Source organism: Benincasa hispida, chromosome 1 (genome assembly GCF_027475165.1).
Source record: "Benincasa hispida cultivar pf3 chromosome 1, pf3_genome.v1.1, whole genome shotgun sequence".
Classification (NCBI taxonomy): domain Eukaryota; kingdom Viridiplantae; phylum Streptophyta; class Magnoliopsida; order Cucurbitales; family Cucurbitaceae; genus Benincasa; species Benincasa hispida.
In genome coordinates this window covers 73,881,235-73,953,323 of record NC_143478.1, presented here as the reverse complement: position 1 = coordinate 73,953,323, position 72,089 = coordinate 73,881,235, and the positions used below count along the sequence as shown (strand labels likewise).

Here is a 72,089-nt window from a genome sequence, read left to right as displayed (position 1 = left end):
GTGCTGATCGACGCAAGCTCATTTTTCACATAAATTCTTAGTATTATCAACGCATATTCTGCTTGTTAGCCCTTATAATTCTAAATAAAAGGCTATAATAGACTGTATTTCTACCCGCTATCAGCCTTCTTCACTTGTTTTTTCAATTACATCTTAATTTCAACTTTAATGACTCCAAATAAATTACAGACGCTTGAGAACACATATAAGCACATGAATCAAGAGCCAATTACAAATTTAATCAAAAAAATCAAAGAGAAATAAAATGCCAAATTTCAAAAAATCATATCAATGCATTAGTTTCATATAACTCATGAAAAACACCCACCACAGCAAAATTAAACCGAATTGAATGCGTATATGATGCTCTGATACCAACTGTAAGAGTATATCATCATGTTGCGGAAGCAACAAGGATCAATAAGCACTCTAATTCATTAATTTTGCTAGAAACTAAAGCATGCTCATCTAACATAATAGGGTTTGAAGTCATACCTTTGAAGAACTCTTCAAGATTTTGACTCTCAGCTGTTGTGTTCTCCGAAACTTGCTGTGAACCACCTCAAAATCTTTCCCACTATCCTCTTGGAGCTTTAGAATGAGTTGTGGGACTCAAGAACAACTTGAATGAAAGGAAAGCTTGGAGTGAAGCTCACTGCTACAATCCACTTGAAGAATAATTCTTTAGCCCAAATTTTTCTTAAAAAAACCCTTTGAATGCATACCTCAATTCCACTCCAATCTTCTTTATTTATTGCATGCTATCATGCAAAGAAGATGGCTGCATGAGATGCAGCTTATGCTTGAAGTTAATGAAGCAAATGTAAATGGGTTTTGTATGAGCTATTTGAAGATGATAATGGAAAAACTCATTTTTCCATTTTGTGAAAATTTACCAAATTTTTAATTTTTCATTAAATGATTCAAAAATCAATTTGATTTTAAAAATTGAAAATATTATTAATTTTTTAAAATTAATTTCATAAATTAATTTTCTAATAAAATTAATAAATAATTATTTAACTAATTCAATTAATTCTAATTTAAATTAATTTTTACACAAATCCACCTTCATATATTTAAATCATATTTAAATATAAATTCTCCTATTCTGTTTAATTCTAATTTGAACGTTGCAAATTAACTTATCATGCTACTCTAAAGCTAATCCATTTACGAGCTAGTAGGGGACCTTGCGGACCTATAGATCATGGGCTCCAACGATCCAAGATTAATCGGCTAAACTCATTATACCGAATTAACCCCCATTCGTTAACTAATGGGTCACTCCACTAAAGCCGATAATTGAACTCCCCTCACTGTAGATATATTGTATCCCCTTGATATAATCATGATCAGTAAGTTGATCCTTCACAGGTTCATAATCACAGCTGGGTCAAGATCACTGTTTTACCCCTGTGAATACATCTTGTTCCTTATGTTCCTACTGACCCTCTAATGAACAATTTTGATTCATAATACTTATGAATCAAGTACTTTTTCTATCATGAAAAGGTAGGGCCACGATTGTTCAAGACCTAGAATCAGTACTTAAGAGAACAACCTATCTGCTAACCCTAAATCGGGTAGGAGTAAATTCCATCTTACAGGGCTATGTCCCCAACTATTCATCAAGTCTTATCCCCAGAATGGCAGGCTTATTGAGCAGTGTTGTTGGACTACTCTCACCCATGCAAATCAAAGGATAATCCAGAACAAACAGGAGTTCATAGCTAGCTTAGTATTAAGATCGAGTTATCCTAGGTTACTTGATAATGAAATAGTCAGTTTTAACAGTAAATTATCGTTATAAAGAAAAGTGACTATTTTCGTGGTCCAGTCTATCTGCAAACTCATTTCATAGGATGCCTCCACTCACATGTCTCTACATGAATGATTTATGGATCACATCATTTGTATTACCTACAAAATGGGCCGCATTCAATAGTGTTACCAGGATGAGATACCCAATTTCATCTATATACATATTAGACCATTTAGGCTATATACTATTAACTTGATCCTGTTTATTTCACCATATTAAGTTAAAGTATTCACATTATAGCCATGGATATATTTATTGGATTTTCATAATAGAATGCAAAATCAACAAATTTATTGAATAAATTACTCAATAACATTTTATTGATAAATAGACTGTTTAACACGAATTGCGAGTTCTAGGACATTCCCAACAAAAATTCGATTATATATGATATGATCGGTGTGATGTATGAGATACATCAAGTGGAGGATTAATGTAAATGAGATTTACATTAAGTACCATGAAATAGAAAAAGAACTATTGTCTGATCCTGATCATTCTTGTAGGGGACATGCGAGCGAGGGCATCCTATACAAAGAGTTTGTATAAGACCTGACCATGAAGTGTTAACATCCCGTCATATAACTCCATTCATGACAGAGACTTCACTTCACTAGGATAACCTCAATCCTAAGTGAGTTGGGAACTCCTGCCATTGATGGCGGTCCTTTGATTTGCATAGGTGCGAGTGGCCAGAGCGCCGACTCAAATCTACCACTTTGGGGATTCGTCTAATTTAGAAGCTGGGAACTCAGCTTCACAAGATGAAGTTCACTCCTTCCTCGAAACATGGGTAAGTAGATAGATTGCTCCCTTAAGGGCTGATCCCAGGGCTTGAACGATGTGGCGCCATACACCTTCTCATGGCCCAGAGGTGTTCACACATAGTAGGACTATGTTGTATTGTTCATTAGAGGGATCAGTGGTACTTAAGAAGTAAGATGTAACTATAGGAGAAAAATGATAAATTGGCCTAGCTGTACTTACGAGCATCTATGAAGGGTCATCATACTGATGATTGTTTATATCCAATGGACATAGAAATATATCTATGGTAAGAAAAGTTCAGTTATCGGTCTTTAGTGGAATGCCTGGCAGTTAATGGATAGTGGATATCGTGGCTAAGGAGTTTAGTCAGTTATTCACGTACCGTTGGAGCTTCGAGCCATAGGTCCATAAGGTCCCCTTGATAACTTGGATACATGTTGAGAATCATTTTTTGGGTCAGTTTGAAATGTTCAAATTAATAAGAGAGAGTTCGATTATATATGATATAATTGAACTAGTTAATTATATATGATATAATTAAATTTATGTATGAGATACATTAATTTGGAGAAAATTATATATAAATATGATTTATATCTAGTGGAGGAAAAATACTATGGTTAATATATGATATTAAACCATAGGTTATGAATATAATGTGATTATATTTATTATTTATGAATTGGACAGTTGTGGGATAATTGGCCGACATCTCTTCTGCTTTCATAACGGATGAGTAAGATGAAGAATCGCTTTGAGATGCTTAAATAGCTCACGGTGTGTTAAGCATTGGATGCACGGACATAGTGTTGAAAGTGTGTCATCGCTTAGTAAAATCAGAGCCTATACGATAGTGCTGAATGATCGCTTACCTATACGATAGTGCTAAACAATCGTTTAATGCTTACACTCGCACTATCGTATGTAAATAGCGCGCGCGGATATAAATAGGTTAGTAAGTAGCATTTAATGATCGTTAGTAAATAGTGCGTGTGGATGTAAGCATTAAATGATCGTCAACACAAACATGATTAGTGGCGCCCGAATCAATTATCCAGACAGAATCATCATTCTCCACTAAACAGGTTTCTAACACAAGTAAGTCACATTTACCTTTGTCTGCGTTGGCTGCCTTCCTTTCCTTCAGATAACGAGGACAATTCCTCTTCCAATGTTTGTCCTGGTTGCAGTGGAAACATTTTTCTTTTTCAACCGGCAGTGGACGCTTCTTCTGGGCGACAAATGGCGGGTTAGCAAGCGCTTTCCCTTTCCCTTTACCACCCTCTTCTTCTTCCCCTTTCTAGAGTTAGAAGTTGAAGGTGCAGACTTCATTTCCTGAGGTAGAACCTCGATGGAACCTTTTAAAAAATGAGACAACATTTGCCTCACCTCCCTTTTTCTCCTTACTTTTCAGCAAAGATTGGTAAGTCTGCAACTCGTTGAGGAGAGTAGTAAGGGTATAGTTCACTTTGTTAAGAATTATATTGCTAATAAAGTGGAGGAATCTCTCTGGCAATGAATGTAGGATAATGCTAACCTGACTGCCCTCATTCATCTCTGCCACGTTAAAGTGGACCATCATATTCAGCACGTGTTCACGAACAGAAATGTTTTCCTCCATTTTGAAGCTGAAGATGTGTTTCAGAGCCTCGTGCTTAAGCTATCCAAACTGCTGTTCAAACATTCCCCACAGGGACTCCATGATCTCACGTGTTGAGACTATGGGCTCATGGTTCTTGGCCAACATGTCATTAAGACTAGCCAAGATATAGGCTCGGGCCTTCTTGTTTGCCCGTGTCCAACGCTCGTACGCCGCCTAAACATTTCGAGTAACGTCCTGAGGTGAAATAGGAGGATGATGACGGGCAGAAATATACGTTATTATAGGCCTTTTATTTAGAATTATGAGGGCTGATAAGAATATGCGGTGATTATTCTAAGAATTCATGAGAAAGTGAGCTTGCATTGATCAACAATGAAGATCTCAGCTAACCCACTATTATGCGTTATTTTGCATCCAATTGTCTATTTTTGTAGCTATCGCAGGAAATGATCACATGCGGTGAATCTCGCCATCGCAGAGGCGTCGCATACGCGATCGCATATGTTCGATGCATGGATGTTGCGGCCATTAACTGCATGTGTCCATCGCATAGAGGTTGCGGCTATAGAGTATAACCATAATAGAGGGATGGCCGCAAGGGTGGTGGAATACGATGATACTCCAGAACCCAAGTATGAACGCATACCTTGGGAGTATCAAAAGGCGATATTGACATTTCACCTACCACATCGTTAGCAGCAGAGATTCAGAGCAGATCCATTAATGTTGTCGGCGATCAAGCTCTATAAATAAAAGCCTTAGAGCCCAACTTCAAATCATCCGGGGTTTTCTACCTTCGACCAGATCTTGTGATCCAGACGAAAGCGTGAGAAGATATTCTTGAGAGTTCTTTATTCCTCCCACCATTTCGAGTGACGACCAGAGCCCCGCCGGAGATAGATCTCGAGAAAGACTACTCCATCGCCCATCCATGGCACCACCGGTAGCCTTGACACACATCTGATGGATGCAAGACATGTCCATCTGGCCCTCCATATCTCTTCTACCTCTGTATTGTATTACATTGTGGCTTAAGAGGTTAATATATTTTGTGATCAAAGCATTTCTCTATTTCCTTCGATTCCATCTTCATTTTCTTATCATCCTTTACTTTCATCGCAAAGACTAAGTGAGATTGCTAGAGTATCGCATTCTTAACCATGCGGCATAGATAAACATGTAGCAAACCACCGAGAGGTGTGCGTTGCACGAGTGTTGTGAGAAAATTCTATTTGCTTAATGTGATGTTGTAGCAATGCTTGTCTATGAGCTGTTCAGTAGTAGCCAACTACCCAGGAGGTTAAGTGGTGGAACGCATTAAGCAAAATAAGCAATGTTCCTAGAGATAGGAATAATCTTATGTCAACCATGTTTATATGATTACTTTGTCTTATGAGTGCATCATTCATCATTTAGGCATACTTGAGAGAGTAGTCTAAAAACCAAATCTAGGCTTGAGAGAGTTAGATTGAATTGCATAGGCAATAATAGAGGCTTAGAGATAAGCTCTGTTTCCTATTACACAGCGTATGCACCCTACAGATAGGATATGAAAGTATGCGATCATATCGCATGCGTCTAGAAGTAGGATACGGTGGTATGCGGTCATCTTGTTTATGTGTGGGAGCACGTGAGCAAGAATAGAGACTTAGACATAAGGCCTCTCGACACTATCGCATATACATCGCATGCATCTTTATCAAGTGTGTGTAGCATAATCGCATAGCTTGCGCTGGCTGGGATTTCCCTTGCGATCAAGCTTAGGGATGCGGTGAAGTCATCCCCGCCATTCTATCTATTTTCCCATGCATTTTATTACGCGTTAACAGTTGTCGTGTCTTTATCTTTCACAGTCATACTTCCACTACTTAATCTGTTAATTAGGATTAAGAGTAGCACATAGCCCATAACCTTCAAATTCTTTTATTCTTCGCCGCAAACACTTTATCTCATAACATTTAGCTACAAGTCTATGAGTTCGACCTCGGATCACCTGAGAAAATTGCGATCTCGTTATACATGGCGAGAGAGCAAGAAAACTTGTGGCAAGAATGCATGGTCATCAAACGCATATTACATATCCCTTAGTCCAACACATGACCAGCGACGCATGAAGAGCGAACGATGAACGCATATTTATTTACCTCCATGCGTTGAACGTATGCGATCATGTATGCGACACCTCTGTGATGGCGAGATTCACCACATGCAATCATTTCCTGCAATAGCTACAAAAATAGACAATTGGACGCAAAATAATGCATAATAGGAGGTTAGCCGAGATCTTCATTGTTGATCGACGCAAGCTCACTTTCTCATAAATTCTTAGAATAATCGCCGCATATTCTTCTCATCAGCCCTCATAATTCTAAATAAAGGCCTATAATAACGTACATTCCTGACCATCATCAGAGGACAGTCCTCCGTAAGGACAAACTTCAGATCCTCGATGATGAGTATCGTCGTGAGCATATGTTTCCAATTCGAATAATTTTGGCCATTCAGTGTTTCGCGGTAAGTAAACTGATAGTGGTTGTAGCCATTTAAAACTGTTGCTGAAAAAACGAATAAACTTTTATAAGACTTTGTAAAACTAGATTTTTAACCAATTAGTTTTAGCAAAACAGTTTCCAAGTACCCTAAATGATAAGATTTCTATTTTGCAATGATGCCCCAACGAGGTAGGACAAACGTCACTGGTGGGGTGATCAGATGTCCCTTCATTGGGATGAGACATTTTCAACCATTAGGTAGAACCAACTCTTGGAATTGATCCTAACAGCCACCATTTGTTCGGTCTAGAACTGTTAACCCTTAACAATTCCGCGTAAGTGTAACCCCTCATTTTCGGCCCCAGAGTCTCGCCCTAATGCGCACACTGTAAGGAAAAAGCATATTAGGACAAGAGACTAAGTAACCATATCCTTGTACAAGAGATTAAATAAAGAAATACGCAAAATAACCATCCAATAGGGGGACACTCCCAAGGTGCCTCGAGGCAATGTGTAGAAACTTTATTTAATCCAATGAGAGAGACCGTGGGATATGATGTCGCACTTCCCGCTCCCACTTACTATGAACATTCTCTCCATCCACCTTGATATTGACCTACCCAAACACCATCCTTTAGGGAGACACTTCCAGGTGTCACGAGGTCGATGATAGATATCACGGTGTGGACTATAAGGAAGAAACACAAAAGGTTTAAATGAAGCATCATATGCCCCAAGTACCTCCCACTGAATGTTCTACCGAGGGTTTTATTAACCTAGACAATCCGACTACTAATTATAATCTAAGTCATTTATTAAGTATGCTCAAAAACAACTTTTGTCTTTGAAATAAAACAAGTTCAAATAGTCACATTAAACTCTTTAATGGACTGTCCTTAACTTTCATACATACATCAAATCTATCTAATTCACCTTTCCAGGTAGGTTCCCAGGTAGGGGTGTTCCGTTGCCGTCACCTTATATACCCCAGCCTAGACAGAACCCGCCTTAGACAAAAGGTCCCTTATAGATAGATTTGCTACACTTTAACCTTTTATTATTGATTTTAGTTATAATTTCATTTTATAACCTTTATAAAAGAAACAACTAAAACATACATGCCATATAACGAGGTATTTATAACACTTATAAATAATGCATATATAAATATAACCCTTATATTATATGATGTATGAGCATGCACTTACGTAATTTAAATCATGCTTCTCTAAATCATAACACTTAAAATAAAGAGAAGATGCATGACCAATGCATAATCTAAGGAGAGATTTATCTATATGTGCACACCATATGACTAAAAAAAAAATACTCGCATGTATAAAACCATGGATTAATGGATCGGGATGAACCAACACAATACCGAAATGAAAATTCTATCTATTACATTATTCCACCGAGAAAATCAGTTCACAAGCGAATCGGGTCTTAAACCGCTGGGCGAAGCTCTCATCGTTTAGTAAACGCCTCCAGGTAAACGATTGTGTACCGCACACTAGACGATAGACTGAAAGCTAAACGATCGCATAGACGACAACGAGGACGTGAAGCCTGATCGTCTAGACGATCGCTTAACATGCGAAAGGTAAACGATTTACCACACATTTACTCCGCGATCGTATAGTCAGTAACTAAGTGATGAGGCTTGTTAAGCTATACAATCGTCTAGTGCCCGCGCGCGTTAAACGACAATCGAGCATCCGATACTCAACGTTCGTCTACCTCATCGTCTACACGACTCGACCAATGCTTGATCGTCTTCTTCCTCGAAGAACAGCAACCCTTGCTCTGAACTTCTTCACGAACGACTCAAGATTCAAACTAACTTTGAAATTACAGACTCCATAGCCATTATTTGTGCCCAAAAAAGTAGGGGCCTTTACAATTAACTGGAGAATTTAACAAACCGTGGTTACATCCTAGAAAACTCCATTAATCCACATATCCACAAATGATTTAATAATTAAATCAGAGAGTAGACATGTTGCACCCACCGAGAATGTAAATGCAATTCTTCTGTAGCAATGAATTGGAATATCAGAAACCGAGTGCTCTGATACCAATTAAAGGAACTTTTATTCAAGAGTACCTATGAGCGGAAGTGGATCTTTCCAATTCATTGTGACAGAATTTCTATATATACATTCAGATATATAGATATGCATTCGCAATGCTAAATTACTGGCATGCTTAGAGAATCAATAAATAAGAGACTGAGAGATCATACCAGTTGAAGTCTTTTTCTTCACAGTAAATTTCGCTTTCACTGGAATGGAAAGCTATCGTTAAGCAAATCCCAGTCATCTACCTCGAACAGTCTCCACACGAACAGAAGAAAATGGGGATGACACCACCACTCGGAGCCCTCAGTATTCTCGGAGTGAGAATCCAAAGGGTGGGCTTTGTTTGGATTTGGTAGATAGGAGGAGGTAAAGAGATCATATACAACGATCAAGCAAGTAGTAGAAAGGCTCGTCTATCGTATAGACAAAATGCTTGATTGTTTAGGTGAAGTCTACGATCGTGTAGGAAAAGGTAAATGATCGTGTAGGAAAAGCTAAGCGATCGTTTATATAATCATTTAGAAAAACTCAGGCGCTAAACTATCGTTTAGAAAAAGGTAAGTGATTGTTTAGTAAATAGCACGTGTAGGTTTAAGTGTTAGACGATCGTTCAAGACTATCGTATAGGTAAGCGATCGTAGCACTATCGTATAGGCTCTGGTTTTACTAAGCGATGACACATTTTCAACGCTATGTCCGCACATCCAATGCTTAACACACCGTGAGCTATTTAAGCGTCTCAAAGCGATTCTTCATCTTACTCATCCATTATGAAAATGGAAGAGACGCTGGCCAATTATCCCACAATTGTCCAATTAATAGATAATAAATATAATCACATTATATTCATAATTTATGGTTTAATATCATGTATTAACCATAGTATTTTCCCCTCACTACATATAAATCATATTTATATCCAATTTTCACCAAATTAATGTATCTCATACATAAAGTTAATTATATCATATATAATTAACTAGTTCAATTATATCATATATAATCAAACTCCCTCTTGTCAATTTGAACATTTCAAACTGACCCAAAAACTTATTCATAACTTGTATCCAAGCTACCAAGGGGACCTTATGGACCTATGGCTCGAAGCTCCAACAGTACGTGAATAACTGACTAACTTTTTAGCCATGATATCCACCATCTGTTAAATGCCAGGCATTCCAATAAAGACAAACAGCGTAACTCTTCTTACCATAGATATATTTCTATGTACAATGTATATAACCAATCATCAGTACGATGACCCTTCATACATGCTCATAAGTACAACTAGGCCAATTTACCCTTTTTGCCTCTGTAGTTACATCTTACTCCTTAAGTACCACTAATCCCTCTAATGAACAATACAACATAGTCCTACTTTGTGTGAACACCTCTCGGACCATGAGAAGGTGTGGCTCCACATCGTTCAAGCCCTGGGATCAGCTCTTAAGGGAGCAATCGATCTACTTACCCCTGCTTTGGGGAAGAAATGAACTCCATCTTGTGAAGCTAAGTTTCCAGCTCCCAAATTAGACAAATCCCCAAAATGGTAGGTTTGAGTCGGCACTCTGGCCACTCGCACTCGTGCAAATCAAAGGATCGCCCTCAATGGCAGGAGTTCCCAACTCACTCAGGATTGAGGTCATGTTACCTATGGTCATCCTAGTGAAGTGAAGTTCTGTCATGATCGGAGTTATATGACGAGACGTTAACACTTCGTGGTCAGGTTTTATATAAACTCTTTGTATAAGACGCCCTCACTTGCATGTCCCCTACACGAATGATCAGGATCAGACCATCTGTGATAAGTCACAACATTTGTAACTATTCCACAAAGCAGCCACATTCATAGTGTTACCAGGATAAGGTTTCCCCCCTATATCCATATACTACAGACCATTTTGTTTATCACTTAAGACATGATCCACTTGTATGTCACTACATACATGCTTAAGTTACATAAAGACAACCAGAGATTTTAAGTTTATTGGTTTGTGGTAAAGCAAATAAAACATCTAAATGTGCAAATTCAAGAAGTGAAATAAATATCATATATTATATATCACAAGCGTTTGTACAAAACTGTTTACAAACTAAGGACACGAGATTTTAGGGCATCAACCCTAAAAATCTCCCACTTGTCCTAAAGCGAAGTGGGGTATAGAAAACAAGTACAAAACAATAAACTAGGGCATAAAAACCCAGTACAATAAAATCTCCCACTTTTTCTAGTCCAGTCGCGGGTAGTCCCGTAGACCCATGCTCTGAAGGTGCCCTCAAACACTGTAGCCGTGAGAGACTTCACAAATGGGTCAGCAACGTTTTGCTCTGGGGTGATCTTTGTGTCAATCACGTCTCCTTGATGCACTATCTCTCGGATCAGATGATACTTTCGCTCTATGTGTTTGCCACGCATGTGACTCCTGGGCTCCTTAGAGTTTGTCATATCACCACTATTGTCACAATAGAGGGTGATAGGCCTAGACATATCTGGAACAACTTCCAGTTCTGTCAAGAACTTCCTGAGTCAGACGACCTCCTTAGCAGCTTCACAAGCCGCTACATACTCGGCCTCCATCTTTGAGTCAGCGATGCACCCCTGGTTAGTGCTCCACCACACTACAACTCATTCGTTAAGAGTAAAAACTGACCTTGGAGTAGACAATCGAGAGTTCTTATCAGTCTAAAAGTCAGAGTTCATGTATCTAGTAAGAATCAAATCCCTAGACCCATACACGAGCATTAGTCCCTCGTTCTCCAAAGATACTTGAGGATGTTCTTAACTGCGGTTCAGTGACCTTGCCCTGGGTTAGACCGATACCTACTGACTATTCCCACAACATAGCAAATGTTTGGCCTAGTGCAGTGCATCGCATACACCAAAATACCAATGGCAGATGCATATGGGACCTGTCTCATCTTCTCAACCTCTTGACGTGTTTTAGGACACATGTCCTTAAACAAAGTGACTCCATGCCTGAATGGTAGTAGCCTCTTTTGGAGTCCTGCATCAAGTACTTGAGCAAGATCTTGTCAATATACGATGCCTGAGAAAGCACTAGCACTTTGTTCTTATGATCCCGAAAGATTTGTATACCTAGAACAAACCGAGCCTTTCCCAAATCTTTCATTTGGAATTAAGTCGCTAGCCAGTTCTTAACAGCAGTTAGTAGACCTACATCATTCCTAATGAGTAGTATATCGTCTACATACAACACTAGAAAGTTACTGAACTAATGACGATCTTTTTGTAGACACAAGGTTCATCAACGTTTTTTATCAAAGCCATACGATTTGATCGTAGCATCAAACCGAATATTCCAAGATCGAGATGTCTGTTTCAGACCATAAATGGACCAATTCAGTTTGCAAACTTTTTTCTCTTGACTTTGTGCAATGAATCCTTAGGGTTGCATCATGTAAATGGTCTCCTCAAGATAGCCACTCAGAAAAGTTGTCTTGGCGTCCATTTGCCAGATCTCATAATTATAATAAGTGACAATGTACAGAAGGATGCGGATCTACTTTAACATGGCAACAGGTGAGAAAGTCTCCTCATAGTCGACTCCCTCCACCTAGATATAACCCTTTGCCACAAGTTGAGCCTTGAAGGTTTGCACATTCCCATCAGCACCCCGTTTGTGCTTGTAGATCCATTTACAACCTATAGATCTTATCCCATCAAGCTGATCTACAAGATCCCATACTAAATTGAAGTACATCAACTCCATCTCGAGATTCATGGCTTTAACCAATTCATCCCGGTCAAGATCCTCCATTGCCTTTTGATAAGACAACAAATCCTCAACGTCGCCATCTACCACCATAGCTAGGATTGTCGTGAAACCCAGATAGCGATAAAGTGGGTTCGTAACCCTCCCACTACGTCAAGGTTTCCTCAACTCTTGATGTGGAACCGACCTACCAGATGAACTATCATCAACAACTCTGGCTAATGAAGTATGTCCTTCGACAACTCTTATTGAAGTTTCAGCCGTTTCGTTGGAAAGTTTATGTAACACGACTTTACTATGTGGACTGTGCTCCCTGATATGATCCTCCTCCAGGAAAGTAGCTTTCGTGGAAACAAACACCCTATTTTTGGATGGATCATAAAAGTAACCCCCTTGTGTACCTTTGGGGTAGCCTACAAAGAGGCACAACCTCAACTGTGATTCCAACTTCTTGGGATTTTCCTCAAGCATATGTGTTGGGCAACCCCATATGCAGAAGTGACATAAACTAGCTTTACGCCCGTTCCATAACTCCAGAGGTGTTCTCGCAACACTCTTAGAAGGAACACAATTGAGTATGTATACCACAGTCTCCACTGCGAAACCCCAAAATGAGTCCGGTAAGGAAACGTAACTCATCATCAAACGAACCATGTCCAATAAGGTTCTGTTTTTCCTCTCCGCTACACCATTCTGCTGAGGTGTACCTATTGGGATTGGTGTCCTAATTCTCCTGGAGTCTCGTTGTTTTGTAAAGATACACATTGTTCGATGAATAAAATAAGTGTTATTTAATTCTGGCATTTACTCATATCCAATAAACAAAGCTCCTTGGTTATCTTATTTGAACTTAAGCATATATATGTGATATACAAGTAGATCATGCCTTAAGTGATAATCTAAATAGGTCAGTAGTAAAAGGATTAAGGTGGGATACCTGATCCTGGTGACACTACGGATGCGGCCCGCTTTATAGAGGTTTGCAAGTGTTGTAAACTACTACAGATGGTAGATCCTGACCATTCATATGGAGATGTGCGAGTGGGGGTATCTATACAAAGAGTTTGTATAAGACTTGGACCACGAGATGATTAGACTCTATATATAACGTCATTGATACTAGAGACTTACATCTCGTCTAAACGACCATAGGTGACATGACCTCAATCCTGAGTATTTTGAAAACTCCTGCCTTTGAGGGCGGTCCTTTGATTACTATGGGTGAGAGTGGCCAAATTGCCAACTCAACATGCCTACCTTTTTGGGGACTTGTCTGATCTGGGAGTGATGATGGGCAGAAATGTATGTTATTATAGGCCTTTTATTTAGAATTATGAGGGTTGATAAGAAGAATATTCGACAATTATACTAAGAATTCATGAGAAAGTTAGCTTGCATCGATCAGCAATGAAAATCTCGGCTAACCTACTATTATGCGTTATTTTGCATCCAATTGTCTATTTTATCGCAGGAATCGTTGCAAGCGACGAATCTCACCATCGCAGAGGCGATCGCATACGTTCGACGTATGGATGTTGCGGTCATTAACTGCATGCATTCATCGCATAGAGGTTGCGGCTACAGAATAATAACCGTAATAGAGGGATGAACACAAGGGTGGTGGAATACGATGATACTTCAGAACCAAGCACGAACGCATACCTTGGGAGTATCAAAAGGTGATGTTGACATTTCACCTACCACGCCGTTAGTAGTAGAGATTCAAATCATGTCCATCATACCGTTAGTAGCAGAAATTCAGAAAAGAACCATTAATGTTGTCACGATCGATCTCTATAAATAGAAGCCTTAGAGCACAACTTGAAAGGATCCGAGCTTCTGCCTTAGGGAAGATCCTTGTGATCCAGACGAAAGCGTGAGGAGATATTCTTGAGAGTTCTTCATTCCTTCTACCATTCCAAGTGACGACCAGAGCTTCGCCGGAGATAGATCTCGAGAGAGACTACTCCACCGCCCATCCATGGCACCACCGGCAGCCTTGACACACATCTGATGGAAGTAAGACCTTGCCCATCTGGCCCTCCATATCTCTTCTATCGTTGTGTTCTATTAAATTGTGGCATAAGAGATTAATACATATTGTGATAAATGCATTTCTCTATTTCCTTCGATTCCATCTTCATTTACTTTTTCTCATCATCCTTTACCTTCATTGTAACGACTAAGTAAGATTGCTAGAGTATCGCATACTTAATCATGCGGCATAGACATATGAAGCATGTAGCAAACCACTGAGAGGTGTACGTTGCACGAGTATTGTGAGAAAATCCTATTTTCTTAGTGTGAGGCTGAGGCAACGCTTGTCTATGAGCGGACGCAATGCTTATCTATGAGCTGATCAACGACGACTAACTGCCCGAGAGGGTAAGTAATGGAACGCACTAAGAAAAGTAAGCAGTGTTCCTAGGAATAGGAATAATCTTATGTTAACCATGCTTTATGTGATTAACTTGTCTTATGAGCGCATCATTCATCATTTAGACATACTTGGGAGAGTTTTCTAAAAACCAAATCTAGGCTTGGGAGAGTCAGATTGGATCGCATAAGCAAGAATAGAGGCTTAGGAATAAACTCTGTTTGCTATTACACAGCGTATGCACCCTATAGATAGGATATGAAAATATGCGGTCACATCGCATGCATCCAGAAGTAGGATATGGTGTTATGCGGTCACCTTGTTTATGTGTGGGAGAACGTGAGCAAGAATAGAGACTTAGACATAAATTCTATCGACACTATCGCATATGCATCGCATGCGTCTTCGTCAAGTGTGTATAGCATAATCGCATAGCTTGCACTGGCTGGGGTTACCCTTGCAATCAAGCTTATTGATGCGGTGAAGTCATCCCCGCCATTTTATCTATTTTCCCATGCAACTTATTACGCGTTAATAGTTGTCGTGTCTCTAACTCTCATAGTCATACTTCCACTGCTTAATCTGTTTAGTTAGGAGTAGGAGTAGCGTATAGCCCTTAAACTTCAAATTCTTTATTCTTCGTCGCAACACATTGCTTCATAACATTTAACTACAAGTCCCTGAGCTCGACCTCGGATCACTCCGAGAAACTTGCGATCTCGTTATACTTGGCGAGAGAGCAAGAAAACTTGTGGCAGGAACATATGGTCATCAGAAGCATATTGTGTATCCCTTAGTCCAACGCATGACCAGCGATGCATGAAGAACGAACAATGAATGCATATTTATTTACTCCATTTTCCACGCATCAAGTTTTTTATCTCACCTAAACGACCATAGATGACACAACCTCAATCCTGAGTGTTTTGGGAACTCCTGCCTTTGAGGGCGGTCCTTTGATTAGTATGGGTGAAAGTGGCCAAATTGCCAACTTAACATGCCTACCTTTTTCAGGACTTGTCTGACCTGGGAGTTGAGAATTCAATCCACAAGATGGAATTCACTCCTTTCCTGAAGCAGGGATAAGTAGAGAGATTACTCCCTTAAGGGCTAATTTCTGGGCTTGAACATAATGGCCACAGCTTCTCTTTGGAAGAGACGACTCAGTCATAGTAGGACTATGATTTATCTTCATTAGAGGGATCAGTGGTACTTAAGGAGACAGATGTAACTGTAGGGGCATAACGGTTATTGGCCCAACTGTACTTACGAGCAATCTGTGAAGGGTTGTCGCACTACTGATTGGTTAAGATTGACACATAAATATCTGTGGTAAGAAGAGTTCAGCTAGATTGACACAAAATATATCTGTGGTAAGGAGAGTTCAGCTATCGGTCTTTAGTAGAGTGTCTGGTAGTTTACGAATGGTGGATCCCATGACTAAAGAGTTTAGTCAGTTATTCACGTACCATTGGAACTTCGAGCTATAGGTCCATAAGGTCCCCTTGGTAGCCCAATGGATTCAGTTGAGGATCAGTTCTTGGTGTTGATTTGAAATGTTCGAATTGACAAGAGGTATTTTGATTATATATGATATAATCGGTATGATGTATGAGATACATCTAGTGGAGAATTGATGTAAATGAGATTTACATTAAGTACCATAGAATAGAAAAAGAACTATGGTTTATATGTTTTATGAGATGAAATATTAAAACTATAGGTTATAAATATAGCATGATAAGTTGGTTGCATTTATATTTATAATAATATTAATGATTGGATAATTAATTATTTTTCTTTAATAACCAATTGAGTGGGTGGTTATTGGATTCATGGTAACCGTGAGATAAAAGGAAAATGGTTTTCTTAATTTTAAAAAATATTTACAAACTGTTGAAAAAATTTCATAAAAATTGAGATTTCTCTCGGCGAAAAAGGATCTCACGGTAGACGTCAAGTAAATATAGATTTACTAAATGATGGCTAGGGCGAGCCAAACGATTGTGCAGTGGCTAGCTAAACGATCGTACGGTATTTACCAAACGATCGTATAGTTTTACTACAGATCGTTTGCCCAAAGTAAAGGATCGTGTAGAGTCTGTAGGCGACAGACCAAGCTAAACGATGAGCTAAACGATCGCATAGCTTTTGCTAGACGATCGTATAGCTTTATCTAAACGATTGGGCGTCGACCTATATGATAAGTCTCCGCCATCTCCCACTTGCCCAGTCAAGTACAAGATCAGTGTTTCCTTCTTCGTCTGCCTCATATCAAGTTTGAAAGAGCCCATCCTCTAGATTCTTACACCGAGAAAACCAAGGTAGCCTTGTTGGTGGTGTCATACTCAACTCGACACCGTCAAGGTTCTGTGGAGGCCTTTTGTGTTGCTAAGGAGTTCGTGACCGAGGCGATCGTTGAGGACGAGTGCGATGAGTTCGTGCTGTGTTGTGGTCGTGTAGATCGAGCATTCGAGGTTGTTGTTTCTCGAGCGATCGTGCACAAAAGAGCGTGGAGACGTATCTTCAAATGTGCGTAAAGTTTTCTCTTTGTTCATGAGTTATTCATGCTGTAATTTTTATATTAATTGTATAACCGCTTGTTTGTAGACGACTGTAAATGTATTGTTCATTCATGATTGTGATTTGGAATAATCTTATTTTCGTTGCTCATGGAAATCTCGAATCTGATTTCCTTCAGTACCTGATGCTGAGAGTTGGAAAATGATTCCATGTTCTAATAAATAGTTCTAGAACTCAGAATCCAGAAATCTCCACCTCGATTTGATCGAAGTGTTTTAATCCGTCTTTCCAAAACATTCTCAACTTCAGCCTTGAATACTTTGAACTGTTCAAAAGATTCAGACTTTCGTTGCATTAGATAAACATACCCATATCTAGATTAATCATCAGTAAAACTTATAAAGTACTCATAGCCTCCTCGAGCTCACACATTCATAGGATTGAAAAGGTCAGAATGTACTAATTCTAGAGGCTCTTTGGCTTGATAACCTTTTCCAATAAAAGGTCTTTTACTCATCTTATCCTCAAGGCAAGATTCGCACACTGGTAAAGAATTTTCTTCTAACTCGCTTAGAATGCCATTCTTCACCAATCTCTCAATCCTAATCGAAAATGCCAAAGTTGGGCATTTTCTTTTGGAGAAACTCGTTGACGTTTAGATTGAGTTACGGTAGATTTAAACATCTTTATGTTATAGAGTGAACTTAAGGCTAACGGTCTTAGCACATACAAGTTATTTTCCAGTTTAGCTGTACAAATTTCAACACCATCCTTATGAATAAACACTTCATTCAATTTAAAAGAAAGAGTGTAATTGCATTGTAATAGAGACTTTACAGAAATAAGGTTCCTTTTTAGTTCAGGAACAACAAAGACATCTTTTAATACAAGAAACCTATTTTGTAAAGTTAATTGGATGCCTCTCACTGCCACAGTTGAGATGACGTGCCTGATGCCTACTAGCAACGTCATTTCACCAGCCTCTAGTTGTCGTCAGGATCTAATCCCCTGAAAAGAAGAACAAATATGAGTAGTTGCACCCAAATCAATTATCTAGGCAGAATCATCATTCTCCATTAAACAAGTTTCTAACACAAGTAAATTACATTTACCTTGTCTACCTTGGCCTTAGCCTTGGCTGTCTTCCTTTCCTTCAGATAGCAAGTACAATTCCTCTTCTAGTGTCCGTCCTGATTGTAGTAGAAACATTTTCCTTCTTCAACCGACGGTGGACGCTTCTTCTGGGCGACAGGTGGCGGGTTAGTAGGCGCTTTCCCTTTTCTTTTAGCATCATTCTTCTTCTTCCCCTTTCCAGAGTTAGAAGTTGAAAGTGCAGACTTTGTTTCCTGAGGTCGAACCTCGATGACATTTGTCTCACCTCCCTTTTTCTCCCTACTTTTCAGTAAGTATTGGTAAGTCTGTAACTTGTTGAGAAGAGTAGTAAGGGTATAGTCCACTTTGTTAAGAATCGTATTGCTAACAAAGTGGAGGAAGCTCTCCGAAAATGAATGCAGGATAATGCTAACCTGAATGCCCTCATCTACTTTAGACCCATTCATCTTCGCCACGTTAAAGTGGACCATCATATTCAGCATGTGTTCACGAACAGAGGTGCTTTCCTCCATTTTGGAGCTGAAGATGTGTTTCAGACCTTTTGCTTAAGCTATCCAGACGGCTGTGCAAACATTCCCCGCAGGGACTCCATGATCTCATATGCTGAGATCATGGGCTCATGGTTCTTGGCCAACATGTCACTAAGACTGGCCAAGATATAGTCTCGGGCCTTCTTGTTTTCCCGTGTCCAATGCTCGTACATTGCCTGAACATTTCAAGTAGCGTCTAGAGGTGGAATAGGAGGATAGTCCTCCGTAAGGACAAACTTCAGATCCTCGATGATGAGTATCATCGTAAGCATATGTTTCTAAGTCGAATAGTTTTGGCCATTCAGTTTTTCGCGCAAGTAAACTGATAGTGGCTATAGTCATTTAAAATTGTTGCTGAAAAACGAATAAACTTTTATAAGACTTTGCAAAACCACATTTTTAACCAATTAGATTTAGCAAAACAGTTTTTAAGTACAAGTGATAAGACTTCTATTTTACAATGATGCCCCAGCGAGGCAAGCCAAACGTCACCGGTGGGGTAATCAGATGTCCCTTCATTAGGATGAGACATTCTCAACCATTAGGCAAAACCAACTCTTGGAACTGAACCTAACAGCCACCATTTGTCAGTCCAGAACTGTTAACTCTTAACAATTTCGCATAAGGGTAACCCCTCATTTTCGACCCTAGAGTCTCGTTCTAATGTGCCCGCTATAGGAATAAAGCAGATTAGGATAAGAGACTAAGTAACTTTATCCTCTTACAGGAGATCAAATAAAGAAACGCGCAAAACAACCATCCTATAGGGGGACACTCCCAGGGTGCCTCGAGGCGATGCATAGAAACTTTATTTAATCCAACGAGAGAGACCGTGTGACATGCTGTCGCACTTCCCACTCCCACTTACTATAAGCATTCTCTCCATACACCTTGATATTGACCTACCCAAACACCATCCTTTAGAGGGACACTCCCAGGGTGTCATGAGGCCGAGGATAGATCTCACGTTGTGGACAATAAGGGAGAAACGCGAAAGGTTTAAATGAAGCATCATATGCCCCAAGTACCACCCACTGAATGTTCTACCGAGGGGTTTATTAACCTAGACAATCTGGCTACTGATTATAATCTAAGTCATTTATTAAGTCTACAAAAAAATAACTTTTGTCTTTGAAATAAAACAAGTTCAAGTAAACAATCGATTATCTTTTACTAAATGACCGTTTAAGGCCCAAGTTTTTATAAACGATCGTATAGACGATCACTTAGCTTTTACTACACGATCATTTAGACGATCGCTTACCTTTTCCTACACGATCATATACTTCACCTAAACGATCAAGCATTTTGTCTATATGATAGACAAGCCTTTCTCCCACTTGCTTGATCGTTGTATACGATCCCTTCCTTCTCCCCTCTACCAAATCCGAACAAAGCCCACCCTTTGGATTCTCACTCCGAGAATACTGAGGGCTCTGAGTGGTGGTGTCGTCCCCGTTTCCTCCTGTTCATGTGGAGACTGTTCGTGGTAGACGATTGGGATTTGCTAAACGATAGCTTGTCATTCCAGCAAAAGCGAGATTTATTGTGAAGAAAAAGTCTTCAACTGGTTTGATCTCTCGGTCTCTTATTTATTGATTCTCTAAGCATGTCAATAATTTAGCGTTGTGAATACATATATGTATGTTTGAATGTATATGTGGAAATTCTATCACAATGAATTGGAAAGATTCACTTCCGCTCATAGGAACTCTTGAGAAAAGTTCCTTCAATTATCGGGGTTGATGCCCTAAAGTCTCATGTCCTATAGTTTGTAAACACATTTTGTACGAACGCTTGTGATGTATAATATATGATATTTACTTCACTTTTTTACTTTGCACATTTAGATGTTTTATTTGCTTTACCACAAATAGATAAACTTAAAATCCCTAGTTGTCTTTATGTAACTTAAGCATGTATGTAGTGACATATAAGTGGATCATGTCTTAAGTGATAACCAAAATGATCTGTAGTATATGAATATAGGAGGAAACCTTATCCTGGTAATACTACGGACGCGACCCGCTTTATGGAATAGTTATAAGTGTTGTGACATGTCACAAATAGTCTGATCCTAATCATTCGTGTAGGGGACATACGAGCGAGGGCGTCCTATACAAAGAGTTTATATAAGACCTGACCATGAAGTGTTAATGTCTCGTCATATAACTCCATTCATGACAGAGACTTCACTTCATTAGGATGACCATAGGTAACATGACCTCAATCTTAAGTGAGTTGGGAACTCCTGCCATTGAGGGTGGTCCGTTGATTTGCACAGATATGAGTGGCCAGAGCGCCGACTCAAACCTACCACTTTAAGGATTTATTTGATTTGGGAGCTGAGAACTCAACTTGACAAGATGGAGTTCTAGGGGTGTTCAAAAAAATCAAAGACCCGAAAAAATCGAGCAACCTAACCTAACCCAGCTGGTTTGGGTTGGTTAAAAAAAATTGGTTTGGTTTGGGTTTTTTTTTTTTTAATGAACCTGAATAGATCTATTTGATTCTCGGGTTCGTAGGAAAAATATTCGGTTCGAACCGACCTAACCCAGGAAGTATAGACTATAATTTATTGTTATAGTTCAGCTCAGTCCAAGAACAGAAGGACCAAACCAACTTCCCAATTCCCACTTCTCGGTGGTTGAAGATTGAAATGGTAAAACCATTCCCTTGTCGACATGTGGCTCATGGAGATTAGAGGTCATTTTGATTTCCTTCTTCTCCACGTTTCAACTTCCCCTAGACAGAGATAGCCAGACGGTACACGGTACTACACGATATGTCAACGCGGCGTCATTCATCTTCATCCTTTTTTTTTCGTCATGCACGTCTCCACTGCAAAACACTAAAACAAGTCTGAAAGATGAGCATAACTCATCATAGACCGAACTATGTCCAACAAGGTTCTGTTTTTCCTTTCTGATACACCATTCTGCTGAGGTGTACCAGGGGCCGAGAGTTGGGACGCAATCCCATGTTTTATCATATAGTTCTGAAATTTGAGGTCTACATACTATCCACCACGATCAGATCGTAGTGTTTTTATCTTCTTACCTAACAGTTTTTCAATTTCAGCCTTATACTCCTTAAACTTGTCAAGGGCTTTAGACTTACGTTGCATTAGGTAGAGATACCCGTATCTTGAATAATCATCTATGAAGGAGATGAAATATTCATACCCACCCCGAGCTCTAACATTCATCGGACCATAAAGGTCTGAATGTAAAAGCTCTAAGGCTTCCTTGGCTCTGTAACCTTTTCTAGTAAAAGGTCGTTTGGTCATCTTGCCTTCGAGGCATGATTCACACACCGACAAGGAGTTTTCTTGTAAACTCTTTAGAAGTCCACTTTTTACCAACTTCTCAATCCTATTGAGGTTGATGTGACCTAACCTTAGATGCCAAAGATGGGCGTTTTCCTTAGGAGAAACCTTTGGTCTTTTAGTTGTTGTTGTTGTACTGAGCATTTCAGTGTTAAACAAGGCTTTTATGACTAATGGCCTCAGTACATATAAGTTAATTTAAATTGAACCATAACCAATCTCCATTCCATTCTTGAAAATAAACACTTTATTCTCAGAAAAGAAGATTGTATACCCTTGTTCAATGAGACAAGAAACCGAGATTAAGTTCCTCTTAATATGAAAAACTACAAAAACATTATCCAGTAACAAATAACGTTTCTTGTTAACAAATAACTTCAGCCTGCCTACAGTAACAGTTGAAACAACCTCACCAGTATCGACTTGTAAAGTCATCTCTCCCTGTGGCAACATTTGCTGGAAATTGAATCCTCGGTAAGAGGAACTGACATGATTGGTAGCACCTAAATCAAGGATCCAGGCAGAATCATCATTCTCTACCAAAGACGTCTCCAAGACCAATAAATCAGATTTACTGTCTTTCTTCCTCTTTTGAAGAGTAGTAGGATCAGTGTCGGTGGATTCATCATCTATTCCTTTGTGCTCGACAAGTAAGAACTGACATTCAAACAAATCTTGCAACGAGTCCATGATCACGCGTGCAATGACCATGTTCTCAACCCTTTTGGCCAAAACATCAGGTCTGTTAGCCAAAATGTGAAGTCGGACCAATGAATTAGCTTTCATCCACACCTCATATGCATTGGAACACTTCGTGGTGCATCAAGGGTCAAGACTTGAGGACACTCATCAATCATGACAAATTCAAGGTCGTTTGCCACGAAATATGTTTCACACGATTCTTTCCACTGTATGTAATCAGTCATATTAAAAGCACTAAACGGAAACACTAACGAGTTGCTGAAAAGAAAAATACATTGACCTACGTTAGGTTTTACACTAATACCCATTGTAAAACAAACAACATCTAATAAGGTTTTAGCAAAACTAATATGAACCCCGTGTGACATCTAGTTTCGCAATGACGCTTCAAAGGTTTATGACATAAACCACCGAAGGGAGGTCAATTATCCTTCCTCTGAATTGAGAAGTTCTCAACCAGTATTTAATACCAAAACAACTCTTGCTCCTATAATGACTAGCCATCATTGATTTGGCCAAGATATCATTAACTTAATTAACAATCTCCCGTAAGTGTGATCTCCCAGGGAACCACTAGGCCAAGCATGAATCTCATGGTGTGAACATTCTGGGAGAAACATGAGTGGAATCATAGACATATCGGATACATCTCTTCCTCACACTAAGTGTTTTATAACCTAGTGTTTAGTTTACTTAGAAAAAACATGGCTAAGGATTTTAACTAAGTGACTTTTAGGTTTGCCCAGGAGTAACTTCTACCTTGGATAGTTAAACAACTTTTGATCATCATCCATTAAACTCTTTAACGGAGTATTTGATCAATTGTCGTATGCTTGTAGAAAATCTATCTAATTCACCTTTCCAAGTTGGTTTTCTAGGTAGGAGTGTTTCGTTTCCGTTAGCTTAAGAACCCCAGCCTAGACAGAACCCGCCTTAGACAAAAGGTCCCTTATAGATAGATTAAAAAAAATAATCTTTTATTCCAATCAATTTAATCCTATTAAACCGATTTTAAAAGATTAATCTAGGTTACTAAACTCTTTGAACCATTTGAACTTAGGTTTATCTCAATCCAATTTTAAAACCCTTTTAAAAAACTTGAGTTCACCCTAAGTTCACATGTAACTCTTTCTTATTGATTTTAGTTCTAATTTCCTTTATAACACTGATAAACGAAAACAACCAAAACCACAATGCAAAGCTAAGACATACAAGGCATTCATAACGATTATAAACAACCTAAGTATCATGCTCAATGCATTATTCATTCATTGCTACTTCTTTTATATAACGCTTATACAAAACAGTAATGAAACAAGCATAACATGCTTCCATTCACCCTTAGACTATAACACTTACAATAAAAGAATGATGCATGAATATGCTCACTGCATGCAAAATATAACTCTTATATTTCATGATGCATGCATATGCTTTCACATAATTTCTTTTATTATAACATTTATAATATATGATGCATGAATAATTACACAACCTAAGGTGGGTTTTTAAACTATATGTCAAACACTTGGCCATATACTCACCATACATCACATGTATAATAAACAAATGTTGATGAACTGGGTAGAATAGCTCAAATCTACAAAAAAAAAAAAAAAAAAAAAAAAAAAAAAAAAAAAAAAAAAAACTAACTATTACAAAAACAAGGAGTCACCGGTTCAAACAAGCAAACCGAGTCTTGAACCGTCGGGGCGAAGCAACGCATCTCCAACCATTGTGTACTGAACTTCTTACGATCGTCTACACGAAAGAACAAACAATTTGCTCTATTGTTTACCAACGCTCCTAAAGCTAAATGATCGTTTAGCAACGATTGTGTACCTTTTACTAAGCGATGAAGGTATGTGATCGTCTAGCACGCTCCGCACAACGTTAGCCTTACATGATCGTCTAAACGACTACGATGCGGCAAAACACCATCACATAAACGATCGCTTAGCAAGCGCCTTCAAATTGTATATCGCATGATCGTGTAAGTAATAACTAAAAGATGAAGCAAGCTAACTACACAATCGTCTAGCGTGCACCTTTTACTAAATGATGAGCATCAAATACTCCCACTACGATCGTCTACCTTCAGTGTTTACGCGATCGGGCAACCAATACTACGCGATAGAGTAAACGATTTACCCCATCGTTTAGCATTAGCTAAATGGTCGTTTAGTAAATACTACACGATCGCTTAGATAAATCCCAACGATCGTTTACCTTAGGCTACATGATACGACCAACTCTTGGTCTTCTTCCTCGTTAAGAACTGCATCTTCATGCTTCGAAACTTCATCACGAACAACTCGACTCTGTGCGGACTTGGTTTGAGGCAGAAAACCGGAGAAATCACAATCGTGTAAATGATTGAGCAAGTGGGAGATGGAACAACCTATCGTATAGGTCGATGTCCAATCGTTTAGCTCATCGCTTAGCTGAGTGTCTATCGTGTACTAACACTCCACGATCGTTTAGCTAACTCCAAGCTATCGCTTAGTAAATCTAATTTACTTGACAACTCACCGTGAGTATTTTCCGAGATTGGAAAACTCAAAACAATATTTTTTTTCTTACTAAAATTAGGAAAAAAAAATTTCTTTTATCTCACATTTATCATGAAACTACCAATAACCTCCCACTCAATTGGTTATTAGAGAAAAAGAGATAATTATCCAATAATTAATATTATTATAAATATAAATGATAACTAACTTATCATAATATATTTATAACCTATAGTTTTAATATTTTATCTCATGAAACATATAAATCATAGCTCTTTTTCAATTCCATGACACTTAATGTAAATCTCATTTACATTAATCCTCCATTAGATATATCTCATACACCACATCGATCATATCATATATAATCGAATTACCTCTTGTCAATTTGAATATTTCAAATCAATACCAAGAACTGATCCTCAACTTGAATCCATTGAAGCTACCAAGGGGACCTTATAAACCTATAGCTTGAAGCTCCAACGGTACGTGAATAGCTGACTAAACTCTTTAGTCACAAGATCTACCATCCGTTAACTACTAGACACCCCACTAAAGATCGACAGTTGAACTCTTCTTACCACAGATATATTATGTGTCCATCTTAACCAATCAGCAGTGTGACAACCCTTCACAAATCGCTCATAAGTACAGCTTGGCCAATAACCATTATGCCTCTGTAGTTACATCTAACTCCTTAAGTACTACTGAATTCTCTAATGAACATAAGTCATAGTCCTACTATGACTGAGTTCTCTCTTCTAAAGAGAAGTTGTGGCCATTATGTTCAAGCCCCAAAATCAGCCCTTAAGGGAGCAATCTCTCTACTTACCCCTACTTCGGGGAAGGAGTAAATTCTATCTTGTGTAAGTGAGTTCCTAGCTCCCAGATCAGACAAGTTCCCAAAAAGGTGTTGAGTTGGCAATCTGGCCACTCTCACCCATACTAATCAAAGGACCGCCCTCAAAGGTAGGAGTTTCCAAAACACTCAGGATTGAGGTCGTGTTATCTATGGTCGTTTAGGTGAGATGTAAGTCTCTAGTACCAACGACGTTATATACAGAGTCTAGTCATCTTGTGGTCCGGTCTTATACAAAATCTTTGTATAGGACACCCCTGCTCGCATGTCTCCACATGAATGGTCAGGATCTACCATCTGTAGTAGTTTACAACACTTGCAAACCTCTACAAAGTGGGTCGTATATGTAGTGTCACCAGGATCAGGTATCCCACCTTAATCCTTATACTACAGATCAATTTAGGTTATCACCTAAGGCATGATCCACTTGTATATCACATATACATGCTTAAGTTTACATAAGATAACCATGGAGCTTTGTTTATTAGATATGAGTAAAGCCAGAATGAAATAACAGTTGTTTTATTCATAAAACAATGTGTATAATTACAAACAACGAGACTCCGGGAGAATTAGGACACCAATCCAAACAGTCAAGTGGATTAGATTCACTAAACGATAGCTGGAGAGAGACTAAACGATCGTGGAGTGACATTACATGATAGTTCACTCAGTTAGCCATTAGCTAAATGATCGTGGAGCATTTGTTAAACGATTGGGCATCATCTATACGATAGACCTTTGTCATCTCGTACTTGCTCAATCGTTTAAACGATTGTTCTTCCTCCGGTCTCTTCCTCTAATCAAGTCCACACAGAGCCCACACTTCTGAATTCTTACACCGAGAATACCAAGGTAGCCCTTGTGGTGGTGTCGTACTCAATTTGACTGAGTCGAGGTTTTTGGAGGCCGTTCGTTGTGTTTGCGGTGTTGTTGTGGTGCTCGTTATGATCGTGCTGTGTTGTGGTCGTTGTGTACGAGCATTCATATGTTGTAGTCTTGGAGATTGTTCGAGCGTTCGTGATCGAGGGTGTTTGAAGATGAGTCTTCAAAGGTATGATAATATTTCCCTTGATCTTATTGTAAAGCATGTTGTAATTTCGTTTTGTGCATAGCCTGTATGTTTCCATTTGTTGATTGTAATTGTGTATGTTCAAATACAAATGGAATTTGGAACGATCATTCCGCTGCTCATGGAAATCCTCACATCTGATTTCCTTCAGTAATTTGAAATCGATTTCATTTGTTCTAATAGAAGGGCCTATGATTTTTCTAATCTTAAGGAGCTGTTTAGGACACTGAGCTGAGATAGAATGTCTGGAGCTCATATGTATGTGGAGTTCTTTATCTGTGTTTGGGATACATAGTTGAGTTCATAAATCTGGGGTATCTAGTGCATTTTTTTAACTTTAAATAATTTGCTTTTATAATTACTATTTTGTTTTGAAAATTTTTTATTCAATAATTCTACCAATTTTTTTTGAATAAAATATGAATTGCAATTTTTTCTTTTAATTTTTAAAGCTTTTCTTTCTTTCTTTCTTTCTTTTTTAGGTAATGAACAATAATTAACCCATTACATTTCTGGAAGAAATATGGTTAAATAAAATAAAAAACCACAGAGAAATCAAAATTTTTTATTCCTAATTTTTCTCTATGAATTTCTATCATATTCTTCTTCTTTTTTTTTTTTCCTATCGTTACTCTATTTTTACTCTGTCATCAATTTTTAATTGGATCTCCCCCATCATCTTAACAGTCAATGGAATATCACCACATGTTTCAATAATTTCACTTTCAATTCCTCCAAATTTGGAGGATCATTAGAGAATAAATCTCCATTTTTCACTAATTCTTGCTAGAAAATGTTCCAAGAAAAAAAATCTTCATTTTATGGTTTTTTTTGTTATATGTTACATAATTTTCAACTACATACATACTTTTCGTCTAAATATTCTTAATACTCTTTTGATATGTGAATTCAATTAAATAAAAATATATTTTATAATTTTTTATATATAAATATTGCACTTAATGTAGACAAAATACTATTATTTATATAATTAACGACCCTACAACATACTTTAACAGTCATTAGTCTTATAATAATTGGAAGTGGTAGTCAAAGTTGATTGTTGAAGATGATTTTCATTGGAGTTTGTAGTTGTAGGTGGTTGTCAGAGCTTGAAATTGGTCGCATGAATGTAGTATTGGAGTTGATCGTCGAAGTTTGTCGTCGGAGGTGGTTTTCGGAGCCTGGAGTTGGTCGCACGAAGGTGGTCGTTGAAGTTGATCACCGAAGATGATTTTCACCGGAGTTTGTAGTTGGAGGTGATTGTTGAAGCCTTTGGTTGAGTGAGTTTGTCGTCGGATGTGGTTATCGAAGAGTTGGTCGTCGAAGTTGTTCATTGAAGGTGATTTTCGTCGAAGTTTATAGTCGAAGGTGATTGTCGAGCTTGAAATTAGTCGTCGCAGTTGGTTGTGCAAAAGTGGTCGTTGGAGTTGGGTCACCGGAGCTTTCATCGGAGGTGGTTGCCGGAGTTGGTCGCGCAAAGGTTGTGCGGAGACCAGAGTTGGTCATCGAAGTTGTCATTGAAGGTGGTTGTCGGAGCCTGAAGTTGGTTGTCGGAGTTTTCATCGGAAGTGGATGTCAAAGCGTAAAGTTGTTTGTTGGAGTTTTCATCAGAGGTGGTTGTCGAAGTCCAGAGTTGTTCGTCAGAGTTGTCATTAGAGGTGGTTATATGAGTCTAGAGATAGTTCTCGAGATGTGATAACGATAGTCGCTGACAGTGGTCGATGGGTGGAGCCATTGAGAATATTGGAAGAACGGAGAGTTAGGTGAATTAGGGTGAGTTGATAAAATATATCAACTCAACTCCACCAACATTTAGTGTTGATGGGTCAAACATCGAGTTGGTATATTATATCTTCTTTAGGACTAAAATTACATATTACAAAAACGATAAATTATTCTAAATATGACTTGGTTGATTGAGATATGTATACTCGATAAAAGGAACAAGGAAACAAAAAAAAAAGAAACAAGAGGTTTGAATCCAGCTTTCTATAGGAAAGAAAGGAAATGTGAGACGTGTATGTTTTTGCGTCACGTAAATAACCGATGGGTTCCTATCGGAATTGCAACAGTTGGTGGCTTTCCATTTGGACCCCAATCCGAATGTTTTCCCACTACACTCCTCCCCGCCATTTCCTTCTCCTCCTCAACTCTCTCTGAACATGCCAATCTTTGCTGCAACACTCGGATCTGTCTCTGCTCATTCCTTTCTCTCACTCCTCGCCTCCACTACTGATGGGGCTTCTTCAACCTCCTTCATTTTACCCCAAAAATCCCCCTCTAAACGCACTTCCAACTTCCCCGCCAGAGTTTCCCTCTCCGGGAAACCCGACCCTATTGCCGGAGTTCTGGACACTTCCCCTTCCTCCCCGGAATCACTTCGACGTGCTCGGGTGAGTACATTCTTCATCCTTTCTCTTTTATGTATGTTGTGAAGCTTACTTTGCTGTTTACAATTTGAAGTAGTAAGTTTTCTGAATTTGAACTTCCTGTTGTCGAAAACTGAAAGATTGAGTGGATTTAGAGAGAAATGGCAGTGAACGTTTGCTGCTTGCTAAGTATATGGTGGTGGGAGCGGGGAGGAATTGGCTTATCTTAGTTGCAGTTACAACTAAGTGAGATCTAGCACAAAGATTTTAGAAGAAATTATAAAGCACCATCATGCTGTGTTTTGATGAAAGGCCAGCTAGAAGCTCATCAGCCAAAGCTTCTCGCAGATTTTGACAAAATAATTTCTAAAAATTAGGCCCATAATCCAAATTTATTACTTTTGCAAAATTGGCAAATCACAAGTTCAATCTATGAAATGTCAAGAAAGTACGGATACACTTGATATACTACTGATATACACTTGATACTTATGATATGCTCGATACATTTGATACACTTCACACACTAAAAAGTATCATATCTGCAAAATGAGAAAAATGTGTGACACACTTTAAATATCCTATTCTTAAATTGCTACCCACTGTAATTTCCAAAAGAAAAAGTTGACTTTTTATCCCAATATGATGCACGCCAGCTGAGGAGTATAGCTCTACATAAGAGTTTCGAGTGATGCAATTCATTTTATGGTAAATAATATAACAAACCTAACATGTGTAACGAGATAGTAGGTGAAAAAAATTACTAATACTAACTTTGTGATTACAAACGCAAGGAAATATTAAAGGAATTGTAGTAGGAGAAGAGAAGTGTTGCATTCCATAAAACGTCGAAGTTTATTCTTTGTAGATTGAGTTGCCAAGATCCAGCAGTGTTCGTAAATGCATTTCGTTAATATTTAATAACATTTATAATGATATTGGCCATGATTAATTAGGCACTTGCTAGAACTAATTTAACATTTCCCATGAAAAGTCTATACTTAGCCTGAGTTTCTAGTATGACCATCGTTTAACTCTCATAATCTAATACTTGGTTTCTGCAAAGAAGTAGAGATCTGCTGATTGGAAGGCAGCGAGGGAATACCTTGATAGTGGATTTATCTACGAGGGTAGGATTGAAGGTTCAAATGCTGGAGGTTTACTTGTCCGATTTTATTCTCTTATGGGGTTTCTTCCATTCCCTCAATTGAGCCCGTCCCATTCTTGTAAAGGTACAAGTTTTCTTAATCCTCTGTGCTATATTTTTAATTTTTTCATAAAGATGCCTTGATAACAAGTCCTATATTACTTTTATTCATAGTAGGTTCTGAAGTAAGATTATTCGGAAATATTATGCTTCCCTTTTTACTTGGTCGTTCCTTGGGATAAATTCTATGGAGACGAAGTCAGCAGCTTACCTAATAATGACTTAAATTGCTTGAGGTAGATGTGTTTCAAACTTTTAACATGCTTCCTCCCTCCCCTTCCCTTCTGAATTTCTTGCAGAACCATACAAGAGTATTCAAGATATTGCAAAAAGCTTAATTGGTTCGCTTATATCAGTGAAGGTAGTTAGCTTCTATGGTTGTCCATAATTTTTATCATTTATGGCTCCGAAAGCGTCTCTTCTAACTAGCTGAAGACTGGTATACCTCTACATACTTCATCACTCCCTAGGTTTTACTGCTGAGAGAAATTAGCAGACTTAGAGTCCAACATGAACACACTAGGTCACGTGTCAAACAGATGTCCAACACACCAAAATAAAACTTTACTTTTTATATTTGTTTCTTCGATTTTTTCAGTTTTTAGGTTACATCCAAAAGAGGGAGTCATATTATAGATGGTTTGGATAATGTACGCGCCCAATTGCATGCCAAACACCAACTTTTGTCTTGGAGGAAGTAAAGTACTCTGCAACCATGAATTAGCTTTGAGGCTTGCTATATTTATTATTTTTTATTTCTTTTTCTGTTTATTTATTTAAAAGAAACGATCATTGTATTGAACCAAAAGCAAGACAACTTAGGGGTTGGGGGAAGAGGAAACCTCTGACCAACAAATTACAAAAGTGCAGCGCCCACTTCACTGTCACTAATTACTGTGAAGTGGCTGGAGTCACAAAAGAAGATTTTGTGGTTCTCACATCACCAAGAGGTTGTATGTTGTACACTACTACAAAAAGAATCCGTCGAGGTATGATTTCCTTAAATAATTCTCCAATGTTTCTCTTTCCAAATAAACCAAAGAGTAGGTAATTGAATTCCATAAGATTCTAGCTTTTCCTTTAAATTTCAGACATTGAATACTCTCAATTAGGCATAGCCATAGATCCACAGAAGCTAGGAGGGAGATAGCAAGTTCAAATGATTGAGAATAAAGCTCCACACTTTCTAAGCAAAATAGCAGCAGAGGAAAAATGGTACAGTGATTCCATGTCTCTAAAGCAAAGGCATCAGATGGAAGGAGAAAGAGTCCAGTGAGGAAACTTTCTCTGAACTCTGTTTTGGGTGTTCGGGCTCCTGTTCAATAAAGACCAAGTAAAGACCTTTACTTTCTTGGGGACTTCAAAGTTGCAAACTTTGTCCACCTCTTGAACTTTGAGGATCGTCCTTGGTTTAGTGAGATGTATAAAGGCTGACCTAACAGAGAGTCCTAGACATGTCAAGCTTCCACCTGACACCATCAAAGCCCCTGTGAAATTGCACCAACTCAAGTAAGCCTGTGAACATATCCCATCTCGATAATTCCCTATCAAACAGTTTTCTACAAATACCTAAGTTCCACATCTGCTCTGAGGCAACCCAGCAATTAGCAATAGAAGCCCCCTATTTAGACCAGAGGCCATAGGAGTCAGGAAAAACTAAGGATAAATAGGTTTCCCCATGCCAAGAGTCTTCCCAAAAACACATGTGATGCTTGTTAGACACCCTGAACTGAACAGAATTGACAAAGACATCTCTGTTTTTATCTACATCCACCCACGTCTTCCCAAAAACATATGTGATGCCTGTTAGCCACCCTGAACTGAACAGAATTGACAAAGACATCTCTGTTTTTATCTACATCCACCCACGGTCTGCTCCTATCCGAGCCTTTAGAAGGTTTGGCAATCCAGCCCTAATTCTCTACCCAAGACAAAGGGGTGTACGACTCTTCAAAGTCAAGGGGGAGGATGGCTTTCTTAAATGAGTTAGGGGATCTCTTTAGTCTTTGTAATTCGAACCGATGTATTGCTGGTGACTTTAACTTAACCTGATCCCATGATGAAAGGGCGCCTGTGGGGAGAGAAAATAGGTCCGTGAGAAATTTTAATCTGTTTATTGAGGGAGGCAGGCTGGTTGATCCTCTGCCGCTGAACGGGAGGTTTACGTGGGACAACAGTAGAGCTAGAAGTATGATTGATAGGTTTTTGTTTTCTTCGGATTGGATTGAGTTATTTGGGGAGATTCGTCAGGTGGTTGGCCCAAGGGTCACCTTAGATCTATCATTCTTTCCTCGGGTTTTCAAAAGTGGGGGTCTAGTCCTTTTTGGTTTGAGAATATATGGCTTCAACATCTGTCCTTTAAAGCCCGCATATCCTCCTGGTGGAACTCTCCCATTCGGGGGAAGTGGGAAGGGTTTAGATTTGGAAGTAAGTTTAAGGCGTTAAAAAGGGAACTTAAGGCCTGGAACAGAGACGTGTTTGGAGACATTAAGGCAAAGAAAAGTGAACTGGTGGCTAGAATAAGAGATATTGACGAGTTGGAGTTGGATGGTCCTCTGGAGGAAGCTTTAAAAGTGGACAAGGAGTTCTGCAAATGTCAATTTGCCGAGGTGGTAAGAAAGGAGTCCTGTTCTTGGAGGCAAAAAATGAAAGTGGCTTTGGCTAAAGATGGTGATTGTGGCACTACTTTTTTCCACAAGATACCTAGTGGTGCCCCTTGATTAAGGATTTTGGCGAGACTATTAAGGAGGACATAGATGTCGAGGAGGAGGTTACATCCTTCTTTGCGAGTATATACGGGCCAGAGGTTACTCCTAAACTGTTTATTTAGGGGATTGACTGGAATCCTATTTCTCCTAGGGAAAGGGAGGGGTTGACAGTTCCATCTTCTATGGAAGAAATCAAGCAGGTTGTTTTTGCAAGTGATAGGTCTAAGTCCCCAGATCCCAATGGATTTTCTTTAGCTTTCTATCAAGAAAATTGGGATCTGGTCAAAGTGGATCTATTTAAGGTCTTTCAGGAATTCTTTGAAAGGGGTATTATGGATAGGTCGATGATGGAAACGTACGTTTGTCTCATTCCTAAAAAGGATAACGTGACTAGGGTGAATTTAGACCAATCAGCTTAATTACAAGCGTGTATAAGATTATTGCAAAAGTGTTGGCTAATCGCTTGAGAAGGGTGCTTCCGTCAACAATCTCTTAAACGCAAGGTGTTTTTATAGCTGAGAGATAGATTTTGGGCCAAGCTCTTGTGGCTAACGAAGCTATAAAGGAGTATAGGCAAAAGAAGAAAGAGGGAGTGTTATTTAAGATTGACTTCGATAAGGCCTATGATCATGTGGATTGGGACTTCCTGGACAAAGTGATGGAAAAGAAGGGCTTCGATTATAGATGGGAATGTGGATGTGGGGCTATCTGAGAAATGTGACTTTCTCTTTCTTATAAATGACAATCCTACAGGTAAAGTGGTGGCCACGAGAGGCCTTAAGCAAGGTGACCCTTTATCTCCTTTCCTTTTCCTTCTTGTGATGGATGAGTAGTTTGGTGAGGAAGTGTGTTGAAGGAAGTATTTTCATCCCTTTAAGGTGGGGGAGGAAAGAATTACTCTTTCGCATCTCCAATTTGCAGATGGCACACTTTTCTTTTGCTCTGGTAATGAGAACTCGTTTTTAACTTTGAATCACATTCTAGCTGTTTTTGAAGAAATTTCGGGTTTGAAAATCAACAGGGGAAAGTGTAGCATCATGGGGATCAACTGTAAGGAGGAGAAGCTTAAGAGATGGTTGGAGTTGGTAGGGTGTGAGGTTGGGATGCTTCCTTCATCCTATCTTGGCTTGCCTCTCTGGAGTAATTCAAAGGCGGTTTGCTCTTTGGGATCCGGTAGTGGATAAGGTTAGGAAGAGATTAGTGTCTTTGGAAAATGATGTAGTAGGATTAGGATAAGTTAGGGTAATATGGTCAAATCCTTAATTGATTAGGATTGGGATTAGTTTCCATGATTGATTAAAATTAGGATTAGTTTCCTTGGTTTATTAGGATTAGGATTAGTTTCTTGACTAATTAGGATTAGGATTAGTTGCTTTGATTAATTAGGATTAGGATTAGTTTGCTTTCCAATTCTCTATAAATAGAGAGATTGTCTTCTTGTATTGGCAACTTTTGATTCATAATAAAGACTTTGATTTTATTATTGGAGATTTCTTTTCTTTTATCTCCTAGGCTACATAAAAAAAATAGTACTTTTCTAAGGCTGAAAGACTTACTTTGATTAGATATGTTCTATTTAGCCTTCCTATTTATTTCTTCTCCCTTTTCAGAGCCCCTTGTAAGGTGTAAGAGTCTGGAGAAGTTAATGCGTGATTTTTTTTTGGGGAGGGGCTCGCATTTGATTAGGTGGAAGGTTATTGAGAAGCCTATTGGAAAAGGAGGTCTTGAGATTGGAAATCTTAGGTTACGTAATAAGGCCTTACTAGCTAAATGGTTATGTCTCTTCTATTCCAAGCCCAACTCTTTATGGCGTTAGATTGTTGTAAGCAAATACGGTCCCATCCTTTTGAGTGGTTGTCCAAGGGGTCTAAAGATTCTCATCGGAACTTATGGAGGGACATCTCAAAAGAGCTCCTGCCTTTTGCGGAGTTAATTTAGTGTGTGGTGGGGGAGGGGAGGGATACTTATTTATGGGAGGATCATTGGGTGAGCGAGAGGCCTCTTTGTGCCTTATATCCTAGACTCTACCATTTGTCGGTTCTTAAAAACCACTTTGTTGCTGACTTTCTTGTGTGGTCAAGGAATTCGTGCTCTTTCCCATTCAGGATTAGTCGTAATCTGTCTGATAGAGAGTCGTTGGATGTTGCTTCTCTTCTTTCTTTGCTTGAGAATCACTTTTTTAGGCAGGGGAGAAGGGATGTGAGGGTTTAGAGACCCAATTCGTTGGAGGGGTTTTCGTGTAAGTTCTTTTTTCAGAGTCTTGTGGACCATTCTCCCTTAGATGTTTCGGTCTTTTCGGTCATTTGGAGGATTAAGGTTCCTAGGTATTATAATTCTATAGTTAGAGTTTTCCATTCTTGTCAATATTTTGTGATATTTTCCTTCTCTATGCTTTGTACTCTTGTATATATTCATATCTTTGGTGAATGAATAAAGCATTCTGATTCTTTCTCAAACCTAAGAGTTTTACATGGTATCAGAGCTCTCTAAATAAACTTAGGGTTTTTGTGAACCTTAGGGTTTGAGAATTTAGAACCCATTTGTGATACGTTTAGGGTTTTGTGGAGAGGTGAGTATACTCTTTTGCTCACAGTCACCGTCTTCGGTTCGTTCGCCGTCGTTAACCGCCGTCGTAGCAGTCATCAGCCTCCGCCGCCGAAAAAAAAAAGGCTGTTTTTTCGACACCGCCCATTCCAATGAGAAGCCCAGCCACCGATCTACAAAACCCCAAAGTTTGGTTGCCATCTGACTAGCTCATGACGCTCACGCGCCGATTCTTCCAGTTTACTGTCCGTCCACGCGCCGGTGCATGTAGGCTCGTGCGCCGCCGTTTTTTCGTCCGTCTTCAGTGGGTTTCCTCAGTGTTGTCGGCTCTTCTTGGTGGTGTGTTTGTTTGGGATATATAGATATACTCACTGCTTGTATAGACATCTCTTCGATAAATTAGGGTTTGATTCTTTGTTGTTCGGTCTACTTTTTGAGGTAATGGTTGATAAGAAACCAGTAATGTCTGAGATTGTTCTTATGGTGTCAAAAGTAACTTAACACAAGTTGAATGGATCCAACTACTATTCATGGAGATCAAATCCAGGAGGTGTTGTTTGCTATTATTGTCGTAAACCTGGCCATACAAAACGTGAATGTAGAAGATTGCTGAATAAGGGTCAGAGGATGCCATCACCCTCTGCACATATCACCTCTACTCCTGATAATCTTGACAAGTCAATTATGATTTCTGCAGGGGAGTTTGCTAAATTTCAACAGTATTAAGAGTTATTGAGGGCATCATCTTCTACTCCCATTACAACCATCGCAGAGACAGGTAACATTTCTAAATGCCTTCTTTCCTCCACGTCACAATGGGTCATTGACTCTGGCGCTACAGACCATATGACAGGTAACCCCAGTTTATTCTCTACCCTTTGTACATCTACCTATTCACCTAATGTCACTATAGCTGATGGAACCTCCACTTCTGTTTTAGGATCAGGAACCGTCCATCTCACTGAATCAATTTCTTTGTCATCAATTTTAAATTTACCAAATTTCTCGTTTAATTTGATTTCGGTCAGTAAACTCAATTGTGATCTTCATTGTTGTGTCTCCTTTTTTCCTGGTTATTGCTTATTTCAGGATCTTACGACGAAACAGACTATTGGTAAAGGGCGGGAATTTGGAGGTCTTTACATCTTTGAACCACAAACACCTACGGCTATCACATGCTCTAGCGTGTCGTCTCCCTTTGAAGAGCATTGTCGTTTGGGTCATCCGTCTATCTCTGTGTTGAAGATTCTTCGTCCACAACTTCAACATTTGTCTTCTTTCGATTGTGAGTCATGTAAGTTTGCTAAATTTCATCGTTTGAGTTCGTATCCTAGAGTCAATAAACGAGCTAGTGCTCCTTTTGAATTAGTCCATTCTGATGTTTGGGGTCCTTGTCTTGTTGAGTCCAAAGGAGGGTTTAGGTATTTTGTTACATTTGTCGATGACTACTCTCGTGTTACGTGGTTATATTTAATGAAAAGTCGTTCTGAGTTACTTTCTCATTTTTGTAACTTCCATGCTGAAATTCAAACTCAGTTTAATGGTATTCTTAAAATCCTACGGAGTGATAATGCTAAGGAATATTTCTCTCATACACTCAAGTCTTATTTAGATCCCCATGGCATTCTTCATCAATCTTCTTGTGTTGATACTTCATCTCAAAATGGGGTTGCAGAACGAAAGAATCGTCATCTCCTTGAGACAGCCAGAGCTTTGATGTTTCAGATGCATGTTCCAAAATCCTTTTGGGCTGATGCTGTTTCCACAACTTGTTTCTTAATAAATCGCATGCCCTCTTCCATTCTTAAGGATGAGATACCTTTTCATACTTTATGCCCTAAGCAACATTTGTTTCCCATTCCACCCAGAATATTTGGTTGTACCTGCTTTGTTCGGGATGTTCGGCCTCAGCATACCAAGCTGGATCCAAAGTCCTTAAAATGTATTTTCCTTGGTTATTCCCGTGTCCAAAAGGGATATCTGTGTTATTGTCCTAGTCTAAATAAATATTTAGTCTCTCCTGATATCATGTTTTTTGAACATACCCCATTTTTTTCATCACTGTCTTTCTCTTCGAATAAGAGTTAGGGGGAGCATAAGGAATTAGAGGATGATTTCCTTGTTTACATAGTTATTTCTCCTTCCGATCCTCTTCCTGATTCATTTCTTCCTCCCATCGTTAAGGTCTATACTCGACGACAACCTATTCCAGTTCCATGCCCTGTACCAGAGTCTTCTTTGTCATTGGATCCAGAAACGGGTGATGATCTTCCTATTGCTCTTCGTAAAGGTAAACGTACTTGTGCTCATCCTATTTTCTCTTTTGTTTCATATAACCATTTGTTACCTTCCACATGTTCATTCATTGCATCTTTAGAGTCTGTATCCATTCCGAAAACTGTTCATGAGGCTTTGTCTCATCTTGGTTGGTGTGCCACAATGGTGGAGGAGATGACTGCCTTAGATGGTAATTGTACTTGGGATTTAGTTTCTCTCCCTGTAGGAAAGAAGGTTATCGGTTGCAAATGGGTGTTTGCAGTTAAAATCAATCATGATGGTTCTGTTGCTCGGTTAAAAGCGCGCCTTGTAACGAAAGGCTACGCACAAACTTATGGCGTTGACTATGCTGATACTTTTTCTCCTGTAGCAAAAATGGCATCTGTGAGGTTGTTTATTTCATTAGCTTAATCATTCATTGGCCTTTACATCAGCTTGATATTAAAAATGCATTTCTTCATAATGATCTTCAAGAAGAGGTGTATATAGAGCAACCACCAGGGTTTGTTGCTCAGGGGGAGAATGGAACGATATGTCGCCTTCGTAAATCCTTGTATGGATTAAAGTAGAGCCCATGAGCTTGGTTTGGTAAATTTAGTCAGGTGATTGAAAGCTTTGGAATGCGGAAGAGCAGGTCAGATCATTCAGTCTTTTTTAAGAGATCTGAGGGTGGTGTCATCTTGTTAGTTGTATATGTGGATGATATTGTGATTACTGGTGATGATGCTTTAGGTATCCAGTCTCTAAAGACCTTTCTTCATAGTCAATTCCATACAAAAGATTTGGGTATGTTGAAATACTTCTTAGGAATTGAGGTAATAAGAAGCAAGAAAGGAATTCTATTATCACAGAGAAAATATGTACTTGACTTGTTGACTGAAACAGGAAAGCTAGGGGCTAAGCCATGTAGTAACCCAATGTTGCCCAACCTACAGCTCACAAAAGATGGAGAATTGCTAAAAGATCCTAAAAGATATAGGAGGTTAGTGGGAAAACTTAATTACCTTACAGTGACTCGACCCGACATAGCCTATTCAGTAAGTATTGTGAGTCAGTACATGTCATGCCCTACAGTTGATCATTGGGCTGCATTGGAACAGATTCTTTGTTATTTGAAGGCTGCTCCCGGGCATGGTTTATTATATAAGGATCATGGTCATACTAATATTGAATGTTTCTCAGACGCCAATTGGACATATCTAAAGAAGACAGAAGATTAACCTCAGGGTATTGTGTTTTTGTTGGTGATAATTTGATTTCTTGGAAGAGTAAGAAGCGAAATGTGGTGTCACGTTCAAGTGCAGAATCAGAATATAGAGCAATGGCACAATCTGTGTGTGAATTGATTTGGATATATGAACTTCTTGTTGAGTTGGGATTTGAAATCACTACACCGACAAAGTTGTGGTGTGATAATCAAGTAGCACTTCATATTGCTTCTAATCCAGTTTTTCATGAAAGGACTAAACATATTGAAGTTGATTGCCATTTTGTACGTGAGAAAATTCAACAAGGGTTGGTATCTACAGGATATGTGAAGACTGAAGAACAATTAGGAGATATCTTCACGATAGCATTGGATGGAAGACGTATAGATTATCTATGTAACAAGTTGGGCATGATTAACATATATGCTCCAACTTGAGGGGGAGTGTTATAATTCTATAGTTAGGGTTTTCCATTCTTGTAAATATTTTATGATATTTTCCTTTTCTATGCTTTGTACTCTTGTATATATTCATATATTTGGTGAATGAATAAAGCATTCTGATTCTTTCTCAAACCTAAAAGTTTTACATGAGGAAAGTGAGATTCTTCACTTGGCAAGTGTTACATGGCCGTGCGAACACGATGGATCGTCTCTCCAGGAAGCTCTCCTCGCTCGTTGGGTCATTTTGTTACATCCTTTGTTGGAAGGTGGAAGAAGATCTGGATCATATTCTTTGGCGTTGTGAGTTTGCCAACGCTGTTTGGGAGAGTCTCTTCCAGGAGTTTGGCTTTTTCGTTTGCTCGTCAGAGGGGAGTTATTGATATGATTGAGGAGTTCCTCCTCAATCCACCTAGGGGGGAGAAGAGACGCTTTTTGTGGCTTGCGGGGGTGTGTGCGATAGTGTGGGTTTTGTGAGGGGAGGGAAATAGTAGGACTTTTAGGGGATTGGATAAAGACCCTTGTGAGCTTTGGTCTTTGATTCGCTTTCATCTTTCTTTGTGGGCTTTGGTTTCGAAGACCTTTTGTAATTATCTTATAGGTGTTATTTTGCAAAGTTGGACTCCCTTCATGTAGGGGGTTGCTTTTGTTGGCAGGATGTTTTTGTTGTCCTTGTATCCTTTCATTTTTTCTCAATGAAAGTTTTTTTTTTCTTATACCAAAAAAAAAATTAAAGTAGGAATAATTCTCCTCCACAAGCTACTATCTTCATGAGCAAGGTCTCACAACCATTAAGGGTGTGGTAGTTGTTGACAGCATGAACACTCCACAATGTAAGCGCTCGAGCTCTATTTGGGTGGTTGGCTTGGGATGATAAGAACAAGTTCCCTTTATCCATTGTTAAGAGATAAGTGAGGACAATTAACACCACTAGTCTAAGGCCTTTTGGGTGAAACTAAAAGCAAGGTTACAAGGACTTATACCTGCACTCAACAACATATCATACCATTTTGAAGATATGTGAAAAGTCCATTGTCCTTAACAGAATGCTCATCTTGTTATGGAGCGGGGCACCAAATACTTTCTCCTATTTAATCTTTCTTCCTTTCTATCTTCTTTTTTCCTGTGTTCTTCCACTTTAGCTATGACATATGCTTCTGTGGCTCCTGTAAACACTTTGAGAAAATGATCACTCTCCCCTCCCGTTGAAATCTTTTGAGTGCGTACTGTCTCCACTTTGCTTCCTCTGTACCTGTCAAATGCTTTCCTGAAACTAGTTCTCTGGCTCCTGTACAATTATTACCATTGAAACTAGTTTAAAGGCTTTTATTTTCTGCATTATTAATACTAAAATCCGTTGGAGTAACCATGATTAAACTTCAATCACACTAAAAGAGAGAAGATTGAAAAGGGTAATCGAGAGAAAATATCCCATTCTGCATAATATGCACTTTGGAAATTGAACTATGGGATGACTTGCCCTTGCTTCTTAGGTTCTAAATCTGTTGAATTGATACTCAACTGATCCAATTTATGCCCAAAATAAATTTTATTAGTATCATAGTTGGTCAATGAAGAAAGTAAAACACATGGATCGTGTGGGGAGCTGTGCCATATTTCATTTATTCATAAAGTGAAACAGAGAGAGTTGTAATATAGTTGTCTATGATGGAAAGGAGGGAAAAGTTATGTGTCTCTTCCACGTGGGTGAGCTAGTTCTGTCATCATTCATATTCACATTTAACCATCTTTGCTTTTGAAATATTTGAGGATACGTTAAACCCTGTCATTTCTTATTTTCTAGGTAATCCAAGCAGATGAGAGAAACAAGAAATTGATATTTTCAGAGAAGGAAGCTGCGTGGTCAAAGTTTTCTGAGCAAGTTGGTGTGGGAGATGTCTATGAAGCTAGAGTTGGATCTGTGGAGGATTATGGTGCCTTTGTACATCTACGTTTCTCTGATGGTAATATTTTGTGTTCTATTAATCTTGTTTACTGATGTATCTAGAAATCAATTGCCATTCATTTTCCAAAATTCTGCAGGTCTTTATCATCTTACTGGGCTAGTACATGTATCAGAAGTTTCATGGGACTTAGTTCAGGATGTAAGAGACATATTAAGTGAGGGTGACGAAGTGACAGTGAAAGTCATTAATGTTGATAGGCAAGTGTTCTCAGATTCCTTTCGTTACCAACTAATTTGCACTTTCTAGGAAAAATCTGTTATTTCAAGTATTTTCATTTATTATGTGGTAGATTAATCTCTTTCTTATTTATTTTGCGTGGGCCTCATGAAATTTGTTAGGGGCAGGGTTTTGGTTGTGTTAGATAGGGAAGTTAGTTAAGAAGTAAGTGAGACTGCAGAAAGTGGGAAATTAGAGGAGTCATAAGGACAGCTGAAGATTCTCATAAATTCCTGCCCCATTTTTTAACAATTATTGTTATTATTATACCAATAATGCCCACCCCATGTAACGAATCAGATTGCTTCTGATTCTTTCTCAATGAAATGCAATCTGTTTTACTCTGATTGCAATTTCTGAATTTAGCCAAAGGAGACGATTGGTTTGTAATTTTTGCACAAGGTTAAGAAATGGAAAACTGGGAAAATGTGATAGACTTGCTTAATTTATATCATCTCAAACTTTTAGTCTATGACCATTGCAATGCATATCAGCGTTGGCATGCTGAAACTGTCTTATCGGGTTCATGCAGGGATAAGTCCAGGATCACATTGTCGATCAAACAACTCGAGGAAGATCCACTCTTAGAAACATTGGACAAAGTAATACCGCAGGTTTGTGAAACATTGTTGTACGCATTTAGTCAACCTTTTCAACTAACTCTCATCTCCTAAGTGAACTTTAGCTATATGAACATAATTACAGGATGGTTCTGCTGAACCTGATTCTTTCAGACCTAAAAGCGACAGCGAAATTATACCCCTCCCTGGACTTGAAACAATAATTGAAGAGCTACTGCAGGAAGATGGGTATGTTATTATTTTTAGCTTGCATGTTGAGGGTTATTTCTGAAAAATGTGAAAGCTATGAAAGTAATACACGAGGACTGTCTATAAAGATTAATGATAACAGCAATGTATCATCATCAACAGTAATCATAAATATGCTTTGGCTTGTCCTGAATTCTTGAGTCTTAACTTCTATGTTCCTTCTTGTTTCTAACTCAAAAGCTAGCTTCAAGTAATACTAGGACACGTGCAATTTTATGGTCATACTAAATATCCTTAAAAAGCATGGATAGAGTAATTCTACGCATACAACAAGGAGATACGATATTTCTAGAAAATAAGTAGACAGGCAATGTGGTGGACATACTAATAGTTGTATATATAAATACACATATGTTTAGGGTTCAATATTGAGATGAATTGGCTTACACTGAACAAACTTAAGAGAGCGTATCTGGAACTTTCTCCCTTTCATGCCATTGATATCCTTTGTTGGGCTTTTAGTCATTGATGGGATCATATTAGGAGTATGTGACTTCTCAAGCTATCTTGACCTTGAGTTAGTAGTATGATCTTAATTTGGATAGTTTGAACATCAGTATAGTAGATATTCGTGTCAACCGGCAAGGATTTGAGAAACGGGTGGTTTCGCAAGACCTACAGCTTTGGCTATCAAATGTAAGTTGGTTTGTTCCTATAATATGATGTGAGGTTTAGTCATGGCTTCAATTTCTCGTCTCTCTTATCTCATTGTTACTGTAGGCACCTCCTGTTGAAAAGAAGTTCACTCTCCTTGCTCGTGCCGGGAGGCAGGTAGTTGTCTCTCCTCACACACAAAACACACACAAACACGTACACAGATACTGATCCATCAACTATATGTGGATTTAGGTTCAAGAAATACAGCTGACAACATCACTCGATCAGGAAGGTATAAAAAGGGCACTGCAGCGAGTGTTGGAACGTGTCCCATGATTTCGAAAACATAGTTCATTTTGTTCGATTTTGTATGAAGCTGCCTATAAAGAAGATGATGTCAATTCAATTGTTTCCAGTAAGTTGTATATTTCTGGTCTTTACATCTATTATAATGGTAAAAGTAAAAGGTGTTGTGAGCAAGAATGCTCGATCATTGTCTTATATTTTTATAGCCTTCTGCTTGGAAGATTTGTTGTCTTTGCTTTTCATAACCAATATTATATATATATATATATATATATATATATATATATGTATGTATATATATATATATATATGTATGTATATAGTCTTTGTTTTATCGAATTCAAACATAAGTAACTTTCAATTAACATTAGTTTCATTCCTATTTCAAAAAATTCATTATCTCTCTAGTAAGAAATAAAGGCTAGTCTAACTTGACCCATGGAATAAATAAATCGAATATAAGAGATAGAAAGTAAAGTTTAAAAATATATTAAGTACAAAAATAATAGCAATAAAGAAAAAAGCCAATTATTGCTATTTTTTTTTTTGTTTCCTTGTTATATTCTTTACTTTCTATCTCTTATTCTTCTTGCCATTGCCAATAGGACCATATTTGGTCAATTTTCTCCCTTTAAATATGGGTTATGAATGATTGTACCCATGACTTCTAGATTTGTGTCTATATACAAATTGATGTCTAATAAGCATTTGAATCCTCAATTTCTGTCGTTTAATATATTTTTAAAGTTATAATTTTGTATTTTATAGGTTCAGTGCATATTCAGAAAAGTTAAAAATTTATGTTATATTAAGCATTTTAATGGGAGATTTTTAAAAATAGAAAAATAAGGAAATATAGTGATTTTTAAAAATAGAAAAATAAAGAAAAATATTTATACAAATAACAAAATTTAATTATAGTTGTGATAGACATTCAATGTTTATCACAGTCTATAAGTGTCTATCAATTTATACAAGTCTATCATTGATAGACGTTGATAGAAATCTATTAGTATCTATCAGTGATAGATAGAAGTTTATTATTGATAGAGATAGATAAAAATTTATCAGTGTTTGTCAGTAATAGAAATTGTTAGAAGTCTATTATTGATACTATCAATGATAGAAATTGATACAAGTCTATCATTGATAGAGTTGATAGAAATCAGTGTCTATCAGTAATAGAAACTTATAGAAGTCTATCGTTGATATTATTAGTCATAGAAACTAGGTCTATAATCGATAGAGGTTGATAGAAATTTATCAGTGTCTATCTTTTTTTTTTCTATTTTTGTAAATAGTTTGACATTTTTCCTATCGGTGAAAATTTCTCTAAATTTAATCGTGTCTATTAGGTACTATTGGACTTTTTTTTTTTTAAAAAAAAAATGATGTATTTATTTTAGCAGAAATTGAAAATTTAAGGTTCATTTTTTTTTTTCTAATAATAGGTCCTTTTAATAGGTTGGACAATAACACCCATTTTATGTACTTCACTCTAGTCATAATAGCCGGAAAAAAAATCAGGAAAAGAAGACAAAAATTTTCATCTGACAATTTGTAGTTGGACACCATGGTTGGATTGATGATGTATCCAAATTCTTTCCTATGCTATTATGTTTATTTTGTTTTTAACTCTATTATTTTTAATCATCAATACAAGTTGTTTATCCATTAATAATGCACCAATTGATACGTTTGAGATCAAAATTTTGAATTTCTACTCTCATATTTATTGAATTAAAAAAAAAAGGTGTTTAATTGGAAAGATAAGAAAGTTTTTAAAAGAAACTAGAAGAAAGGGATAGTTTGGAAAAAAAAATAGGAAATTTGAATTTAAAAAAAAAGGTGTTTAATTGGAAAGGTAAGAAAGTTTTTAAAAGAAATTAGAAGAAAGGGATAGTTTGGGGGAAAAAAAAAATAGGAAAATTGGGTTGATTTTTTGTCCTTTTGTGGAGTGCGTCTCTTAGATATGCACTCTTCTCTCTTAAACTTGGGTTATCCTTCTTTCATTCTTTTTTTGTCTTTTTTAATTTAATTTCATTCCTTTAAAGTTTAAACTAATTATTTTTAGTATTGAAAGGACATACTATTATTTTTTTAAAAAAAATACATTTTTATCCATAATTTCTTTTCAAAATTTTTATATTTTTAATCATTTAATTTTGAACTCTAAGTTTTATAACGTGACAATTTTATCCTTAAGATTTCAATTTTATGTCAATTTAATTTTTAAGTTTCAATATTTACACTTTTAATCTCTATTTTTTCACTAAATATTCTCTTTCCGTCTTTAACATAAATGTCAATAAATTAATTTTAAAATAAATAATTTCAATGGTGATGGAAAATATAACTTAAAATTAATTAAACTTATTCTAAATGAATTGATAGACTAGTACTAAAGATGGAAAGTGAGTGAAAATTGAAGTTAAGATTCTAGACTATAGTTCCCATCAGAATTATCAAGATTTTGGATTAGATGCCCCAAGTTCAAGGTCATCTTATTGGTATAAACATGTACTTTTTATAATTAACAATTTACAATTTTTTTTATATGCAAATATTTCATGTCCTTTAATTTTGTAATTAATAACCAATAGTTGATTTTATTTTATAATTATTTTTTATTTCTTTTATAAATTTCTGCTCTCACATCGACATTTACACAAATATTTACAATGTTGTCTTACTTTATATAAATTATAATATCTAGGTTTCAAGATTCACACTTTTAACTTCAATTTTTCATTTGAAATAAATATAATATAATTATTTTTAAGTTATATTTTTCATCACTATTGAAATTAATTTTAAATTTTAATTTCATATATAATTATTTTAAATTAATTTATTGACATTTATGTGAAAGTACATATTAGTGAAAAATCAAGGTTAAAAGTGTAAATATTGAAATTTAAAGACTAAATCGAATCAAAATTGAAATCTTAAGGATAAAATGTTGGGGTTGATGCCCTAAACTCTCGTAGGCTCCTGTAGTTTCTAAACACATGTATGAACAAACGCTAGTGATGTAATAATATGAGATATTTTCTTCACTGTTGTCTAAGAAATATGAGATATTTTATTTGCATTTACCATAAACCAATAAACAAAGATACCTAGTTGTCATTGTAACTTAAACATGTATGTGGAGACATACAAGTGGATCATGTCTTAAGTGATAATCTAAATGGTTTATAGTATATGGATATAGGAGGGAAACCTTATCCTGGTAACACTACGGATACATCCCGTTTTGTAGATAGTTACAAGTGTTGTGACGTGCTATAGATGGTTTGATCCTGATCATTCATGTGGAGACATGCGAGCGGGGGTGTCCTATACAAAGAAGTTTGTATAAGACCGAACTACGAAGTGTTTAATCTCGTTATATAACGCCGTTCATGATAGAGACTTACATTTCACTAGGATGACCATAGGTAACGTGACCTTAATTCTGAGTGAGTTGGGAACTCCTGCCTATGAGGGCGGTCTTATGATTTGCATGGATGTGAGTGACCAGACTGCTAACTCAAACCTACCACTTTGGGGATTCGTCTGATTGGGGAGTTGGGAACTTAGCTACATAAGATGAAATTCATTCTTTCCCCGAAGTAGGGGTAAGTAGATAGATTGCTTCTTTAAGGGCTGATTCCGCAACTTGAATGATGTGGCGCCACACACCTTCTCATAGTCCGAGAGGTGTCCACTCATAGTAGGACTATGATGTATTGTTCATTAGAGGAATCAGTGGTACTTAAGGAGTTAGATGTAACTACAGGGGCAAAATGGGTAAATTGGTCTAGCTGTACTTACGAGCAATCTGTGAAGGGTTATCGTACTGTTGACTGGTTATATCCGATGGATACAAAAATATATCTGTAGTGAGAAGAGTGCAGCTTTCGGTCTTTAGTGGAGTTCCCGGCAATTAACGGATGATGGATCTTGTGATTAAAGAGTTTAGTCAGCTATTTACGTACCATTGAAGCTTCAAGCTACATGTTCATAAGGTCTCCTTGGTAGCTCAATGGATTCAAGTTGAGAATTAGTTTTTGGGTCAGTTTGAAGTGTTCAAATTGACAAGAGGGAGTTTAATTATATGATATAATTAAACTGGTTCAATTATATGTGATATAATTGATATGATGTATGAGATATGTTAATTGAATGAATTTGATATAAATATGATTTATATTGAATAGAGGAGAAAATGACTATGGTTTAAATGTTATATATGATGTGATATTAAAATTATAGGTTATAAATATAAGATGATAAGTTATTTATTATATTTATTTATAATTAAAACAATTATATGATAATTGTGAGTGGTTTCTCCTTTAACGTGCGTGAAAGTGAGAGGTTATGTTCAGTTTTCATAACTGAAGGATAAAATGAAAATGTTTTCATTTTGAAAGAAATTACTTCATTAAGAGCTACTAGTAATCGTTTAGCTAACTAGAGACTACACCATAGCCTTCTAAGCGAGAGTCTAAACGATCGTGTAAGCGCCTTTTACTAAACGATCGTGTAGACGATCCATCGTGATTTACTAAACGATTGTGTACCAAGCGAGATTCACTAAACGATTGTGTAAACAATCAAGCCTGTTTCTCTAAACGATCAAGCACACAAAGTCTATACAATAGACAATACATTCTCCCACTTGCTTGGTCGTTTGGTTCGATCGTTGCCTTCCTCCATCCTTCTATTAAATCCAACAGAGCCCACACCTCCTGGATTCTCACTCCGAGAATACCAAGGTTGCCGAGTAGTGGTGTCTAAGAGGTTGCTTGTTTGTGGAGAAGATTGTTCGTGACCACTAGACGATGGGTAGGCAATCTGGGTGAGAGCGAGAGATTGTTGTCCAAGTTCTTCACGAGAACGAGAGATCAGTAGAAGAAGAGTTCTTCAAAGGTATGTCTCTCATTCCTTTTATATTTAATTTCTAAAGCATATTGTAATTTGTTAGAAGATGCATAACTAGTTTGTATGTTTGTGAATACCTTTAGTTCTGTCACAATGGATTTGGATTGATCGTACTTTCGTTCATGGATTCTCTTTGATAAAAGTTTATTCAATTTAAAATTGTACATTATAAAACTTGGAGATCAAAATTTAATGACTAAAAATATAAATATTTTTTTAAAAAAAATTATGGATAAAAGTGTTTTTTTTTAAAAAAAATAGTATTATGTCATTTCAATACTAAAAATAATTAGTTTAAATTTTAAAAGAATGAAATTAAATTTTTTAAAAAAATGAAAGAAGGATAACGGAAGTTAAGAAAAAAAAAAATGAGTGTCTCTTGGAGACGCACTCACATAAGACAAAATATTAATCCCATTTTTCTAATTTTTGTTTCCTAAATTACCCATTTCTTCTAACTTCTTTTAAAAACTTTCTTAAAGTAAAAGGACTAAAATTTAATCCATTTTGTAAGTTTGATGTTGGAGTTTTCGGAAACTTATTTTTATTATATATTAATATTTTCACTATAAGTTGGAAATATTTTTACATTGTATTATCAAGCATGAAAAATATTATTACTATTAATCAATTGTAATAATGGTTAATTTTGAAGGACCAAATTTACTAGAATATTTATTTAAAGTAAAAAAACTAAAATTTAACCAATTCAAAGTACAAGAGATTAAAATGGTATTTTGACGTGAAGTTGTTTTTAAGCCACCAATACAAACTATATTAATATATATTTTATTTTATCTTTCTGTATCAAATATTATTATTTATTTTTAAGTATCTAATATTCAAATCTAAAATTATTCAAATATAGGTGTTATCATAATAAAATTACGCGGACATGTCAATATTTTCATTCCATAGATTAGATATGAGGGATAAATCTAATATTTGGGTTATATTGTAGTATAATTCACAAAACCTAAAAAAATTAAATAACAAAATATCACTAATATAAATATAATATAAATAATAAACATGCTAACTCATAAATGTTGATTTCCTAATTTAAATTTATTTTTTGAGTATTTTATTTTTATATTTTTTTCAGAAATTTCTATCGGTTTCAACATTTTATCAATAATTACATTGATATTTTTGTAAAATTAAGACTTCATTATTTCCGTGGACATCAACATTTTAAACTTACTCACCTTTTTACCAAATATAGGTGTCATACTTAGAGATGTCCACGGGGCGGGACGGGGCCGGGGATGCCATTCCCCATCCCGTCCCCTCCATTTCATTCCCCATCTCCATGAAATTTTTCACGAAGATCGGAGCGGGAATCAGTGAATTTTTTCCCATTATTTTTTTTTTTTGTGAAAAGTCAATTAATTTAAATCACTAATGTGAGTAAATTTTAATTAAATAATTAACTTTATCACTAAATTATTTATTACGGTTAGTTTTCCTTGACAATTTGAATAAATTATTCAAATTTCGGCCTAAAAAAACTAAATAATTTTTTTAGTGAAAAGAAATAAATATAAATCAAATTATTCACGTATATAATCTAAATTTAAACATATTCATTATCTTTCCCAAAAAATAATCAAATTTGAAATTTAATTGTAATATTTATATAATAATAATAATAACATAACATTACATAATTATACTAAATAAATATGTAGAAGCTAATTGCATTCCTCATCTCTGTCCTCGTTTAGTTCACGGAATTTTTTGTTTCCCCCACTTCCTCCCCTATTCACTTTCTAATCGGAAAATCTTCATTCCATTCGAGATGAGACTTCGGAGGTGAAGAAATTGGATATCTCTAATCATACTTCAACATCATTGTATGCACATAGTTTTAGTGAACACCTCGTGTTGCAATTAAGAAAACTGTTTTCTTATCATTAGCTGACTTTTATGTGTAAAGTACAAATTTCTGAATATTCAAATCTCTTGTTTTATTATATATTATTTTGAGAGAATAATCGACTTTTTAGTCTATGCACATTTGGTCATTTATAAAACACAAAATATAGTTTTTTTTTGTTTTTTTGTTTTTGACCATATGTGCTTAGAGACATTGGAATTGTGCAACTGAGGCTCAAGTTAATGCCTCAAAACCAAAATTAAAGAAGCTTAAAATCTAAATTAGTTTAAGATAATTAATTAAAAAAATTACTAAAAATTCAGGATATTATGGTATATCTATTTAATTTGGCTTTTTTGTTACGATTTTATAAATTATTTGTTGATTTTTGTTGGTAAAAAACATTGACGACTTGAAAGTTTAGTGTAAATTTACGATGGAAAATATATTATAGTTAGGTGTTACGAATTTTTTTTAGATAAATGTCAATTTATACTCTTAAACATTAAGTTATATCAATTAAAATTTTAAACTAATAATTATATCAATTTATATCTAAACTTTTATATGTTAATCTATTTAATTAGATCACTTATTAGTAATTTATAGTAATTTGTACTTGAATTCGCTCAAAATCGCAATATCCTTAGTAGGTACTATTTATAACCAATTTTGCTCACGACCAAATTATTACGTCAACAAATTATATTTTCCTTATGTGTAATTGATTATTTTTTAATATACAATTGAAAAATAAATAATGAATAATTGAAAATTTATTGTTCATCATATCATAAAAAATTGCTCAAATAAATACTATTTAAGTCATATACTTTTGCACTTGTTCCTTTTTGGTGGGCAAAACTTAAGCATTTTAATTTAATCTCTAACTTCACATAGAAAATCTAAGTCTTTACTCATAATTCTTTAAGAAAAATATATTGCTTATGCAAAATTAAAATGTTTGACTGAGTGTGATTTGACTTTCTCGTAATATTTTATATAATAGAAATAAAACAAAAATTTCAAAAACAGAAATAAAACCATAATTAAAAAAGAACAAAAATTATCATGAATTTTAAAAACTGAAAATAAAAAAAAATAAAAAAAATAAAAAATTGTTGCTTGCTTCGTTTTTAAAAAATCAAATTTTCGTTTGGATTTTAAAAATACTCCTAAAAAAGGAAATAAAACAAAAAAAATATATTATTTGCATATTTTTATAAACTTATTTTTTTTTTTATAAAAAAGGTCAAATAGTTACTTCGCTCTATTTTTATCATTTTATAATTAATTATTTTTGTTAACCACCTTAAGAAAAAGAATAATGTGATATTTTCAAACTAGTTTTAATAATGATGTGACAAAAACGATAATATTTTATACAGTAGTTTCAAGAAGGTGTGCTCATTTTAGTACTGCTTTATTTTTATTTTCCCTTACCCCACCTTTCCTATCTTTTGATTGAAAAAATATTTTAGGCTAGATTTTAAAGTGATTTTGAAATTGTTAAAATTAATTTTATCACGTTCAAAATCACTTTGAAACACATTTTTAATCATTCAAAATTAATTTAATATCAAATGTTGCAGTTTTAAATGCAATTTTCATATCACCAAAATTAATGTTCAACCTTTTTCGAAGCTCAAAATCTTTGAAAAAAACATTTAATAGACCTTCGATACATTTTTTTTAAAGGTTATCTCAAACTTTGAAAAGTGTCAAAATTGATCCTGTCGAAAAAACTTTTGAAAAGGTTTACTAACCTTCAAAAAGTATTATTTTTCAAAGGTTGATTAACTTTCGAAAATTATTATTTTTCAAAGGTTATATATCTTCGATAATTGTCAAATTATTTATCGATAATTATCTATTATCAAGTAATCTTTTTCGAAAGTTTTCATTATTTTTAAAGGTTTATCATGTTATTTTCTAAAATTTTAAAACCTTCATAAAAACTTATTTATCAACAATTGTATATCCTTCGAAAATTCTCTTACAAAACCTTTTAGCACATTTATTGACAAATCTCGACTAATCCATCTACATGTAGTACCATGAATTACAAAGTACAAGAATATAATAGAAAAAATAGACAATGACATGGATGTAAGTAAACTTATATGTCATAAAAGTACACCAAAAGGCTATCGAAATTCTATAACATCAAACTACAATTGATCAACAAACAAATTTTTTACGGATCTCTGCCATGTTAGCAAAAATTCTTAATATCTATATTGAATAGATAAACCCTAGGATCATTCAAGTCAAATTATCAAGAATAACATACCGGATTCCATTAGCAAAATTGATGATAGCTTCAAGATGATGATGGATGACTATGGTCTTCCTCAACCAAAACTTCGAATGCCCTTAGTGGTATCTCTCTCTAGATGGGATTCAAGAAAGACTGAGTGCTTATTGTTTTGGTATCTTGGAAACCATAGCCCTAAGGTCTCTTTATATACTAGTTCAATTAGGGTTCCCATTAAACCCTAATTAACTAGGAATAGGCTTCTACCCATTAAGTTCATACTCAATTAGGAATCTAGGGCCTTAATTAATTAGATCATATAATAGGGCCCAATCTAATAAAATAACCCAATGTGATAAGTTATTAATCCACATACATAGCCCATACTTTAATTAAACATATTATTATTTAAATATGTCTAACAATCTCCCACTTGGGCTATGTCTGTGTACCTGATATAATTAAATCACATAAACCTTAAGCGCGCACATGTTATTTCAATAATAGAATTCCCCTTTAGTTCAATCTAGTCCATCTCCTGTATTAGCACGAAATCAAGGCGGCTTTCGTCACTACCCTTGTAACTAAACCTTCCTTATCACCAATTCCAATACATTCAATGGCATAGATCAAGTATGGATGGATAGCATAGAAACTACATGCAAAGTGATCTAAATCATGCCTGTTTCCAACTGGTCTAAATTCCTTAATAAGATCATGCTAAAAAAAGCTTTATGCTAAACTGCATGCATGATAAACGAGTTCATATAATAAAACATAAACCATCAACTTTATTCTATATAGAAAATAAACAAAATAAGGTCAAAGAACATCTTCAATAACAAACTCCCACTAAACCATGGAATCAGAAAAGTGACTAACACCCATGTGAGCAACATGCTCATGAAAAACTTTAGGTGGTAAACAATTTTGAATTCGCCTCAAATTTAAGCATAGAGTTTGTTTCTATGTGTTTTATCGAAATTTGACCATTCTGAACTCTTTCTTTAACAACCAGAAACTTTACATCTATATGTTTTGACTTCGTATTGCTTCTGTTATTGTTGGAATACATCACTGCCGACTTATTGTCACAAAATAATTTTAGTGGTCTTTCTATGCCAACCACTATCCGCAGCCCAGTGAAAAAATTTCGCAACCATATTCCATGATTGGATGCCTCATAACATGCTATAAACTCCGCAGCCGTGGTAGAAGAAGCCATAAGTGTTTGTTTAACACTTTTCCAGGATACAGCTCCTCTAGCCAACATGAAGATATAGCCTGAAATGGATCGCAAAGTGTCTTGACATCTAGCATAATCAGAATCAAAATACCCAATGATCTCCAAAACTTCTGATCTCCGATAAGTGAGCATATAATCTTTTGTTCTCTGTAAATACCTCATAACCCGTTTGGCTGCTTTCCAATGATCCATCCCCGGGTTACTCAAATATCTGCCTAACACTTCAACTATGAACGCAATATCTGAACGTGTACATACTTGGGCATACATTAGACTTCCAATGGTCGATGCATAGAGAACCTTCTGCATCTCCTTAGTCTCAAATGTTGTCTTGGGGCACTGACCTAAATGAAATTTATCACCTTTAGCGATCGGGGTATCTTCCGGTGCACAATCTTTCATGCCAAATCTACTCAAGATCTTTTCAATGTAGTTCTTTTGTGACAATCTCAAAATACCTTGAGAATGATCTCGCAGTATTTCAATTCCTAATACAAAAGAAGCATCACCAAGATCCTTCATCTCAAAATTTCTTTTGAGAAATGTCTTAGTGTCATGCAATAAACCTACATCATTACTAGCTATGAGTATGTCATCGACATATAACACCAGAAAGATTGATTTACTCCCACTGAACTTGTGATATACACAATCTTCCACAATGTTCACCTTAAAACCAAATGAGGTTATCACTTCATGGAATTTGTGATACCATTGACGAGAGGCTTGCTTGAGACCGTAGATGGATTTCTTTAATTTACACACCATAAACTTTGAATTACCAGACACAAAGTTTTCTGATTGCACCATATAAATCGTCTCATCAATGTTCCTATTGAGAAATGCAGTTTTTACATCCATCTGGTGTAACTCTAAATCAAAGTGAGCTATCAGTGCCATGATTACCCTAAAAGAGTCTTTCGAAGAAACCGGAGAGAAAGTATATTTGTAATCAATGCCTTCCTTTTGAGTAAAACCCTTTGCAATAAGACGAGCCTTATATCTTTCGATATTGCCATGTGAATCCCTTTTGGTTTTAAATATTCATTTACAATCTATGGGTTTCACTCCTAATGGCAGTTCGACAAGTTCCCAAACGTCATTGTCTTTCATGGATTTTATTTCCTCTTCCATAGCACTCTTTTGAGAGTTAGAACTTTGTAAAGCTTGTTGGAAGTTGATTGGATCATCTTCCATTATGCCTACATCATCTGATGTTCTTGAAGAAACACAATATAATCATCTGGAATTGCACTTCTTCTCTCTCTAGTAGATGTTCTTAATGGCACTTCTTGAGGTTGTTGAGTTTGAACAACAACGAGGACTTCAATGTTGTCTTGTTCTATAATTGGTTCAATAATGAAGTCAGGAATTGAAGCCTGAATATCATTTATAATCACATGAGGAAAAGAAACCAATTCCTCTTCAAAGACAACTTTCCTTATGTTATTTTCCCCTCAAACTCAACATCCTCAAGGAATCTAGTATTTCCTGTCTCAAACAATGATCTAGAAGTGGGATCATAAAACTTGAAACCCCAAGAGTGCTCAGAATACCTAACAAAATAGCAACTAATAGTTCTTGAGTCCAATTTTCTTTCATTAAGCCTATAAGGCCTAGCCTTAGCTGGACATCCCCAGATGTGAAGATGCCTAATACTAGACTTCTTTCCTGTCCACAGCTCATAAGGGGTTTTAACTACTGCTTTACTAGGTACCCTATTAAGGATATATGTTGCAGTCTTTAGTGCCTCACCCTAGAAGGATTCTGGTAGAGAAGAATGACTAATCATACTTCTTACCATATTCTTAATTGTTCTATTTCGCCTCTCCGCTACACCATTCATGCTGGGTTTGCCCGACATAGTGTATTGCGGGAAGATTCCACATTCCTCTAGGTATTTGGCAAAGGGCCCTGGACGTTGTTCTCCTAATCCATTATATCTACCATAATATTCACCACCACGATCAGATTTGACAGCCTTAATTTTCTTTCCAAGTTGAAGTTCGACTTCAACTTTGAAAGACTTGAAAACATCCAAGGATTGAGACTTCTCATGAATTAAATATAGGTACCAATATCTTGAATAGTCGTCTAGGTATGTAATAAAATATTGTTGTCCATTCCAAGAGGCCGTAGGGAATGGACCACAAATGTCTGTATGTATTAGTTCTAAGACGTCTGAGCATCTGTTGGCACCTAATTTTCTTATGTTTGTCTGTTTTTCCTTAATATATTCCACACAAACGTTGAAGTTACTTAAATCAAGGGAATCAAGAATTCCATCTGACACAAGTCTCTGAATTCTCTATTCAGAGATGTGACCTAAATGCTTATGCCATAACATAGCGGAATTCTCATTTAATTTACGCTTTGTACCACATGAATTAGATAACAGGATCTTGTTAAATGAAGCAAGAAAATCAAGCATAATAGATTATCAATTAAAGAACCGGTACCAATAAGCTTAGAATCTTGAAAAAGACTAACTTTATTATTTCCAAAAAAAACAAGAAAAACCAAATTTGTCCAAACTGGAAATAGAAACTAAATTCCGTCTAAATGACGATACAACAAAAGTCTCATTCAGATCCAAATAACAACTAGTTTTTAAAAGTAATCTAAAGTTTTTAATAGTTTCAACTGGAACTGCTTTGCCATCGCCCACATAGATGAATCTTTCAGCATCACTTGGCGGCCGGTTCCACAGGCAACCATACATGGATATACTTATGTGAGTAGTAGCACCAGAATCTACCCACCAAGTATCTGTAGGTACAAAAGCTAAATTAACTTCAGAACAAACCAAAGTAAGAAGTTTACCCTTCTTTACACGCCACTTGGCGTACTTGGGACAATCTTTCTTGAAGTGACCTTTCTTTTTGCAGAAAAAACAATGATTTTCAGTATCTTGTTTCTTGTTTTTATTCTACTGAGATGTCACTTCTGCAGCATCTACCATTCTCCTTTTCTTCTTATCACGAGAGTCTATTGCCGAGCACTTTCTGTCCTTTCTCTCTTAATCCTATCTTCTTCTTGCATACATTGTGAGATAAACTCATTAATACTCCATTTATCCTTCTGAGTATTATAGCTTATCTTAAACTGAGTGAATTGTGCAGGAAGAGAGATAAGTACCAGATGCACGAGTAAATTTTCATTTATCTCGATATCAAGTGCCTTTAATTTACCTGCGAGATTGGACATTTCCATAATGTACTCCCTTATGTTTCCATTGCCCTTATACCTTATAGAAGTTAAAGAAGTCAAAAGACTACTTGCTTCCCCCTTCTTATTTTTAGCAAAATATTTCTCAATTTGAGCAAGGAACTTATTGCCATTTTCACTTTCCGTGATAGAGCCCTGAAAAGACTCCGGAATGGAGTGCCTAATGATCATCAGACACATGCGATTTGACCGTTCCCACTTCTCTATATTAGCCGTATTTGGTTGTTCCTCAGTAGAATTAGGTTTATCGGTCCTTAATGCAAGGTCCAAATCCATACACCCAAGAAGTATCTCTAGGCTTTCTTTCCAAATCTTGAAGTTCGATTCATTCAACTTAGGGATTGAACTTAGATTTCCAGATATTTGAGTAAGACCAATTGAAACAATAAACAACAAAACATATGCTCACAATTAAAATATAACAAAATAAATTTCACATATGTGGTGGGCCCCTTGAACAAGATACCTAACACAACATTGATGTCCAGCCTTTGGGCAAAAACACCAACTGTAAATGGTACTCTCAACGTACTAATCAAAGTACTAACAATTAGCTCTGTCAAAAAATAGTCTTTCTTTAAACTGACTATTTTTCGCATGAGCAATCCTTATAATTGTCACATACTCATTACCACATGCATATCCACAATTTGGCCAAATAATTATCTTCCTTTGGGCCGATAATTATCCGCATAAATTCATGAATATGCACACCTTATATTTTAGAACTAAATTAATCTAGATAACAGAGGCTACTTTGGTAACATATTATTTTAACCAACTCAATCTAAAATATAAGACACAATAATATAATAATATTATTGTACAAAAATAAAAGAGGAAGAACACCAAATAGTCTTTACCAATATTCACTTAATAATTGCATACACATAATACAATTAAAGCAACAAAACATGTGAATATTGCTAAATATCATCAATCAAATTTAAATTTAAATTCACCAAAATATCAATCAAATTTAAATTTAAATTTACCACATTATCAATCAAATTTAAATTCAATACCATAACATGGTTGATCAAATTTAAACCTAAATTCATAGACTTATTCATTTAAAAACTCAGATTTTTTTTTAAAAAAAACACTTAAATTATCAATCACATTTAATTCTACCAAATTGATTTTCTGGCAGAGGAGATTACAATTTAAGATAAACTTTAAGTGGCTAAGATTTATCTTGCTGATGAAGATCACCAACACCAACTTTCTATTTTATTGATAGAATCCCACGAAACGAAAAAGAGATCGCCCACAAAACTTCAAATGGACAAATACCAACTCCTTTACACCAGCGACCCAACTCCCTCACGCCGGCAAGACCTGTATTTGAAACTTACGATAAGAAAACGAACAAAATCTCGTTGCCGATTGCTTTTGCCGGTTACCGGCGTGAAGTGTGTTTCAGTTTTTTTTTTTTTAATATTTAAAAATAACTTTACTGAATTCAGGGATTTAATCTCATGCCCAATGGAAAACAAAACGAAACCAATAATTCAACATAGAAATTCATGCTCTGATACCACTTGTTAGCAAAAATTCTTAATATCTATATTGAATAGATAAACCCTAGGATCATTCAAGTCAAATTTTCAAGAATAACATACCGGATTCCATTAGCAAAATTGATGATAGCTTCAAGATGATGATGGGTAACTATGGTCTTCCTCAACCAAAACTCTGAATGCCCATAGTAGGATCTCTCTGTAGATGGGATCTAAGAAAGACTGAGTGCTTATTGTTTTGGTATCTTGGGGACCATAGCCCTAAGGTCTCTTTGTATACTAGTTCAATTAGGGTTCCCATTAAACCCTAATTAACTAGGAATAGACTTCTACCCATTAAGTCCATACTCCTAGGGCCTTAATTAATTAGATCACATAATAGGGCCCAATCTAATAAAACAACCCAATGTGATAAGTTATTAATCCACATACATAACTCATACTTTAATTAAACATATTATTATTTAAATATGTCTAACATGCCATCATTTTTTGAAATCTATCCTCAAAACGATTTTCTGATTCGCTTATTTAACGCCTAAGTGCTTCTACCTCAACCTCTCTTTGTTGTTCAGATTATTTTCTTTGTCGTTCAGATTCTTGAAGTCATTGTTCGGACTCATTAAGACGACGCTCAAGATCACATATAGTAGATGATCAGCCAAACAACTTAGAAGGAGTAACACCTACTCCATAACCACGAACACGACCGTGTTTCTCTGGTCCAAATACTCGTATGAAAATCTCATCCTAGTTCATGTCAAGTGTACCATCAATCACTTGAGAAGCATATGATTTAAATTCCGACTACAAATACAAATTCACATATTATAATTCAAAACTAACACATATAAATTCAAATGTTTACAACAAACAAACACATGTCTTTGTTAGAATCATAATATTTGATAGATTAAAATCTATACAATAAATAAACACATGTCTTTGAAACCCATTTCAGATTCACCAAATTCTAGGAATTTCATTTTCATTTCTTTCCTTTTATTGATCCAAATTGAAAACCCATCGAAAATCTATGGAATGTTAGATTTTGTGGAAGAGCATAAGAAAAATTGAAATCAACAAATAAAATAACGAGCAATTTTCCTAAGAAGTAGTGAAAGAAAAGGGAAAGAAGTAAAACAAATAAGATCTTGGAGAAGTTTTAAACCTCCTAATATAGAAAGATCTTGGACTACATCAATTTGATCCAATTCCTAATCTTGAACTCTAAAATGACACTATAGTCTAAACTAACTATAATTTTTGTTTAGTCTACAAGTTGAAAACTTAGAAACTACTAGTTTGAAATATTCATGCTTCACAATGTTAAATATCGTAGGACAATGATATGAGTTTTCTATAGATAAGACTTTGCTTGAACAAGATATGTTCTATAGTTCATCAAACAATAGTCTAAGAATTCTGAGGGGATAAGCTAGAGACTTCTTTAAATCAATCATTTCTAGAACAGAGCAACATAAATGATAAATTAATGACCTTTATTTTCATCATTCTTTAACCAATAGCATCATATCTATCTATTATTTTGTACTTACCATTTTCTCCTGTGTAGTTTCATTCACAGCCAATCCATTATTGCTCAAGTGACTTAGCTCCCAAATTCTAATTCGACTCGGTTCTTCGCTAGTGACTCGAACCTATTTAAGTGAAAATATTATATATTAGATAATTTGACTAAATTAAAAGAAGTTTATGTAATTTTTCATCTAATTACCTCTTTTTCAACTCTTTGTTGTATACTTTGTGAACCACATATGTGATATACATTCAATTTAGAACGGTTCTTTTGGTTTCTTTCACACATCTCTTGTATTTCAAAAGTAGAGTATGAGCATCAATAAAAAAAATAACAATAAGTATAATTTTTTTATGTACAAGAAAAAGATATTAAAATACAAACTGATATTCAGTTGAGTTCCACAACTTTGAAAGATATTCTGCATCTTCTCTTATAATTCTTGGTGGAATATTTACTAAAGCTTCTACAACTATATAATATTTGTACAACCATTTTTTCTTTAAACTGTCTTTTCGATTATTATAAGATCGGTGAATTTGAAGCAATATTGAAGCTTCATGACCTTCAACTTTAAATCGTTTCTACAAAAAAGAAAATGGTAGTTGTAATCTAATTATGTAGGAAGTAAATTAAAGGAAAAAAATGTATTACTTTTTCACATACCAATGTAAGCTCAAATAGTTTCCTTTTTGTTGTTGTATCAATATCTCTCCAACTTTTTACTTGTAAATGAGTAAAGTTGACTTGTCTAGCTAAGATAGTGCATTAGCTTTTAAAGATATCAGCATTATCTCCAACGGGTCGTTTCTTCCTCCATGATACTTCAAATCTAATCCCATGAGGTAGTTTAACTAGTTTGAGATTATATGTGGGACCATATACTTTTCTTACTCTCAAAGAAGATTCTAAAGTAAGAAGAAAGAAAAGAAAGTAAGTTACTAACAAATCAAAAACAAATAATATATATTATAAAAAACATATTACCTCTATTAAGAAATTTTTCATGACTAGTAGTTGATCTAACTTCTCCCGTAAACGATGATGAAGCTTCAAAACCAACTTTAGATTTTGTTGAAGATTGTTGATCTTCAACTATTTGGTTAGATGTAGATGCAATTGTAGTATTCTCGTGACTATCTATACTATTATAGTTGTTGAATCTGCTTCTTACTTTTTTCATCCTTTACAAAAATAATGAATTTGTTGGAAAAAAAACAAGTTAAATAAATAGCATAATAAAAATAGAGTATTAGTTTAAGAAATAAGAGATCATATATTATAAAGTTAAAAAGAGATTACCTAACATAAATGATAAACAAAAAAATTAAGAATTAAATTGTTCTATTTACGTCTTCTTCGTCATCTTCTTCTTGACATTCTTTATCTATGATCAAAGGGATATTGTAATAATCTCTTGGATCAACTTTCAACACAAAATACCAAACCGGGTTTCTTCTATCTTCAAGGTAAAAAACTTGTTCAGATTGGCATGCTAATACAAATGGCTCATTTGTAGCCAATGTGTATATTATATTCACACTAGTTAGTCCATGATCATCAATTCTAATTCCTTTACCAAGACCGTTGATATTCCACCATTTGCATTTAAACAAAATGACCTTGTTTCCACCCATATATTGCAATTCAATAATATCATGCAATACAATAAAGTATTCTTGATCATCAGTTCTCTCACTACTATCCCACTATTTTGTGTTTTTCTTAAATCATCACCATCCTTGATACGAAATCTAAATCCATTAACAATGTACCCTTTGTAGCATATTACTTCTTGTGATGGACCTCGAGATAAATCTAATAACTATTTGTCAACTTTGTTGCTTCCATCGATATATAATTTGATAACCTACATAGAAAATAGTATCAAATTTTAAAATGAATAGAAATTGTATAGATGAATAAATATCATAACAATTGTCTTTTCTCACTTACATGATCTTCAAACCATTCTACAAACTCTTTATCATGCTTTTTTTGTGCGTTTCTAGAGTTAAGATGTTGTAATCCTTGTAGGTGCTCACTAAAAAATTAAAAAGTTACTTTAGATTCTATTTTAAAATATTTAAAAAATTATCAATAAGAAAACTTTTACATACCTAATATATGGGAGGACATCATCACAGTTCTTTAAAATATAGAGATGAGCTTGTCTCTACTCTTGTATCGTTAGCCTTCTTGTTTGTTTGACTAGTTCTATAGGACGACCAACTGGTTTAAAGATAGATATTCCTTCACAAGGAGTATGATCATTATCTTCATTTCTTCTCTTTTGGTTGAACTTAGTTTCTATGGTGTGAAAATATCTAGTGCAGAACATTACCCATTCATTGCTGATATAACCTTCTACAATGGAACCTTTAGGATGAGCTCGATTGCATACATAAGCTTTTAACTTAAATACCTTTCAAATGGGTACATCCACCTATACTGAACTGGTCCACCAACTCTAACCTCATTTAGTAAATGGATTAATAAATGTACCATTATATCAAAGAACGACGGAGGAAATATCATTTCCATTTTACAGAGAAGTTTTGCTATTTCAACTTCAAGAAGATTTATATTGTCCACTTTAACTACTTTTGAGCAAAAGATCTTAAAAAAATTGCTCAATTTAATCAATACATCTCAAATTTTCTTTCTCATCAACCCTTAAAATACATATGGAAGCAAATATTTCATAATAATATGATAGTCATTACTTTTAAGACAAAATAATTTTCTCTCTATCGACACACCTTCCAATAATAGAAGAGAATTCATCTGGAACTTTTAATTTCTTCAAATACTCACAAAATGCATTTCTTTCATCTGATGTACAACATGAAGTTGGTAAGTATAATCTGTTTTCTTCTTGTATTGGATGCAATTCCTTTTTTATATCCATTTCTTCAAGATTAAGACGAGACTTCAAATTATCTTTATTCCTCCCTTTAACATTCAATAATGTACTGATTACATTTTCAAAAAAAAAAAAATTCTCAATATGCAGGACATCTAAATTGTATCGCAGTAATAAAGTGTTCCAATAAGGTAGCTCAAAGAACTTTTCTTTAGCCAATCTTTAGAACGTTTTCTCTTTTTCACACTATTGCCAAATACATGTTCTCCAAATTGGTTCACTTGTTCAAGTATATTACTTCTAGAAAAATTCTTAGGAGGTAGGTTTTCTTCAATAAACCCATCAAACAACTCTCATTGTAGTCTCCATTCATGTTTTATGGGTAAGAAACTACAATGACCCATGTAGCACATCTTTCCACTATTTTTAAAATAAAGTGATTGAGTATCAAAATTACATGAAGGATAAGCTAAAGTACCTCTTGTATTCCAACCAGATAAGTTTCCATATGCTGGAAAGTCATTAACTGTCCATAATAATGCAGCACTCATGTTAAAATTTTGTTTTAGTGAAGCATCATAAGTTTCAACCCCTACATCCCATAAGAACTCATTTCATCAATTAACGTTTGTAAAAAGATGTCAATATCATTACCAGGGCCTTTAGGTCCATAAATGATTAATGATAACATGAAATAAGGCTCTTTCATACACATCCATAGTGGCAAATTATATGGGATAAGAATAACAGGCCAGACACTATAAGATAGACTCATATTTCCAAATGGATTAAATCCATCACTAGCCAATCCAAGTCGAACATTTCAAGGCTCTGAAGCAAATAAACTATATGATTCATCAAGTGTTTTCCAAGAAATAGTGTCAACAAGATGCCTAAAAACTCCATCATCTACTCGTCCATTCAAATGCCAAGTCATACTTGATGCAGTCTTTCTTGACATGTATAATCTTTTTAATCTTGGAGTTAGAGGAAAATATCGCAAAACATTTTGTGGAATCTTCTTCTTTTTATTTATTTCATTTGGCTTCCACCTAGATTCTCCACAAACTAAACATTCATCAGCTTTCGCATTTTCCTTTCAATATAATTGACAATTATTAGAGCATGCATGTATCTTCGAGTAATGAAGCCCTAAATCTTGAAAGATTTTAGTTTCATAGTAATTATTAGGTAGATCAGTACCTTTTGGAAATGCATCTTTTAATAACTTAAGTCCTAAAGTAAATGATTTATTACTTCAACTTTCAAAAGACTTTAGATGAAACAACTTCATAATGAAAGATAACTTAGAATATATTTTACACCCAGGATAAAGTTCTTTTTCTACATCATTCAACAATCTATAAAACTGAGAAGCATTCTCATTAGGTTCTTCATCATAACTATGCTTATTTGATTCTCCTTTACCAATCCAGTTGTCCTTGTTAAAAGCACCAAAATGATACTCTAATATTTCAAAAACATCTTCATCATCAGTGTCATTATCATTTTCTCCTACTTCATAAGTAAAACTTTCGTCACTATGCATTGTCCATCTAGTGTAACTTGGAACTATTCCAAACATTAACAAATCTGATTCAACATCATTTCGAGTCTTAAGTACTACATTATTGCATCTTTTAAATAGACAAGATATTTGACTAGTTGTTGCATGCATAAATGCAAAATCCAAAAAACTTCTAACTCCGTTTTTATATTCTTGCAATACTCGATTTCCAATTTGCATCCAACTTCTATCCATGTTATATACTTCTTTCTAAAAAGTGTGAGATTACCTGAACCAAATTAGTACTTTAAGCTAATTTACAATTCAAAGAATAAAAGGGAGAGAATGACAATAAAAGAAAAGTAAATAATGTATTTAAAAGTAGTTTAAAGATCATCATAATACAAATAGAGAATCATTCATTCTATTCTCTTTTTTTTACACTTTAGGTTGATGTTGACAAAAGAGTGTTACTTTGCATTATACACTTTTATGCACTTCAAAATATGAAATAGTAAAAGAATAAAAATGGGGAAGATGGAGATTCAAGAAGTATTTTTACCTCAAAAAAGCATCCACATTTAGCTAGATATTACTTTAAACTAATTAGTACATCTAACAACATCAAATTATTACTTTAAACTAATTTATAATTCAAAGAATAAAGGGAGAGAATGACAATAAAAGAAAAGTAAATAATGTATTTAAAAGTAGTTTAAATAATATAAGTATTCATCATGATTTTTCATTGTGTTTTTAGTTTAAAAAATTCAGAAACCTATTTGTTTAAAGGTATGTGCTCAATGGTCCATTGGTTGGTATTGTTCCACACAAGTCATTGTTTGAGACATCCTTGAAACAAAGGAGACACAATCCATCATAAACCAATCACATGACATGGCACAAAACTTCAACTAGGGATGTATATCACCTAAATAAACTAATAAACAATGGTGAAATTATACAAAGACTTACACAAGTTTAAGACTTGTAATTTCAGTAAGTTTTCTCGAGATTGGTCCATTTAATCAGTTATCATTAAGCCGTCTACAAAACAGAATAAGAGTTTAGACAAAAGATTGTGAAAAGAAAAGGTCACAAGAGAAAGAATTCATTCAGATTTTACTTCCATCCAGAAACAAAAAGATGATAGCCATTGGTTTCACAATCCTAACATGTCACACCCCGCCCCATCATTTAGTTCCTGCATCTATCGTTTAACTCCAGTGGCCCATCATGTAGCTCAATCGTTTAGTAAACGATCTCGCACATAGCCTATCGTTTAGCTACCATGCCCATCGTTTACCTCCATCGTTTAGCGCTAACACCTTATCGTCTAATGAATCTTCCTATCGCTTAACATCATCGCCCAGCGCCTGCGTCTATCGCCCAACGCCCATCGCTTAGTATTCCGCCTATCGTATAGTGCGTCTGCTCATCATTTAACGCAGCACAGCTATCGTCTAGTGCTATCGTCCAGCTTCTACGCTTATCGTCTAACGCTTTCACTGATCGTGCAGTACTTTGCCTATCGTATAGTCCGATCGTCTAGTGCGTCATTCCTCATCATTTAACATTGCGCGCATCTTCACAATCATCTAATGCATCTACCTATCACTTAACGTCATCGCCCAGCGCCTGCATCTATCGCCCAACGCCCATCGCTTAGTATTCCGCCTATCGTGGAACACGTTTGCTCATCGTTTAGCGCAGCACAGCTAACGTCTAGCGCAATCATCCAGCTTCTACACTTATCGTCTAGCGCTTTCACTGATCGTGCAGTACTTTGCCTATCATATAGCCTGATCGTCTAGCACGTCACTCCTCATCGTTTAACATCGCACGCATCTTCGCGATCATATAATTTCTTGGCAATGCCTCTTGCTAATACTTCGGCCAATCATGCGTCCAACCTTACTTTCTTCAACATTCTGATCCATACAATTATAAAAGCATACATCTACTGAAATAAAACTAAGAATGGTTGATAATGTAAGAGCTGCTTACGAACCTAAAAGTGATGGAATGGCTCGGCGGAGCTACTTGCGAACCTAAGAGCGGAGATCGGAGCTTGAGCCTAAAACTGATGGAATGGCTCGACGAAAGAACTGGCGAATAGAGCTGGAACAGATCAATCACAGCAAGATGAAGCAAAACTGTAAACACAAATAAGCTTATATACAGGAATCATATCTCGATACTATATATAATGAAGAACAAAAAACAATGAAGAACGGATCTGAATGGCGAACAAAAACAATGAAGAACCAAAAACAATGTGTCTTTCTCATCAACTGATAATTGGCAGAAGTGCCAGTTATTATAAGCCTTTTATTTAGAATTATGAGGGCTAACAAGTAGAAAACGCAGTGATAATACTTAGAATTTGTGAAAAATTGAGTTTTGCGCCGATTAACACCTAAATCTTCACTGACCCAATATTATGTGTTATTCTGTGCCAAAGTATTTATATTTGTAAGTTATCGCAGGAATCAAACGCATGCGTTTGAAGCTAACAATCATAGACAAACGCATGCGCTGAAGCCAGTCTACCGTAAAGACGACGCAGACGACAATCACATGCGTCTAACGCATGGAGAAAGCGGTGAACAAATAGAGAATACGACCACGAATTGACAGTCATAATAGAAGATCGCAAGATGGGTAGAACGCATTGATAACTTTAGTTGAATTCAGCTCGGACACATACCTTGGGAGTATCAACAAGATAAGGCGATGTGACAATGCCCACACTGTGACAAAAGCAACAGTGAGCCATACCTTCATCATTACAGCTGTCGGCATCCAAACTCTATAAATAGCCCTTAAGACCTTCATTTTAAGACATTCGAGCTTCTACTTCAAGGCAGAGGTTTGTGATCACAGATGAGAGCTTGAAAGAGATTTCCAATGAGAATTCTTCATTTCCACAATCCAGACCGAGTGACGATCGGAATATTCGCCAGAGATAGAGCTTGAGAGAGACATCTCCACCATTCAATCATGGCACCTCCGGCAACCTTGATGCAAAGTCCTTCATCTTCCTTCTAATCTCTATATTGTATTACATTTTAGCTTGAGATATTAAGATATTTTGTGATCAATGCAAATCTCCATTCCTTCATTGCCGTCTTCTTCGTCATCTCTATCTTTATCATAGTTTATCTCCAGCATTTATCTATCAAAGGTAATCACATGCTTAATCGTGTAGCCTAGAGATAGGACGCATGTAGCAACCCACCGAGAGGTGTGCATTGTGTGAGTATAGTGAGTTGATCCTCTTTGCTTGGTGAAAGGATGTGGTAACGCTTGCTTATGGGATGTTGCATTGCTTGTCTATAAGTTAAATAGCCGCGTCTAACTGCCTGAGAAGATAAGAGATGGAACGCACCAAGCAATGTTCGCATTGTCCCTAGAGATAGGCACAATCTTATGCTCAACACAACCGTGCACTATAGAGATATAGTCATGCGGCTGACCACCGAGAGGTGTGATGCGTTAGTGCAACAAGCTGGGGTTACTTGGGCGATTTAAGATAGTAAACATTACTATGCATCATTGGTTGTTGTGTTTCTACCTATTCTCATTGTAAACCTCCTATTGCTCACTCTGTTTAGCTAGGAGTAGGAGTAGTGTATAAGTCATTTAAACTTTCTTCGGTTTATTTTTATTCCTCGTCTCAACCGCATCACTTCACAAATATTATTGAGTGACAAGTCCCCGTGTTCGACCTTGGATTACCCGAGAAACTTGCATTTGTGTTGTACATGGCGCAAGCGTAAGAAAACTTGTGATAGGAACGCGTGGTTATTGCATGCTAAGAGTAACGCATCATCATTTCGACGCATGACCTCAGAAGCATGGGTGCAAACGCATAAGCCATTTCTAACGCATGATTTCATGTACAACCCCCATCCGTCCTTAATAATAAAACAAAACAAAACCGTTCCTAAAATATCCCAACATCAACCAAAAACAATAAAGAACCACGAAATAAATCACAATAATTGAGAATTGAAAGTGAGAATTGAACCATGCCTAAGGTTTTTTTGTGTGTTCACAAACTCGAGAGATTACCCATAGATGATGGAGAATACGGCAAACTGAAGAACGTGTTCACGAACCCACAAAAATTAGCCCTAGAGGTTTTTTTTTTTTTTTTTTCTAAATCATTACAAATGCATATTTTTCTCAAAGGCTTCTACTAACTTTTGATAAAAGTAAGTATTTCCAAAGGTATTTTAACGACCTTTGATAAATGTTAATATATATTTTTTATCAAAATAAATCTCATCTTTAATAATTTTATTAAGAATAAAATTTTTCAAAGGTTTTCTAAAATCCTTTGATAAATGATAACATTGTTATATTTCTCAAAGGTGTTTTTATTAACCTTCAATAAAAAGTACATATTTCTCAAAGATTTTTCCAATACCTTCAATAAATGTATATCTTTCTCAAAAGTTTTTATTAATCTTCAATAAAAGATGCATATTTTTCAGAGGACTTATCAAAACCTCCGATAAATGTATGTCTTTCTCAAATGTTTTTATTACCCTTCGATAAAAACTACATATTTCTCAAAGGTTTTTTCAAAACCTCCAATAAATATATATCTTTTTCAAAGGTTTTTATTAACCTTCAATAAAAAGTACATATTTCTCAAAGGTTTTTCCAATACCTTTAATAAATGTACATCTTTTTCGAATATTTTTTATAGCCTCCGATAAAAGATTGTCAAAATAGCTCAATTTTCTTATAGTGGTTGAATGATTAAAAGCGTATTTTAGAGTAATTTTCAAAATAAAAAAAAAAAATGATTTTAATCATTTGAGAATCACTCTTGAGCATGTCATCAACAGTTGTCCTAAATGGCCTATTAGTTTAAGATTTTGAATTATTTTTTGGTTTTCTTTAAAACTAGTTATATATTCTTTTACCCGAACTATATTTAGATAGTAATTTTGCTTTTTAGTTGTTCCACAATTACGGAGTAAGAGTTTGAGTCTTTCAAACTTCGAATTAGTGATTAGCAACATAATTTTTTTAGTTCAATAATTTTAAGAGTGCCGAGATTGCACCATCGCTTTTTTGAACTAATTACCATTAGTGGCATCTTAAACTTCAATGAAATTGACTATTAAAGGAATAAATAAGTGCATAATAAAATCTTAGTCAAAATACCATTTTTATCCTTATACTTTGAAATTTTTTTAATTTTAATCGTGTACTTTCAATAAAATTTAAAATTTAGCCCAAACTGCTAGTTTATTGTTGATTTTAAACTTTTTTTGTTATATATTAATATTTTAAAATATATTTATATATTGTATTTCTTTACATGAAAATTATTGTTATTATTATTTAACAAACTTCAATAAAAAAAAATTACATTGAGAGACAAAATTTAAGATTTATTAAACATACCGAAACTTAAATTACAAATTTATAAGTACGGACATTAAAATAATATTTTAACATAAATTTTTATTGTAATGATTGGTTGAAGAAGAGGATTAAAGGCTTAAAATTCCCATGTTAGTGTTGGCTATTAATAATAAGTAATCACTCATTCTTTTGCACGCGCGAAAGTCATTATCCTCTTATAATTCCTTTTTATTCTCCACTTCTGCCTCTTGTCTTTCATCTAATTTTATATTGCCCACGTACAAATGTACTATTTATTTTTGTACCCCTTGAAGAGTATTAAATTATCAAATATAATATATACTATGTTCTGTATATACGAAAGAATCCGAGTGTAAGAGATGTACAACCAGCTTTGCCCTTTGAATATGTCAATCAAATTATTAGCCTCATATTCGATATTAAAGTTTTAATTTTACGCATATATCAATATGAAGAGATATTTATGTAAGTTACGGAATGTATAAAATTTATGGAGTTTCTACCTAGAAGACCTAAAAATAAGGGTTATATTACATTAATATCTTGAACATTTCCTTCTTTACAAAAATGCATGTTGAACTTTGTTTTTACACTAATGTCGGTGGCTATTTACAATTTAGGTCTTGACCCTACACACAAAATGTATAAATATAAATAAATAAATAAATATATATATATAATTCTCTCTTCCCCATGCATATTCTCTCTCCTTAATAATATATTTTATATATTCTTCTTCCTCATTCCTCTTTTTTCTTCTTCCCTCTCCCTCTCTTTTTTCATTTCGGCGGTGTGAATTATAGGCGGGAGACGAAAACGTAGGACAAGAAGATTCTACAATGAGACACGATCAACGTGGACAAATTGACAGCGGGGCATGAGACGACATGAACAAGGACGAATTGACGGCATGGATGGCGTGGGACAAGTCGATGGCAACTGGGCGAGTAGATCTAGTCGATGACACGAGAAGAGAGATTCGTGGTGGTTATGACTAAAGACGAAGAAAAGATGAAGATGGAATTTGTTCGTGTCGCCTATATAGACTCGTTGCACCCAAGACCGAGGAAAACTTCTTTTAAACCCTAAATATATGTGTCAATATGCATTTATTTATTTGATACATGTAAATTATATATTGTGGTATATGCCTTTGTTTATTTGATATATACTATGATTTATGTTGAACATTAAGTCAATATGTAATTTATATACTCTTAATCTTGTATACTGTCTACTTTTATTTTTGTATATACTTTAAGGTAAATTGACAATGTTTCAAGGTATATTGACATACGTATCAGAACATTAGTGGAATATATTACTGTCACAAGTGATACCTAAGTATATACATAAATAACTGGTATATAAACCAAATAAACGATGAAATATATTACATAAAACAAATAATACTCAAAACAAACAAGAGTACATATCACATAATATTAAAAACCAAATATGAAAAATGAAGAGACGCTAGAAACCGTGAAATGAAAAATAAAATAATGCA

At 35.7% G+C, this 72,089-nt stretch overlaps 1 protein-coding gene across 3 annotated transcripts; it reads left to right on the top strand.

The window, feature by feature from the left end:
• The first annotated feature begins 29,479 nt into the window (after nt 1–29,479).
• Nucleotides 29,480–44,387, top strand: LOC120085760 (Nucleic acid-binding proteins superfamily). 3 transcript variants are annotated; one of them, XM_039041943.2, is made up of 10 exons: nt 29,480–29,916; nt 30,965–31,124; nt 31,399–31,460; nt 42,081–42,240; nt 42,320–42,440; nt 42,992–43,073; nt 43,165–43,268; nt 43,847–43,925; nt 44,010–44,060; nt 44,139–44,387. In XM_039041943.2, the coding sequence occupies exons 1-10, from the start codon at nt 29,686–29,688 to the stop codon at nt 44,220–44,222; spliced, it is 1,134 nt and encodes a 377-aa protein (XP_038897871.2). In that variant the 5' UTR covers nt 29,480–29,685; the 3' UTR covers nt 44,223–44,387. The 3 variants fall into 3 exon arrangements, with proteins under 3 accessions (XP_038897871.2, XP_090173664.1, XP_090173674.1); XM_090317538.1 differs by having other exon boundaries at nt 29,776–29,916; nt 30,962–31,124; XM_090317548.1 differs by having other exon boundaries at nt 29,778–29,916; nt 30,959–31,124.
• The last annotated feature ends 27,702 nt before the right edge of the window (nt 44,388–72,089 follow it).

What these genes read in the sequence shown, in the direction of transcription:
- LOC120085760 (XM_039041943.2), top strand. Translation starts at nt 29,686, where the DNA reads ATGCCAATCTTTGCTGCAACACTCGGATCTGTCTCTGCTCATTCCTTT. An exon ending in TGGACAAAGTAATACCGCAG is followed by an intron (nt 43,074 to 43,164) that starts GTTTGTGAAACA and finishes ACATAATTACAG; the next exon opens with GATGGTTCTGCTGAACCTGA. An exon ending in TACAGCTTTGGCTATCAAAT is followed by an intron (nt 43,926 to 44,009) that starts GTAAGTTGGTTT and finishes TTGTTACTGTAG; the next exon opens with GCACCTCCTGTTGAAAAGAA.